At 46.4% G+C, this 71,932-nt stretch overlaps 1 protein-coding gene and 2 long non-coding RNA genes across 4 annotated transcripts; 2 read left to right on the top strand and 1 right to left on the bottom strand.

Moving 5' to 3' along the window:
* Positions 1-15,589: 15,589 nt before the first annotated feature.
* On the top strand, positions 15,590-37,954 carry LOC144101212 (uncharacterized). Of its 2 annotated transcripts, XR_013307960.1 has the most exons (6): positions 15,590-15,744; positions 16,545-16,689; positions 24,472-24,675; positions 35,915-36,039; positions 37,372-37,470; positions 37,862-37,954. It is a non-coding gene; the product is annotated as an uncharacterized LOC144101212 (long non-coding RNA). The 2 variants fall into 2 exon arrangements; XR_013307959.1 differs by lacking the exon at positions 35,915-36,039.
* A 904-nt stretch (positions 37,955-38,858) lies between these two features.
* LOC144101205 (uncharacterized) lies at positions 38,859-53,578 on the top strand. The gene is made up of 4 exons (XR_013307957.1): positions 38,859-38,985; positions 51,337-51,510; positions 53,153-53,213; positions 53,311-53,578. It is a non-coding gene; the product is annotated as an uncharacterized LOC144101205 (long non-coding RNA).
* Positions 53,579-59,710: 6,132 nt separating this feature from the next.
* LOC144122133 (uncharacterized) lies at positions 59,711-70,460 on the bottom strand. Its single transcript, XM_077655687.1, has 5 exons — positions 67,888-70,460; positions 67,031-67,124; positions 66,421-66,496; positions 64,249-64,378; positions 59,711-59,823 (listed from the first exon to the last, which is right to left on the bottom strand). Exons 1-5 carry the CDS (start codon positions 67,901-67,903, stop codon positions 59,711-59,713), a joined length of 429 nt encoding a protein of 142 aa, XP_077511813.1. The 5' UTR covers positions 67,904-70,460.
* Positions 70,461-71,932: the final 1,472 nt, after the last annotated feature.

Genomic DNA, 71,932 nt, shown 5'->3' with positions numbered 1-71,932 from the left:
ACTGAAATCCCCCTTCGCCATGCACGGCGCTGGCGCGGCAGATGGCGTGCGCGTAGGCGACCTTCCGGCGTCGGAGTAGCGTTAAGCATGTTTCAAATGCAAGCGAACGGCTCGCGAATCCCGCCGCCGCGGCGCATGCACCCTCTCTCAAGCGGCGGAGGAAGCTCCAGCGGCTGGAGCGGCGAGGTTCGGGCAAGTTGGAAATTTTCGCGGCGGTGACGCGGCAGCCCCACATCTCAACCAATGACGGACCGGCGTTGCCACGTGACAAGTAGAGGCCTCGTGCAAGAAAGCATGCGCATAGACCTGTGTTTCTGCCGCCGCGGTGGCGCAGTGGTTACGGCGCTCGGCTGCTGGCCTGAAAGACGCGGGTTCGATCCCGGCCGCGGCAGTTGAATTTCGATGGAGGCGAAATTCTAGAGGCCTGTGTACTGTGCGACGTCAGTGCACATTAAAAAACCTTAGGTGGTCGAAATTTCCGGAGCCCTTCACTACGGCGTCCCTCATAGCCTGGGTCGCTTTGGGACGTTAAACCCTATAAACCAAACCAGACCAATGTTTGTATGCTGCACGCGCAACTGTGAACATGTCACGCGGGTCATTCAATGAATAGCTAATTGCTGAGGTTGCAAAGCGGCCACTACTTTGGGATGTGCTTATACATTATGCTTTTTTGCGTTTGCAGGCCACCAAAATCAGTTGCAAGCACATAACTTTTGCCAGCAACATTGGTTTTCGCAGCGGTGGGAAAGGCGCAGCGGCGACGCATGTGAAACGAAAGCTCGCGAAGGGCTTCGCAGCCCCGCGCCGCTGTTCGCTCAATTCGCCCTGTCGCTTGTATGTGAACCGCCCTTTAGGGTGTCGTTCGTTTCTGAACTGGCGTGATGGAACCGCAGCCGTCGACGAGTGCTAGTGTGGAGCAGCGTCTGTGTTGTTTTCAGACGCGTCCTAGAGACTCCGAACGATTTGTCCAACGGGCAAGGTGATGGCGTACCCTGGAAGCTCTGCAAAACGCCGTCGTTCGACGCTTTGAGGCGAAGCATAAGCATCTTCAAATTCTTCACCTTGACATTTCGTCTTTTCGTCCTTCCTGCCTTTTTCCAAAATAATGCCTATCTTTTAAGCCGTCAACAGCATGAGCAAGACCTGAAGCAAAGCCTCAGGGAAAGACGTTGGAAAAATGAGGTCCTTTGCATTGAAAAGGAACGATACTAGCGGACGACATGATGTCGCTACAAACAACACGTACGGAACCTCATCGGCGCAGCTCTGTGTTGTCCCGTTGCGCTTGCGTCGCCAACGGTGCGCTTTATTGTGATACACGTTCTCGCGCTCTAAGCCAAAGCCCTATCATTAACTGCGAGGGGCGAGGGGAGTTAAATTAAGAAAGGATAGGTGCATGGAAACCAACAGGCAGTCGACTTTGCAGTGACCATTTCAGAGAATATTGTGTTTCGATCGAACCGGAGTGAAGGCGCAGATACTAACTGGTGACGTGCCGACAGTGTTCTGGCTCATAACAGCGCCTCCAAAAGGTATGGTACTAGTTTTCCGAACGTAGTGTAGCAAGCACTGTTTTGTATTGTACTAGATTATGCCTGAGAGGGCTTTTATTCGTGATGCTTGGTGCAGTTGACCTCAAGTAGCGATTGTTCATCATTCCTCTTTCGCTCCACAATTTCCTTCGCGCTGTGCATGTCGCAAAAGGCACACGCGCACTCGCGCAGCATTCACCCTTCTCGTCAGTCGTCTCTGTCGCGCTGTGCATTTCTAAATATATGACAAACCCGAAATTTTTTTGTAGCGAGATCTACACTGGGCTACCAGTCGAGAATTTCGCTGCGAGCCAGGGGAGGCAGTTGTGCGCTCGCGCCGTTACCATGGCAACCGGAGAGGAGCAGCAGGTGCGCTTCGCCACCGCCGCGGCCGCGCGCCCGCTCCACTGTCGGAGCCGCGCGTAACGTCACGCGGATGAGCAGTTGTGCGCATGCGCCGATACCATGGTAACCAGAGAGACCCCACAGGTGCGCCGTGCGCTTTGTCGCCGCCTCGCCGCTCTATCATCCAAACCGCGTGTCACATGCACAGCATTGCCTATAAAAGGCGGAGATGTGATGGGCGGCTGTATCACAACGTTTGACATGCATGCAAAGAAGGAGAGACCAGCCACTGCTAAACGGCGATGTAGGCAAAAGAAAATTAACAATTCCGATTCTGAAGTTCTCGCCTGGAACTTGGCTACTGAACAAAGAGAGAATGGGCGTAAGATGGCAAAGAGAGCAGCGGAAACGCTCGAACAGAGAGAGAAGAAGGGCTTCCCAAACGGAGATGCCAGACTGCCGAGCGTAATAGACGGCGCATTGCCACATAGATGGAGCCCAATGTCTCTCATTGCTAAACATACAGTGACCACAACAAGCTCAGCCAGGGAAATGTACCTTTCGCTACGTATATCCTGGCATAGCTGAGCTAAGCCACTGCCAATTTTTTTTAGGTGCTTCTTGTTGGTGGAGCTGTACAAACGTGCCTTGGTTATGCACTTAGGTTGTCTGGAAGGTAATATACGTCCAAAAACGATAAACATCAACCGCCATTTATCAGACGAGACATCGGCTGCCTGAAACTCGGAATTGAAACTGCAGCACTTGTACAACGGGCGACTCTTCGTAGACATGTGGTAGGTTTTTTGCCGTTGTTCACCTTTTATTTGCTACACAAAATTCGGTGCTCTTTTATGCTTGGAAGAAAAGAGCCAGAAAAAGAATGTACTCTATACGTACCCAATTACTGCAGCAGGGCGAAACCTGTATGCCTGTTTTCCTCGGTTTCTCTGAAATTACGGCGTTCTCCAAACAATACTCACATTTCTCGCATTCAGCTTGCTAATTCCTTTGAGATAGATGTTACACAAGAACAACGCAGAAAACTACGAACGAAAGGACATAAGAGTTGTCTTTTCGCATTGAAATACACAGCTGACGAATGACTTCCGGGACAGGCCAACCAACTTCTGGTGGCTTCACTTGCGCTGTACTACGGAAACGGAGATGGGCTCTCAGCTACTGAGCTGGTGTTTTCTGCTTCAACCCCGTCGCGGCGGCCGCGTTTCCAAGGAGGCCAAACGCATAAAGGCGCCCGTGCGGTGCGCGATGTCCCTTCATGTTAAAAGATCCCCAAGTTACGGGAGATCGAGGGGCTGTAATGGCCGAAATTATTGCGGAGCCCTCCACCATGCAACTCTTTCGTTCTTCTCTCACTCTCTTCTTTGCATGTTCTCTTAGGGCGTTGTCCATGTGTCCTCTGAGATGTCAAACAGTAACTGCGTAATTTGCTTTCTCATAAGCCAATTTTTCGATTCAGCCACGTAATTAAAATCGGTCATGGAGGAAGGACGTTTTCTACACGATATCAGTAACTTTCTGTTGATGAATGGATCAAAGATAAGAGCGTTCCCTTTGAAACGGGGTTGTAGCAGTTGCCACATTAGCTCGTTTTTTCCCCTGAAAATTTTCTTTGTATTTATTTCATGGTTTCATAAATTGCTCTATGGCCCATTACACGCCAAACGCCTCCGACCTTGCACTCCACCATCTCCAGTTTGTTAAAAAAATTTCACAGACACTTATTTTAATGGGCGTAATGAAGGCGTGAAATATTTTTGCCGAAAAAGATTTATTCGCAAGGTGAGGGCAGTTTGAATATTTAGAAATGGCGAGAAACTAGGCACTGCTCAATAATTAGTAAAAAAAAATCAAATTTATACAAAACACTTAAGAATTTTTTTCATTGACATTTTCACAGACTCTGGCTTTCAATACAATTCGGAGCATGCAGCTTTATACAGCACAAATATTTAAAAAAATTGAAAAAATATAAAAATGTACCATTTTTGTCGTTTTTTGTCTTAAATATCAACTTGCTCTAGGGAATTCCGAAATAGCCTTTTTGTTTTGAAGATGTTTGTTACCTTTAACAAATGTTATAGGTGATGAAACCCTGTAGATCAAGGTAAAAAATTTAAGATCCAAAAAGTGCGTTTTGAACCCCAAATTTTATCCAAATAGAAACAATAGCAGATTACGTAGAACAACTTATTGCCTGTCATTTCTGAAATTTTTATCGAGGGAATTTTTGTTTAAGGCGAGAAAAGAATTTTTGAAGTTGAGCTTTCACGCCGCAAGTGACGTCGTCTCTTAGCGCCTCTTCACCGCAAAGCACCACATTGGCGACACTGTTGCCAGACTAAATGCACAGTTCTTGTTCTTAACTTCTTAAGTGAGTTTTACACTGCAGGCAAACATGAAAACGTTGAGTAGTCAAACAGGTATTCATGAGAGAAGGTTTTCTTAACACTGCCGGGGCGGCACATGCCCAAGCGAGCTAGTTGTTCGGTGTGGTTCTGTCGCATTGAGTCATTCTTGCCAGAGCCATGACATACATAAGCACCAGAATAAGAGCTTGCTAGACGCCGATCTGGAAATGGCCAGAACGATCCGGCATTGAAACAATCCGCGACGCCGCAGCACCACGTAGTACGTGACCCTTGTGGTCGACAGAGGCTGATACCCGGTTGTTTCCGATGTGACGTATTGGTTGTATTTGATTTATTCAGTGCAGTTTATGCATTCATACTCCAGCGACAACTGTAGACGAGCCACGATGCTGGCGAAGAATCTTCACGCGAGCGGCGCACCTATGGGCGAGCGGGCCGCGTTCACTGCCAGCGCATCTCGCGTTACTCGCCACAGCGGTGTGCACTTCGGACGTTCACGTGCGCTCCGAGGCACGCGCTCTCCGCGATCTTATTCGGATATAAATAAAACACATGTGATACGCCTGCCAACCAGCTGGTAGGTAGGTAGGAAAGACTTTTAATGCTCTAGAAAGGTGCTAGTAGCAGACGAGAAAGAAGAGGTCCATCTTCCTTCTTCTCACAGGGTCGGTGCCCCTATTCCAGGGCTCCGCTGAGCTTCGCTGCTCGTTGGGCGTGCTGGATCAGACCTTGTTGGCAACCCAGATCGCCGCTGGAGAGCCGGCTCTCCCACTGTTCCGCACTCGGGTATTTGCGAAAGCTGTCGTTTTTACTGCATTCCCACGTGATGTGGTACAACGATGGTTTGCTGCCACACCACGGGCAAGTGTCCCGATATTGCGTCGGGTAAATCTTGCTAAGGATATGCAGGTTTGGGAATGTTCCTGTCTGCAATCTTCGCCAATACACTGCCTCTAGTTGATTTAGATCAGGATGAGGCGGCGGATAGCGGATCCGTACCCCCTTATAGTAGTTGAGAATGTCTGAGTACGTAGGACTGACTCGGTCGGGTAGATCGTCCGATTGGGAGGAAGCTCGGCTCGTATACCCTCGAGCTACCTCGTCGGCGCGTTCGTTCCCCGCTATGTCGGTGTGTCCTGGCACCCAGTAAATGCTATGTATGACTTTTGGTGGGGTCGCGCTCTGGAGGAGCCTGAGCGCGGCGCGACCTATGCGGCCGTTCATGTAGTTACGGCACGCTTCTCTCGAATCTGTAAGGATGGTAAGGGACATGTTGCTTCGATAACCGGCTACCGCCGCTAGAGCTACGGCCAGCTCCTCCCCTTCGGTTATCGTGCAATCCTTCACTGAGGCGCTAGCTAATTCCTTTAAGTTCGAATCAATAACTACCGCCACTGTGCTGTTATGTGAGCTTCTTGTATACGGAGCCGCGTCCGTGTATACCGTTGTGGATTTTGTAGCTAGATTTTGTTGTACATACCTCGCCCGGGCTGCCCTACGGGCCGCATGCAAGTTGGGGTCCATGTTCCGGGGAAGGGAGCGAACCTTTAGCGTCTGGCGGATTGCGTCCGGTATGCTCGCAGTACGATTCTCGAATTCCGCAGTTCCGCCTAGCCCCAGTCGGCTAAGGAGCGAGCGCCCCGTAGGAGTCTGCTGGAGCCTAGCTAACTGCGTGACCAGTTGGGCTTCTTTGATCTCTTCGAAGGTGTTGTGAATTCCAAGAGCCAATAGTTTTTCGTTGGAGGTGTTCATTGGTAGATGCAGGGCTGTCTTGTAAGCTTTGCGGAGTATGGTGTCTGCACTATCCACTTCTCCTTTGTTGAGGTTGAAGTACGGGAGGGCGTAACCCACGCGACTAACCACCAGGCTCTGAACCAGGCGCAGGGTATCCCCCTCTCGCATGCCGCTCCTCTTCTGCGACACGCGCGTGATCATTCTGGCGACCTGAGTGGTCGATTGCTTGAGAAGGCCGAGCGTATGGCCGCATCGCTGGTTGCTCTGCAGCCACATTCCCAAGACGCGTATCTTGTCTCGTTCGGGAATTAGCTGTCCTTCGAGGGAGACATTGAGGGACCCTTCCTTGTGTTTCCCTTTGTGGACTCGCAGGAGTTCTGATTTTTCGGTGGAGCAGGCGAGGCCTTGTGCACTGGCATATTCTTCCACGCAGGTAGCCGCTGCTTGCAGTCGTTCTTCTTTCTGGCCGAGCGACCCAGTGGTAACCCAGACCGTGACGTCGTCAGCGTATATTGCGTGCTGTATGCCTTCGATCTTCTCGAGTTGTCTTGCGAGGCCGATCATGGCCACGTTGAAAAGTAGTGGCGAGATGACGGACCCTTGAGGTGTGCCTTTGTTTGGGGTCGAAAATTTAGCGCTACGAAGGTCTCCGAGCCCAACCGTTGCAGTGCGGTTGGAGAGAAAGGCCTTCACGTAGCTGTGAATTTTCTCGCCGCAGTGGAGGTTGTCGAGTCCTTCCATTACAGCCGTGTGGCTAACGTTGTCAAAGGCTCCTTTGATGTCAGCCCTCCTCGTGGTCCATGCGAGACAGCACGTTGAATGCCCTTGGTTTTCTTCTCTTGGCTGCCCCGCACTAAAGCGCGTCTGTTCGAACTTAGCGAAAACAATCTCGTTTATCGCATATCATACGCCGAATGTCACGCGATATCGTCTTTAGCTTCAGCCCTAAAAACACACCGCAGCGAACGACGGCAAACTGAAGTTGTTATCTGGCCATAAGTGTTGTGCTATTCCGGGTGCCATGTTCTGCGGTGAGCAGGTGCTATCTTAAGAGACGACACAACTCGCGGCACGAAAGCTCAGCTTCAAAATTCTTTTCTCACTTTAAACAAAAAGTGCCCCGATAAAAATTTCATAAATAAGACAATAACCTGTTCTATGTAATCCGCAATTGTCTGTATTTTTACTTGGGCCACCTCAGCTTAAAGTAACGAGTGTTTTTGGCTCAAAACGCAATTCTTGCAAATGTATATTTTTTACTTCGATGCACGCAGTTTCATCACCTGTAACATCTGCTAGAGGTACTAGGTATCCAAAGACACAAAACAGCAATTCCAAGATTTTTGAGAGCAAGTTAATATCTGAAACAAAAAACGAGAATTTTAGTAGAATTTCATACTTTCTTCCGATTTTCTAAAATTATTTATGCCGTATCAAGCTGCATGCTCATAAATATATCGAAAACCAAAATCTTTGCCAACGTCAGCGAAAAAATTTGGAAGTGTTTTCGCAGTGCCTCGTTTCTCGCCTTTTCTAAATATTCAAACCACCAACACCTCACGAATAAATCTTCTTCAGTAAAATACTTCAGGCTTTGATCACACACACTAGGATAAGTTTACATGAATTTTCTTGAACAAATTGGAGATGGTCGAGCGCAACGTCTGGGACGTTTGGCCTGGATTGACCCAACTCTTAATTCGTCATTTTCTTTAAATTGATTTTTATGTCGGCAATTCTAACAGTGTTTTACCTCTTTGGTTTTGAGCCAGGAATCTCCCAATCGTTTTTTTTCTAACATCCATCGAAACTGGGCCTGCCGAGCAGTGTTGGGAAAGTGAAGTAACGGCCGATGGGTGATCAAAATGAGGTGGTTGATATAAAGAAGAAACGAGGCCCATCTGCTGCTGCTGGATCTTGTTGGACGTATTCTTGCTGGCTGCTGCTTGTCTCTGCTTCTCCTGGTGGTCCGGCTTGTTGATCATTGGTGAGCCCGTACTGCGTTGGGGGGTTTTGGCCAAGGCTGAAGTTAAGACGCAGTTCATGTGAACCTGTGGGTGCGTTTTGCTGATAAATGTCGTTGACCTTCCCAGGTGGAGGGTTGAAAGCTTGGTTTGCCAGCTTGTCAGCCCAAAGCCTGCCGCTTGAGTCCTTAAAAAAATGGCATTGATTCAATTCCTGTGGCTCTCGTCTCAAAAGGTGAGGGTGCGATGAAAATGAAAACCCCCCAACTAATTCAACAGGAACTAAGATCATTGACAACCCACTATCTTCAGATCTCTGAAGGGCGTCCATTTTGCAGTAGAGGCATTGTGTGCAAGTCCTCAGGCACCGCTGGTGTTGCTGACTTGCTTCACTGCAAAATGTTCAGCTCACTGGCGGTGAAAGCCTTCATTCCCGAACAGCTTGCACCTGCCGTACTAGCCGCTCGGCATCACCTCCTAATTCTCCCCAGGTCCCGCCTAACATTTTTGTTCCTAGCAGTGCATGTCGCACTGACATCTGCACAACAGATGTCGAAATTTGGTGCCCTACGCAGAAGCGCCGTGATTCCTCGTCACCATCTAATTCTAGTTCTTCACTGATGAAAGCTAAAAAATACCACCCAAACTTCTTCCCCATAATGATATCCTTAAAGAGGAAGTTTCTGCCTCTTCAATTGGTCAATAATCATGGCAGGTATCAAAGTGTTTCAATAGATTTGCCGCTCCGTATAGTCTCCTCTTCAAGATATTGAAATGCTTATTCGCAAACATTAACCAGACATTGTGGTTTTACTAGAAACGTGGTCATTACCTTATAAATCTTCTTGAACGAGATACCTTCGCGTTTTCAGGTCAGATCGAAATGCTGTCAGGGGAGGTGGACTGGTAACCATGCTATCTAAACATTTATGTCGTCAGGCATCTATGTATCTCTAAGAAAATTCTTCTCCGTGATTGTGAGCTTTTAACGAACAAAATTTGATTTCCACATTGTGCCGATATTTTAATTGTTAGTGTCTATTTTCCTTTACGTGTACAAAGGACAGACATTATAAACCTTGGTGACTGGCACAAGCAGTGCAGTCATCGCAGGAGATTTTGATTCTCACCATAGTAACGGAAGTCGTAGCGATTCCTGCGGCCACATTGTCTGGACGTAGCTGTCTGCAAATGTACGCTGCTGCAATTCCAGAGAACTAACCTTTATGCGAGGGGTTGCTCACTTAGCCATTGACTTAACACTATCAGCAGATAGGCTAGAGATGACTTATTGGTCGACAAATGATTCGGGTACATCTAGTGACCACTTTTCTATAACTTTCACTATCCGGTTATCTCCGCTCAAAACTAGTTTTGTAACCCACAAATTTGTCAACCACAATAATTATAAAAATCTGATGCCCGCCTCATTTGCCTCTATAGTTAGTACAATCCGGGATGACAGAGCTCAGCAGGCGGTTTCATTTTTGCAAAATGCAGTTGACCACTCAATATTCACTGTGCCCGCAGCAGCCTCTAATAAACAGCCGCCTCCTTGGCGGACAGAAGAATGTGAGAAGGCCTATCGTCGCAGAAAAGCGGCCTGAAAGAGGCTATCCTGCAACCAGAGTCCAGATAATTGGTTAAATTACAAATTTTTCCCTGCATATTTCAAAACAACAATCGCAAAAGCCAAGGAGGAGTATAACCAAAATTGAAACACATATTTTTCAAATCCTCGTAACTGGAAGGCCTTGTATAGATTCATGGAACGTAACAAGCCTTCTGCAGTACCTATCCTCACTAGTTCAACAGTGTTATTACCACAAAAGGCTCAATAAACCCTGCAGCACATTGCTCAGGGATTGGCGTTACGTTTCCAGACGCAGAGAAACGTCCTTTTGTGCACAATTTCACCCTCTTCGAATTATACCGAGGTTGACGCATCAGAGCTCCTCTCAGCCCTGGAAATGAGGCGTCCTGCAGCTCCTGTACAAGGTAGTATCACTGTTGGTATGAATAAAATTTTAGCCCAGCATTTTACAATCGACCTCTTAGATGTGGTCCATGCTTCGTTGGGTATGCATGGATTCCAAGCACTTCGAAGACAGCGAAAATTATTTTATTGATGAAAGATGCAGGAAAAGGATTGATCATAGATAACATTCGGCCAATTGCTCTAACTTCAAATTTAGTCAAATTAATAGAAACACTAGTGCACAGACGCCTCACAAAACATGTTCATGACGTCAACGGTGTGAGCTCCGCCCCGATTGGCTTTCGTCGCGGATGCTGTATATGGACCACGCATGTGGGTCTAGACAGCAGATTCCAGCTCTCGATACGTACAAGGGAAGTTTCAGCTTTGGTGACACTTGATGTAGCAAAGGCCTATGAAAGTGTAGAACATACTTTTTATCTTTACAGACTTGATCATTTACACCCTCTAACATGCAATTATGCGTGGATATCTGAATTTCTGATGGAAAGATACTCTCACTGCAGAGAGGGAACCCTATGTTCTAATACATATTATCAATTAAGAGGTGTGACACAAGGATCGGTGCTATCCCCTCTGCTTTTTAATACTTTGGTCAGCTCGTCCGGATACAAAAGTTTTTGTGTATGCCGATGACAGCTTTTTTCGCCTCGTTCGGGGATATCTATTTCCTTTACCAGATTCTGCAGGGATGTTTAGATGCTCTTGGAGTATGGTTGTACATTATTAATTTATCCCTAAATGTTGACAAATGCGGCGTTTTGGTTTTTCCTCTACGCACGCCTTTGCACATTTCATTAGTCCATCGCTCTAACCAGATTCCACACGTGGAATCCGTTAAATATCTTGGTGTTACTTATCACCCAGCATTAGATTGGAGCCTTCATATAAAGAACAACGTGTCTAAAGGAGAACGCGCTCTAGGCCGGCTGGCAAGAATCGGCAATAAAAAGTTTGAGATGCGCCGCGACACATTATTGTTACTATACAAAGCCTATGTAAGACCTATATTTGAATTTGGTTGCATTCTGTTCTCTGGTAGCGCAGGCTAAAAGATTCAACCCTTAATCTTACTGGAAAGGCGCACTCTGCGTCTCTGCCTTGGTTTTCCAAAATCAGTTTCAAATGCCCTGCGTTATCTGGAAGCCCGTATCCCTGATCTAAATTGCCGCTTTCAAATACTCACGGTGCGAACTGTTCTCAGGTCGTTGGACACTGTGACAGATGTCAGTACTCACATTTTTGTGCCTCAGCCGGCCTTATTCTTTCCTCATCATTGACCACGGAATTAAATGCCACAAATTATGTTAACGCCGAACCTTTAGGGCCCATGGTTGTTGGTCTTATTTCTTTGCAGTGGGTTGATGACACGCCGGCAGCAGTGGAATTCCGTTTTTACCACACCTTCCTACCTCATGCGAAACACATGCCCGAAAAGAGATTAAACGGTCTTCTTTCCGATGACACACAGGTACATCCATATCATACGGTGCTTTCTACCAATGCCTCCGTCAGCTGTGAAAAAGCCGCAGTTGGCATCTTTTCGCAGTATTTGGCCTGGAGCTATTCTATCCGCATCACAGATTATATTCCTATATGCTTTGCGGAATTTTTGGCTCTTGGAATGGCCCTGCACAAAATGCCATGTCATGTGTCCCACGTTATTATCCTCGCTGATCGTTTGTCAGTTTTAGTCTCCCTTGAAACTTCACAAAAAGATTTTTTGAGCCGTTTCCTGCGATTTTTTTGCCCTATGTACTTTGAAAGAGGTCCGTTTTGTCTGGGTCCCTGGCCATGCACGTATTCATTCAAATGTGGTGGCTGATTACTTAGCAAGGTCGGCTTTTAACGGGTCAGTGACACATCCTGTCCCAAATTTCAGCCTGTTGGCGATTTCCAGGTTTCAGCGGTTCCAACGCATATCAGCCAGGTTGCGTGATTCCTTACTAAATACCACTCATTATCAGCACTTCGCATATAATTGGAACGTCCGTTCATGTAAAACCTGGCTGTGTGAAGTATCAATGACGCGGTTGCGGTGCAGGATTCCCAATTTGAATTTATATCTATGTAGATGTGGGTTGATACCGACAAACCTATGTGACGCATGCGGGGCAGTTGAATATGTCGACCATTTTCTCCTCTACTGTCCACAGTTAGCACTTCAGAGAAAGTTTTACCTGGAGGTCCCTCTCTCCAGGTTAGGGCTCCCGTTATCTCTGCCAGGGTTATTATCGTTTGGTGCGAGCGCCAAAGGATTTGCATTGGGTTCAATTTGAAGAATTCTCGATGATTACACAACAGCAACTAGTAGGTTGATTTGCTAATTCTTTTGAAATTCTTTGAGCTCTTCGTTTTCACCAAAATACTGTCTGTTATTTTATTTTAAATAATTTTCTGTCTTTTTATTGATACATTTTTCAAAATGCACGCTTGGTGCTAAAAGTTTGTCGCAATCCCCTATCGAAATTTCTTTGTTTATGCCACTACACCTTGGCCAATCCCCCCATGTGGCTGCCAGACAGCCGTCTCCTTGGTGGACGGAGGAGTGTGAGAATGCTTATCGTCGTAGAAAAGCAGCCTGGAAAAGCCTTTCCTCTAATCAGAGCCCAGCTAATTGGATAAATTATAAGTTCTTCTCTGCATGTTTCAAAAGAATTGTTAAAAAGGCAAAGGAGGATTATAATCAAAATTTAAACACGTATCTCTCAAAACCCCAGAATTAGAAGGCTCTCTATAGATTCATGGCGCAGAATAACAGCTCTCCGGCCTCCAATCGCATAAGGTCAATGGTAATGTCTCCGCAGGAGGCTAAGCAAAACCTTGAACGCATCGCGCAGGGGCTGGCCTTACGTTTCCAGGTACAGAAAGCAGAACCTTTGCACACTCTCACCCCCAGCTCGGACTATCCTGAGGTCGACGTGTCGGAGCTCCTGCAAATTGTTTCCTCGATGCACTCTGCTGCTCCGGGATCTGACGGGATTACTGTGGGCATGTTAAAGATTTTAGCGCACGACTTTCCAACTCACCTTCTAGATACTGTAAATGCGTCATTGGAAACCTCTTGGATTCCTCACAGTAGGAAAATTGCGAAAATAATTTTACTTTTAAAAAATGCAGACAATGGATTTCAAGTAGACAATATTCGGCCGATTGCTTTAACCTTAAATTTAGTAAAGCTAATAGAAAGAGTAGTACACAGTCGCCTCACAAAGCATGTTCATCATAATAACGGCCTCAGCCCCGCACAGATTGGCTTTCGTCGCGGTTGTTCCATATGGTCCGCGCATGTGGATCTCGAGAGCCGAATACGACTCTCAATACGCCAGAGAGAAGTTTCGGCCTTGGTGACGCTTGACGTTGCGAAGGCCTATGACAGCGTGGAGCACACAGTTCTCATTAAAAGTCTTGCTCAACTACAGCCACCGCATTACCTCTACGCCTGGATTTGTGAATTTCTAAAAGATAGATTTTTCTTCTGTACAGACGGATCTTTTTGTTCTAATACCTATGGTCAATCAAGAGGTGTGCCGCAAGGCTCTGTTCTTTCTCCGCTGCTTTTCAACATATTAGTTCGGGACATCCCCATTCATCCTAACGTTACAGTTTATGTATACGCAGATGATATAGCTTTTTTCGCATCAGCAAAGGATATTCATGTGCTCTATGGGTATTTGCAGGCATATCTGAATGCTCTTGAAGTCTGGTTGGACCAAATCAATTTATCAATTAATGTCAGCAAATGTGGCGTGCTGGTATTTCCACCCGACGCTCCTATGTACATCTCGCTAGCCTACCGCTCCACTCCAATTTCGCAGGTGGAGTCGGTTAAATACCTAGGTGTTACTTATGACCAAAATTTGAACTGGCGACACCATATTAAGAATAATGTTATTAAAGGGGAACGTGCACTGGGCCGTTTGACCCGAGTTGGCAATAAAAAGTTTGGCATGCGTCGTGACACGCTACTGTTGCTCTATAAGGCTTATATGAGACCGATTCTGGAATTTGGTTGCCCCTTGTTCTCTGGTAGCGTGAACTACAAGCTGCAGCCATTAGCCGTACTGGAAAGGCGTGCCCTACGGCTATGCCTCGGGCTCCCAAAATCAGCTTCCAACGCTGTCCTTTATCTGGAAGCCCGTATCCCCAACCTCTATTCCCGCTTCCAACTTCTAAGAGTGCGTACTTTCCTCAAGTCTTTTGACCCGGCCCCAGGCGTTAATATTCCAATTTTTGTATCCCAACCACACCTTTTTTTGACTAATCACTGGCCACGTTTTCAGCTTCCGCAAGTTAGGTTCACGCAGAATCTGTTACCTCCGCTTCAGGTTGATCTGATCTCCTTGCAACGAGTTGCTGACACGCAGGCTGATCCCGTCTTCTCTTACGACTTTATTTTCCCGTCCCATGCGAAGCATATGCCCGCACATACCCTAAATGGTCTTCTTTCTGAACACCTACAGAATTTTCCACATCATACTGTCCTCTCCACTGATGCCTCCGGCAGCTGTGAGAAGGCGGCGATTGGCATATATTCGCAGGATCTAGCTTGGAGCTACTCCGTTCGTATCCCTGATTATACTCCTATATTCTTCGCAGAGTTTTTGGCCATTGGTTTGGCTCTTCTCAAAATTACCAGACATGTCGCACGGGTTCTTATTCTTACAGACTGCCTTTCAGCTATTGTCTCTCTCCAAAATTCGGAAAAATCTTTCTTGACTCGTTCACTTCGGTTTTTTGTTCCGAGCACAGTGCGCGAGATCCGTTTGGTCTGGGTACCTGGGCATTCAGGCGTCTATTTTAACGAGGTGGCTGATTTATTGGCAAGGTCAGCTCTCAGTGCACCTGTAATATATCCCGTCCCTCACCTAATTCTGTTAGCAGCTTCACGTTTCCAGCGGTTCCAACATATTTCAGCCACTTTGAGTGATCCGTTGCTCAATACCGTGGACTTTCAACACCTAAAGTACCCATGGAATATCCGGTGGTGTAAGTCAAGGCTTTGTGAAGTGTTCATGACGCTCTTGCGATGTAGAATCCCTCACTTAAACTTGTACTTATGCAGGTGCGGGTTCGCTGCGACAAACCTTTGTGTATCATGTGGGCGAGTTGAATCAATCGATCATTTTCTCCTCTCTTGCCGGCGGTTCGCGGTTGAGAGAAAGCAATATCTGGAGGTTCCGCTTTCGAGACTAGGACTGCCTCTGTCTCTTACAGTTCTTCTATCGTTCGGTGCGAGTGCCAAGGGATTCCCGTTAAGCAGTGTATGCGGCTACCTTCACGATTACCTAAGTGCAACTAATCGATTATCTTGTTAGCTATATACAAAATTCTTTCGCATATCCAAAAAAGGGTAGATTGATTCTATTCTGGATGACTCATCCTCTTGAATTCATTTTATGTTTCCAATTTTTTTATCTTGATTCAGTATTCTGACGTTTCTTTTCCCGCGCAAATGCTTCATTGGCATTCTACTCTATACCTTGGCCAATCCTCCCCCACGTGGGTATGTGCCATATTACTTGAGGAGAAGAAGAAGAAGAAGAAGAAGAAGAAGAAGAAGAAGGAGAAGAAGAAGAAGAAGAAGAAGAAGAAGAAGAAGAAGAAGAAGAAGAAGAAGAAGAAGAAGAAGAAGAAGAAGAGCGCGAGCAATGGGCTCTGCTCCGCCTTATAAATCGTTTGGACTCTGTTCGTAATTGCAAGATATTGCTTGGCACCGAACACAACCCCCTTCTTTGCTACACGCCATTCTTACTCGAGAGCAAGTGTGCTCGGTGAGTACCATTCGCTTCACCGGTACGCGCATAGCGGCTAGCTGTGTCTTCGTTTTCAAGCGTTTTCACATTTCGGCAACCGAATAGGTATCCTCTAGCTTTCACTTGTAGTAGTACGGTGCGTCGCGGGTGGCAGGATGGATACCTTTCGATATGGCATTGGTGGTAGCTAACCTATTTGGAGCATTGATAATCAATATATTTCGCCGATAGCTCGAAGTGTCAATGTTCGCCATCAAGCAAAGCCTAGCAAGCTGTTCTTTGGAATGCGTCGCTTCATCGCCCCTTTGTTTACTTCGATCCAGAGCCGCCATGGAGCCAGATCACTCGAGGATCTCTTTGATCCCGCAGTTCAATGATATATCTGCAGGCGCCGTCAAACGAACACAGACAAGGCAGAGGAAGGTGCGGCAGCCATTTTTCGAATTTTTCTCTTAACTGCCCACCGGGTGGCGCGCAGAGTGCAGTATCACATGCATCCTTGTGTATTTTTTGCTGCCATAAGTATAATTGCTCGCATCATGTAATGTGTGCACTTTAGCCTCAAAATGGTCATTCTCAGGGAAAAAAAAGCGGAGTCGTACATTTCTTACTGCATACAGCAAATGTCGTCTGTCAGTTCTATCTTTTTACGGCAGCGAACTGACACGTCAATTGCATGGGGAATGCTGTCGACTAAAGAATACCTCAGCAATTTTTTTGGTAGGAGCAATAAATTTGCCATGGTACGCAGGTGACTCCATCAATTGACTGCGTGTGCTGAGTGTTACGCTCTAAATATCATTCCGTATATTTTTCAGGACTGCTTTTGGAGTTTGTGCGCCATGTGGAAGAGTGTCGAAAACGCTGGGATGCCGCTGTTGTCGAGAATGCGGAGTTGAAGAACCTGATCACCTCTCTGACAGCCAAGAACGCAGAGCTGGAGCGACAGGCGGCAAACATCAGGTAAGTTCAGCCATGTTCTTCTCTCAGTGAGGTTGTGTTTAAGGCCTCTAGCTGCAGGCGCAATAGAACCGGTCATGTATAGGTGATTTTATTATTTACGTTACAAAATGCAGCTCTTGTAGGTTGTCAGAAATCACTATCTCGGTGGCTTAATAATTGAACTACTAATTTGGGAAGGCAGTCTTTACCTGTGTCGCCGCAGCTGTGTTGTAAAAACACTGAGTTTGTCTTGTTTAACTTGTGTTAACTTGGGCCTGTTTAGCCTGTACTGTTAACTAATTTGAGAGATTGAGTGCGGCAATGATTAATGACATGAAAATCTTTTGGTTGGAAGTTGGTGCTCGTGTTGCTCTTGTCTGCCTCGTGTATTCATGTTGAGTTGCGCAGTAATTTTGAACTTCACAACTGGGTTTCAGAAAGGAAAGCTGAATTAATGGGCAGTCTGTTGTTTTCTCACTTTCCAAAATTGGCACTCGCCAACCCAGCTTGCTTTTTGATTCCCCCCGGTGCGGCGTTCAGTGGACCTCCTTCAGTTATTACCCTATCTCTCAATGCCAATCTTTTGTCCGATAAGCAAAAAAAATTTGATTGTGCGCACAGATTGTGGATTGTAGCACACTGCAGCGACTATTAGTTGTTTATGTTGTCTGCTGAGGTAGTGGGACAGAGCCTAGAGGTGGATTATTCAACACTGGCGACAAGTGCATGATGAGAAATAGGCAATTGCAATGTATACCAATACCAATGTACACCAATTGCCTGAAAAGAATTGATCCAGCAATCTTAGTTGGTTTTTGTGATTGTGCTGTGCATGACCAAATTTGAGTTTTGTACAGGAAAAAAGCATAAAAAACCCCTCAACACAGTCTGTGCAAAGTACAATATAATCGGTGCATAGCTCTACTTGTTCTTTTATAAAGGAAAGATCAAAGAGCCCAAGGAGTTTCCTTCCAAGCCGTGTAGCGGAGCTCTTAAGCACATATGACAGTTTTAAGCTTGGGAGGTTTGAGGACGTAAATTCCTCCCAACTTCGCGAGTGAGTTTAGGGTGCCTGAGTATAGGCAACATTAACCGCGCTGAAGGGTTCAAAAGCCGACCCCTTAGGCTGGATACTTTTGACAAAGGCTGTACGTCTGCAACATGAAGATGGTCAGTTGCAACACTAACCTAACCTAACCTAATCCTGAGCTTCTGTAGGGACATCCCCACAGTGGAAATATGGTGAGCAGTGCGCCACCACGGACCCGAGCTCCCACGCTTAGCCATGTGTGGCAGCACAGTGTCCGGGGAAACGAGATCCTAGTGGTTCAGCCGATGCCGAGTTTTTTTACCTTTAACTCCTCTCGGTCGAGGAAACACTCCACTTTCGCCCCAGCTTTCTGTAGACGGCACCTCCAACTTGACCCGACCGGCGGAAATCTTCAGTTGCCTTTTCCTATCCTCCACTCTATCGTTCATATTCCTCTCTTGCTTACAACTGTCCTGTTTCTCCGTTCTTGGTTTTTATTGTTTTTCCAGGTGGCTAGGGTTAACCTCGTTCGGCGAATTACCCAGCGTTTAGTTCATACCGTGTTATAGATGGGGTGTAGAGCTGGCGTGGGCAGGACTTGCTTGCGAGTTCCTGTCCCGTCCCCTCGTTGGGCTCCGTGGTGGGCGGCTGGCACTGTGACCGAACATAAAACACATTCTATGGCTCCACCTCCCTCAAAAAATGATCGCGCTCCAAAAATAGTCCGGAGCGGACACGTAAATGTCCAATACTTCTGAAAAACGAAATAAACTGTTGAGTTGAGGAAAGCAGGGCCAGCGGCCGATTTATTGCCCGGGCAGACGAACACTAGCCCGGGCCCAGAACTAGCTCTCGCGACACACACAGCGTGCCTCACGCGACCGCGCAGCCAGGCGCGTTCTCGGACTAGCCACATGTAGTGGCTAGGCTACTACCTACAACATCTCCCCTGAAATATAGGAGAGTAGCTTGGGCGGAAATACACAGCGTCCACTCCTGGTGTGACGGTGCGAAGAGGCCTCCACACATGTCGCGTATGATTCTCCGAGAGAATTTCGGTCCAGAGACGCCTCGTCTACATCCGTCTCTGCATCTGTATACATAGATGCCTCGTTGTCTTCACCTCCTCTCTCAGACTTGGTAAAAGGAGCAAGATGGGCCTGATTGCGCCGCACAGTGCCGTCTCCAGTGTCCACGATGTAGGACCGAAGCTCCTATGCGGGCCTCTGTACGTTCTCTGCCCTCTTCATGTCCGTGACCCAGACTTCATCCCCCTCGAGAAGAATTGGAAGGTGACGCACGCCATGCCGTCTGTCGTAGTCTCGATGGTGCTGCGCACGGTATTGTTAAATATTCCGGGGTTTGGTAGCGTCTGGCAAACGGGGAACCAGCATTCCGGATGTGACGGGAAGCTTCGTCCTCAACCGCCTCCCCATCAGTAGTTCAGAGGAGTTGTAGCCGTTTTTGAGTGGTGTTTACATGCAGAATAGGAGGGTCAGGTACGGGTCCTGAGTCTTTTTCATTGAAGATTTGATGTTTTTTACAGCAGCTTCGGCGAGTCCGTTGTTCTGGTGGTAGTGTGGGCTTGAGGCGATATGCGTGAAGCCGTTTTCACGAGCAAACCTGGTAAGGTCGGACGATGAAAACTGCGGACCATTGTCGGAGACCACCACCTCTTGAATACCTACACGGGCGAAAATTGATTTGAAATGCGTGATTACTGTGCCTGTAGTTAACTTTTGCAGACGAACAAGTTCAGGATATGGGGAGTAGTAATCAGTCACGATGAACCACCAATGACTATTGAAAAAGATCATGCCCATTGCAATGCGCTGCCATGGTCGAGGCGGAAACTCAGTGCTCTCCGTGGACATTTTTCAGTTGCTGGTAGTCCTTATACAGTCTAGGGAGATTTTTACGGTAGTCGTGATGTCTTTGGCCACCGTTGGCAACAGTGTCCTTGGCGTGAGCTTGCGCCTTCGCAATGCCGAAATGACCTTGGCGCAGAAGTCGCAAAATTTAGTTCCTGCGAGATAGTGGAACAGCCACACGGGCTGCATAAGGTAGCAGATGGTCCTCTTTTGTGAGTTGGCCACGATGCTCATAGAGAAGCCTAACCTCAAGGGGCAAATCTTGTCTGGAAGGCCAGTTTTTCTTGCAGAGCATTTGGAGACATGAGCACACCGGATCTGATTTCTGGGCTTCTTTTAACCACTCCAGAAAAGGCTTATTGATGGGAAGAGTTGACCTCTCACAGCGGACGAAAGATCTGATGTCGCCCTCTGGCTCGGTGTCACCGGTCTGTTGAAGCGGCGCTCTGGAAAGCGTGTCGGCTGCGAGGAGGTCTTTCCCTGGGACGTACGAAACCTCGTTCTGCTAACGCATCAACCTCGTCTTGAGGCTCTGTAGCAGAGGTGTAAGGTCATCAAGACTCTTTGAAATAAAGATTGGCACGAGCGGCTTGTCGTCGGTCTCGAGTGTGAAGGACTTGCCGAGGAGATAGTTGCTGAACTTTCTACAGGCCTAAACTAACGCAAGAGCCTGTTTATCTATTTGTGCATAACGCTTTTCCGTTTCGGAGAGAAGCCTGAAATGTTCTTTTTTAATAGCCATCGGTGGTTAATCGTGACTGACTGCTACTCCCGCTATCCTGAACTTGTTCGTCTGGAAAGGTCAACTTCGGGTATAACTAGTAATTACAAATTGCACATCAATTTTCGCCCGCCACGGTATCCCAGAGGTGATGGTCTCCGACAATAATCCGCAGTTTTCGTCATCCGACTTTCCCAGATTTGCTCGTGAATACGTCTTCACGCATATCACCTCAAGTCCACACTACCACCAGAGCAATGGACTTGCCGAAGCTGCTGTAAAAAACATCGTCTTCAATACCTTCGATCCTACAGTTCAACACCACTCAAAAACAATTACAGCCCCTCTGAACTACTGATGGAGAAGCAGTTGAGGACTAACCTTCCCATCACATCCGGAATGCGGGTTCCCCGCTTGTCGAACGCCACCAAACTCCGGTATATTGAAGAATACCGTGCGCAGCAGCATACAGACTACGACGGGTGACATGGCGGGCGTCAGTTTCCAATCCTTCTCGAGGGGGATGAAGTCTGGGTCACTGACATGAAGAGGACAGGGAACGTACAGAGGCCCGCATAGGAGCTTCGGTCCTACATCGTGGACACCGGAGACGGCACCGTGCGGAGCAGTCAGACCCATCTTGTTCTGTTTCCCAAGTCTGAGAGAGGTGTTGAAGACAACGAGGCATCTATGTATACAGATGCAGAGACGGACGTAGACGAGGCGTCTCTGGACAGAAATTTTCTGGGAGAATCACACGTGACTTGTGTGGAGGCCTCTTCGCACCATCACACCAGGAGTGGACGCTGTGTAATTCCGCCCAAAAGGCTCTCCTATGTTTCAGGGGCATGTTGTAGGCAGTAGCCTAGCCACTGCATGCGGCTAGGCCGAGAACGCGCCTGGCTGTGCGATCGCGTGAGGCAGGCTGTGCGTACCGCGAGAGTTGTGGGCCCGGACCATTGTTCGCCTTCCCGGGCAATAAAATTCCAGGATGCTTCTCCTATTATCCTGATCTGAACAGAAACTTCTCCAAAGTATCGCGTCATCCACAGTGAAAATCTCAAAGACAATGTCCAGCAGTAAAAACTGCTCACCATAGTCTTATTAGAGGACGTTCCTGTCGCAGAAACCCCACACAGTTCCCTAAATACCGTCCGAGGAGCGATATCCAAATCAAAGTTTCTCGAGCTCACTGAAGCAGAAATGCTGGAGGGTCTCTAAGACCAAAATGTTATCAATATCCTTGGCATAAAAATTTGAAAAGATAAAGAAAACCAAATATCTCGTCCTCACCTTCAACTCGAGCTCACTCCTAGAATACATTAAAGTAGGTGATTTGAAATTCACTCGCACTATGTGCGCAATCCCAGAAGATGTTCCAACTGCCTGTGATATGACCATTGGTCGCCGAGCTGCCATGGCCGAAAAACCTGCGCGAAATGCACCTCACATCAGCATGCTCCTGAATACTTTGTAGCAGCAGCACTATGCTACCACGCAAGCTGTGAAGGTGATCACACCGTCTTCTCAAGGCTTTGCTCAAGATGGAAGGTTGGAAGAGAAATAATCACTCTAAAAGGAAAAGAAAGCATTTCATTCAAAGGAGCGCGTAATTGACTGTCGCACAAAATCAACACGTTCTTTTTCGCTGCAGGAAGCAATTTCGCCGATGTGGTGCGTAGGGGGGGGGGGGGGGGGGGGGTGGCTCACCACATTAGGCTCCGGCCAATGCCCAGGCAAAGGTTGAGGCAGGGCTAACCCCGCTACTGGCGGAGGCAGAAAAGGATGCCCTGCAACCACTCAAAAACATCCCGCCGGCCCGCAGTTTGCCGCCTGCAAGGCTTTACCCAGTTGGGAGAGGCCTACAAACAGTACATCCTTGCGTTCTATCCAGTGAAGTAATGGACACAATGCAAAACTCCCTTCATTGCAATGGTGACACAGCTCTTGAGCGAAAAGGCAAAGAGAAGAGCCCAATAACGGCACCCTCAAAACAGGTATCTTAAGTTTTTAACTTTTAACTGCAGTTCCAAAAATTACCCAACGTGGCGTTTTTATACACTGCAACTGCCGCGGACTATTGAATAAGTACAAAGACATAAAATAACTTTTAAAATACATTTTCTCCTGTGGCTTTATGCCTACAGGAATCCAACCTATGTCCCAGACACAAGAATAATTTAAAGAAGTATAATCACTTTTGGCGCTACCGAGAGTAATCTCGTAGGCTCCCTGGAGGTGTTGCTATTGTGCCCGAGACAGGTGCGAAAACCCGCGAAATCGAGCTGAAAACCAAATATAAAGCTGTTGCAGTCACTGTACTTCATTTTACAACAATAGCAATATGTCGAATACATCTTAAGACACACTTAACAGCAACACTCCAAGATTTAGAAGCACTTTTTGTCCAGCTGCCAGGGCCATATCTGGTCGTTGGAGATATTAATGTTCACTCTGGTTTTCGGGGACGTGAAGAAACTGACATTAGAGGGCGTATTTTAGAGAATTTTATTCTATCCAATAATGTCTGCCTGCTCAATACAGGGAAACCCTCTCCAAGCTATTAAAAAAATGACCTGCATAGATTGGACTTTTGGTTAACCCTACGATTTTATCGATTTTAAATGGCATGATCGCCTTAAGACCTACGGACGTGATCAACTTCCTGTGGTAATTAACGTTTCATCATAACCATCATTGTAAGTAAGTAAACCACGTCGTTGGAAGCTGCAGGTAGCTGACTATGGGCTATATCGAGGAAAGGCCGCCCTGAAGAAATTGTTTTCGGATGATATTGAGGAAACAAAGGAGCGACACTCTGACTGACCCTAACAGGCATTTATTGCTACAACAGCAATAACGCTAGCTAGCAGCAAAATACGCTAAGGAATCCCGGTCTTCCGATTAACCAGCACGATTACGAGCGAATGTTTGCCCACGCTAAGGCACGGGGAAAATCCGAAGCCGGAATGGACGCGATGCGGGAGCCCGTTCTCCCTGTTACTTCCTGACCCCGCTGGCGAACAGCGCAGCAAGCGGCCGAACTGTCCGTACCCAGTGACGTTCCCCATCCGAAGAGAGAATGCTCTCTTGCTCGCGCGCGCAGCAGTCACGATGTCCGTGACGCTCGTGGTGCTGCGAGGCCGGCGCCCTTCTTTGTTAGTTACGGTAACTAAATAGGAATAGACACGGAGCAACGCCCGTCCTCGAGGCGAGTCTGCTGCAGGGTACATCGCGGTTTAGGAATCCAAAATAGAAGTCGAGGGGCAAAGTCTCCTTAAGAGGAACTCTACGAAATACTCAAAATGTGCATTATAACTGCCGCACGCCCAACCATTCTCGAGACTTCAGGAGTGGCATGACAAAACCAGAAGGTGTGGTATAATCAAGATTCTAGAGAAACAGAAAAGAAACAGAATAAAGCCCGGGGAAAAGTTTTGCAGGCACCCCACGTTCGAGAACCTTGTAAATTTCAAAAATGTGCGAACAAAAGCGCGGCATGTCGGTCGTAATGCGGAAAAACCCTCATGACAAAGCTATCAGTCATCCATAAACAGTTCCTTCACATCCAATAAATATGGGAGTCAGTTCATAAACTGAATGGCAGCTTCTCCCCTTTCAGAATTCTATTTCTTACAATGCCTGGCACATAAACAAGTACAGAGGAACAAGCGGGCATTTAAGGCGAACATTTATCAACCGTTTCCAGTTGACATTACACAGAATCACTTTTAAATTACAAAAACACAACCAAGAAACAGATTTTCAACAAGTGGTTGCACAAGCGAACCATACAGTAGTTTACTTACGATTCATGAAATAAACAGAGTTCTATCTGCCAGTGAAGAGACTGCACACGGCCCTCATCAGATACATTATGAAATGCTAGCACATGTTTCCCAGCCATCTCTAGAAGCACTTTAAAATTTCTTTAACAAGATGTGGGTGTGTGCAAAATTACCCATACATTAGAGAAAGGCAGTTGTGCCACTGTTTAAACCGGAATAACCACCAAGCTCCCCTATCAGTTACAGGCCCATAGCCTGAATTAACTGTCTCGCTAAATCCTTCGAGAACATAGCGAAAGTAAGGCTGACTTTGTATTGAATCTCATTGCACTCGGCAGCGGCATCAGTGGCGGCTCGAGTGATCCATCGTAACACGCGTCCTGTGTTTTGCAGCTGCTTTCCTACCCCTGAGGAACACGGTTTGGTGATAGCTGTTACCGGGGGCGTTACCATTGGCCCGCGGACAACTCGTGATTGCGTCATCTACCAGCAAGGCTTCAAGAAGAAGGACCGGCCCCGCACCGGAGCATTGCACTCGGCAGCAGCATGAGCGGCGGCTCGAGCAATCCATCGTAACACACGTCCAGTGTTTTGCAGGTTGGTTTTTCGCTTCTCGAATTGTAATAATACACGATATGTCTGCGGCTGTAGCTGCCGCTGCTGACACTTGTAGTCGCTGATGCTCTTGCTTGTTTTGAACTGAACAATGTCCGCCAACACTCCGTCTGATATATACTTAGCCTGCCACGAAACATTGAACAAGGATGCCATCCTTATCACATGATCTGAATGTATGTACCTTTGCTTATCATGCGGGCAGTTGTTCTGGAGTGGCTGAATCAGCAATCAAGGCTAAGCTCGACAAAGGGAAATCATGGTTATGCCCCACGTGTAAGCGTTGAAAATTGAGGACAAGCCAAAGCTCTAAAATTGAGCCTGGGGCAGATATTTCGGCAAAGCTAACCACATTAAAAAAAAAATCAGCATGCTTCTTCCAATCAAGGAAAAATTTGATGAACTTCTGACTATGAATTATGACATTCAGGCAGTGTAGAACTCTGCGATTTTCTGTCGAACAAATATGATACTCTGCTAGAAGGAGTGACATCGCAGGGCATACAAATTGGTGGGCTAAGATCCAGGGTTGAGAAAGCAGAGACTGGCACTTCACTCGAGAAAATTAGGGAACTTAGAAAAGAGATTAACGACCTTGAGCAATACAGCCGCAGGCAAAATCTCGAGATACATGGTCTTGAGCAGTCTGAGGATGAGAAGCTATTGGTAAAACTTAATGGAATTGAACGCAAACTGAATCTACCGGAAGAAACTGCACGAGATGTGGAGGCTATCCACAGACTGCTTAGCAAACCCGACATGGTGCCGGCTGTGCTTGTCCGCTTTTCTGCACGAGCGATGAAGAACCAGTGGGAGGACCAACGGAAACTCCTCAATGATAAGCAGCTAAGCGTGCGATTTTTTGATAACCTAAGTCACTATAACAAGAAGCTAATGTGGCTTTCTAAGGTAAGAGCGAAAGAGAAATCATATCAGTTCGTTTGGTTCAAGAATAGAGAGGTGCTTGCTAGGAAACAGCCAGGCAATTCTGTCATCTAAATAAAGATTGAGGGTGACGTCGACAAGCTTGTTTAAGCAAGAAATGTTCAGCTTTTGTCAAGTTTTAAATGGCTATAATGACTAATGACCTCAGCTATTACAACACTACATCTTTCACCAATGCCTTGAAGGAGCTACAACCAGTTCACAATCTCTTATCCGTGTTTCCGTGTTTTAGCATTTACAGAAACTTGGTTTGCTGGACCAAATGATGTAGTCCTGTTTGATAACTATCAGTGTGAAGCAGTGTACTGCTGTAACCAGAAAAAGAGTGGTGTCGCTCTTTATGTGAAGAAAGATATAACGTTCACCGTCATACCTGAACACATGGTAGTCACAGATGATTATGAACTGCTCACAGTTAAGAACACTGCCTTTACAATAAGTGTACTATATCGCCTGCGGTCTTGAACCTTACAAAACTTCTATAAGTTCTTGAAGACATGCGTTAAAACCTTATGCGCCTAAAGGCACCTGTTGTCATAATAGCAAACTTCAATATTAATCTGCCCTCAGCAGATTATTCTTCTTGCAACTTAGTGCAGATTGCCCAATCTGCTGGCCTGAGTAACGTGATCAGTGTGCCTACACGTATAACCGCAAATAGCGAATCACTAATTGATTTGTGCTTTGCCAGCAGTGCAGATCATGACTCTCGAGCCGGAGTTCTAAAGACAGGAATTACCGACCACTTGCCAGTGTTTTGTTTTGTTCCGATAAATAGCAAAGTTCCTGAAACAGATTTTCTCCGACGGTATATCAATGATCATAACATACTTGAATTACGTAGTCTGCTGACAGGTACAAAATGGAACGATGTTCTAAAATCTGAAAATGCGATTGAGGCATATGAGTTCTTTTTTGGCAAAATAACTAACGTTTATTACAAATCTTTCCTTATCAAGCCAGTAAGAAATATCGGAAAGCCAGAAAACCGTGAAAAACAAAAGAAATTGTAAAAAGGATGAAGCTACGAGACGCAATATTCCAGGTGTTTATTGCAACCAAAGACTTAGACAAGCTAGCAGAATATAAAAGAGAGCGAAATAAATTAAACTCTGATATAAAGAAAGCGCGAACAGTGTATTACATTAATAAATTTACAGACAACTACAACTGCTCCCAGAAAACTTGGAGGCTAATGAAATCATTACTTGCTAAAAACCGCAGCCCCCGCCGCGGTGGCTCAGTGGTTAGGGCGCTCGACTACTGATCCGTTCCCGGGCTCGAACCCGACCGCGGGCGTCTGTGTTTTTATGGAGGAAAAACGCTAAGGCGCCCGTGTACTGTGCGATGTCAGTGCACGTTAAAGATCCCCAGGTGGTCGAAATTATTCCGGAGCCCTCCACTACGGCACCTCATTCTTCCTTTCTTCTTTCACTCCCTCCTTATCCCTTCCCTTACGGCGCGGTTCAGGTGTCCAACGTTATATGAGACAGATACTGCGCCATTTCCTTTCCCCCAAAACCAATTATTATTATTATTAAAAACCGCAGCTCTATACCGCAAGAGCTTAGCATTGATGGTGTCACTTTCTCGGGGTCGGACCTGGCTGACAAATTAAATGCTCACTTTTTAACTTCTAGAAAATCGGGTAGTAGCTGTGCAAATAGCCCCAATGTTGAGTTCTTGACTAACAGAGTAAAAGAAGGCATCTTTGTGCAGCCAACTACGCCGCATGAAATCGCTGCTGATATCATGAAGTTGAAAGATGGCTGCGCAAGTGGCTTCGATGACATCGCAGTTCGTCCAGTGAAAGCTGTGTCAGATATTTTATGTGTTCCTCTTTCGCACGTATGTAATCTTATTCTTAGAGACGGGTTGTTTCCCGACAAAATAAAAATCGCCCGCGTCTGCGTAGTTCATAAAGGCGGCGATCGAACAGTTCTTGGTAATTGCAGACCTATATCCGTGTTACCCGTGTTTTCGAAAATAGCAGAGCAAGTAATAAACTCAGAGCTTACTTGTTTTTTGGTTAATAAAAGAATCATAACCGAGCATCAATGCGGGTTTTAGGAAGGCAAGTCAGTTGAGTCCGCGTTGCTCAGAATTAAGGAAAAAATAATTGCAAACATAGAAAACAGACTTTACACACTTGGTATATTCTTAGATTTCAAGAAGGCTTTTGATTCTATAAAGCATAATATTCTTGTCTCAAAGCTAGATCGATATGGCATTCGGGGTGTTGCACTCGACTTGGTGAAAAGTTATCTGCAGAATCTCTTTAAATTTGCAGGCCTCAGCAACAATAAATCGTGTCTGGAAATCATCAAATGTGGTGTCCCACAAAGTTCGATATTAGGGCCAATCCTATTCTTAGTCTATTTAAACGATATTGTAAATATACCTGGAACATTGGACATTATCTTATACGCCGATGATACGAATGTCTTCTTTAAAGGAAGTAGCAAAACCAGCCTAACAACTCAAGCAAATACACGGCTTCAAGGACTGCCATCCTCGCTCTGTTGCAATCAGCTGAACTTGAACATTGAACAAACAAACTACATTCTTTTTCGTGCAAAAAACAAAATTGCTGATGTCTCCACTCATCCTGTTTTTCAAGAAAAACCGCTGAAACGCGCGAGTGTGCACAAGTTTCTGGGAGTATATTTTGTTGAATACTTGAGCTGGACTCGACACGTAACGCAGTTAAGTATAGAGATTTCTAAAATCACTGGCATGTTGATTCAACTGAAGTTTATGATACCTACCTGGTTTGAACGCCAATTGTACTACGCGTTGATTTACTCTCGTTTGTATTATTGGATATTAGTATGGGGAACTACAACGAGAACCAATCTTGAAAGATTGCACGTGGTGCAAAAGAAGGCTATAAGAATAATCGCAAGTAAACCACGATATGAACACACCACAGCTATTTTTCAGAAATGTAAGATATTGTCAGTTTTCAACATGTTTCGGTCCAGCATCGCTATGCAGGTGTATTACGGAGTCAAATCTTTTGGTTTAACATTTCTTGAATCTTATAGACGCCAGGATTATGCTTATAATTTACGTGAAGGCAAATATGTCAAAAACAGAGCTCGAACATCGTACGCAACACAGCTAGATGGCCATAAAATTCCCGAACTGCTTAATACTTACCCTCAGCTAGTAGACGTCCTATCGGAGTCAAATTCACCATCTGGGTTTAAAAAACAGGTGAAGCATCTCCTTCTGAGTTTATAGTAGTTTGCATAGGAAATGAATCTGTCTCGCTGTGTGTAGTGCGTACCTACGCGGTGAATTCATGTTTTAAATCATGTTACCCATAGTTCTCGCCAAAATTATGATCGCCATAGTGTTATTAGATTATTTTTATATTCTTTAGAGTGTTATTGTAGTGCTATTGTAAGGTCATTGCATGCATTCCTTGTGCAGTCAGTTTTGTGTAACCTTATGTTTTGGTCGTTTTGCTTTCGTCAGTGTGTGTACGTCATATAATATTGTAATTATTGCAACACTACCTTTTTACTTTTGTTGCTTGTTATGCTTTCTTGCTTTTTCTCATCGTTGCAGTGTTACTTTTGATCGTCGCGCCGTTGTTTGAGGCGTTGTGTGCAAATAACGGTTCCGAGGCCTTGTCAGGCATTTGAATATGCCTTTTGCCTCGGCTATCCGGACAGAAAAAAACTAAATTTGTATATGCATATGCATTGTAATAGGTTTCTGTCAAAAATACATGAAATGAAAAAATGAAATGAAATGAACTTCTGGACATCCACCAGTGTAGATTCAAGAAAGCATGTTCAACAACTGACCATCTCGTCGTCCACCTAGAAAGCACAGTACGAGCAGCATACATACAAAAACAACACTGTCTGGCAGTGTTCTTTGATATGGAGAAAGCTTACGATACCACCTGGAGGTTTGGGATTCCCTGCGACATAACAGACATAGGTATCCGTGGAAGGATGCTGAACTGCTTGAAATATTTTCTGTCTGTCCATTGATTTCATGTACTCCTCGGTTCAGCACTTTCCGAAAAAAAATTTTTGAGGGGAAATGGGAACCAAGATTTGTATTTTAAGTACAACGCTGTTTTTCGCATAATAGTATTCCATAGCTAAAATAATTCCAAAGTCAGTGATGTATTTAGTATATTTCGATGACCTTCAAATTGCAAGCCCATCATTCAGGTCATTAACGTGTGAGAGACAGATACAACTCTCATTAAACAGAGTAGCGATTTGGGCAGACAGAAATGGGTTTAAGTTGTCTCACAAAAAACAGCAGTTTTTTTCTCGCTCAAAAGAGGCTTGCAGTACGACCCCACCCTACACCTAACTGAAACCGTACTACTAACAAAACAAGAACATACATTCTTGGGCATACAAATGATAAAAAACTCCCATTGCTACTGCACATAAAGACGCACAAAAAATGTCCCAATTTCTAAGCCTACTCAAAATGCTCTCAATTAAGCATTGAAGGTCCGATAGAACATGTTTGCTGCACATCTATCTCTATTTGAGATGTTCTTCCTCAGATTATGAGTGCATTGTGTGTGGTTAAGCAAGACCAGCATACTTAAAAAAATTGGATGCATTCCAAAACTCAGGGCTACGCCTCTCGTGTGGCTCATACAGGAGATTTTCCATAGTCAGCCTATATACAGAAAAAATAAGTCCCCCCCCCCCCCCCCCTTGATTTCGGAACTGCTCAAACTTGTGCATATGTCCTTAAAGTAAGCTCTCTATAGAAACACGTCTGCTAAATGTCCTTTTAGAATAATATTCACCAACAAACCTCGAGCTACCTGACAACTGGTCTTGAGATGTGAAGAGATATGCCATAATATCAATATACAGGACGCACCACCTGACATTGTGCGAAGATGAAATGCACTACCTTCATGGTACAAATTTCTTGCAGTGCGCGATTTCGCTCTCAAACAGTGCCATAAATAAATAAAGTTCAGAAAAACATGTCATAGAAGAATTCCTTGCACACTAAGAAGATTACAGTAGCTTTAAGCACTGTTATACTGAGTGTTCAAGAACGGTTGTTTACGCAGCAAGTGCAGCAGTAAGAGGTAACTGGGGAAAGAGCAGTAAGTCTTCCACAGTGCGCATCCCTATTCCTGCGGAATGCTATGCCGTTTGTGTGGCCGTAGGAAAAATAGTAAAAGAGAACTTCACTAACATTATTGTTTACGCAGACTCCCTCAGGGTAGTTACAGCTGTTCACTCTATAAATGCAATCACTCCGCTACTTGGGGACATCATACACAACTTATAACAGCCACAGCTCAAGGACAAAACATAAAACTCTGGTGTGTTCAGAGTAACGTTGGAATGAAAGGCAACGAGAGGGCAGACTTGTGCGTCGCTCAAGCAAATGGAAAGAAAATAAGGAAACTAAGTAACTCTTTAAGAATTACATGAACTTAGCGCATCGTAAATGAAGCTAAAAGTGGCAGTTGGCTTGGTACAACGAAGTAAATAAACTATACTAGGTACAGCCGGTCTAAGGTGAATAGAAGTGATGTGTGCACCAGGGACGTTTCAACGAAGTTATTCTGTGCCTCTAAGGCCACACACACCTTACACACAACTTCCTGCTGACAAAACAAGAGAAAACTGTTTGTAAAAAATGTGGGTAAAACTTGCAATTAATCGCATCGTATTTTCACGCGCGACACTGGAAAAACAATGACGAGAACAATTTAATGAATTTTACCACGAATGCATTCTTTTTCATCCAACACTGCTCTATGGTGATAATGGAATTGTTGACATGTCTTCTCTTTAAGAGGAATAGGTTTTAACGAGAAACTTTAAATTGTGATCTACTGCTTCCTTTGATATCTAAATTCACCTTAGCCACTTTCTCATTCCAGAGAAGAACGCTGACCTCTATATTTGGCGCGTTGAGATCAGCCAAGGATGGTCATTGAGGCTGCCCGACCCACTTTAAAGCTTTTACTATTAGCCATATCTAATTTTTTTCTTTGTCGTCACTAGGTAGAACAAACTAACGATTCAGGCTCTCTACGCCACCAATGATTTTAAAAATTTCCATACAATTCTGCAGAAAACATTTTCCTGCACCTTGAGCTTGGCGCATGATCTTACTCGCCTATGTTCCATAAAACCCAACACAACACAAACACAACAGTCAAAACTGGTCCAAATGCTTCGAATACAACTCCGTCCAGACCATCAAGTCAGCGCACTGAAATAGTGCAATGCCACTGTGACATACTTATAGCATTGTATCAACAGTTCGTACTGTGCTTAAAGGCGCCTTGAAACGCATTCGCAGTCGATTGTTTTGCCTCTTGGTTGCATAGAGTGAATTATAGTGATGTTATTAGCCCTGGCTGTACCGTATATCTCCGGTTTTCAAAATTTTTATTGGGTCGCAAAAACAAATTCATGGCACTGATGGTGCGCAGTAGCGTAAATCACGGTGGGGATGGGGGTCTTGACCCCGCTTAGCTTAGGGTTGGGGGGACACGGCAAAGAGCGTCCCCCGCTGAAGTTCTTCCCGGGTCGGCATCGAATGATACCAGCAGTACATGCAAGACAGGGAAGCCTCGGAAGCGCGGAGGCCTCTTCCTTGCCACGAAATGGCTCAGTATGATCAGATGTTCGAAAGACAGCGCTGTCAAAATCACAATCTGACTAACGTAAAAGAACATCCGAGGGCTGCGTGTGACTGTGTTTAATTTGACTTCAAGCATCTGCTTTTCTTACGTCGAGGCAATCTGTGATTGAGACAGGCGTTAAATAGTAGCACTTGCTGTTGGGCTAGTTGGTCTGCCATGATCTTTGATGAACTAAAGTGAAAAGACAACGGACAAGCAGAAGGATGACGTTGACGGAAGCGCTTAGCTAACAACTTTTATTCCAGAAGAAATGAAGACAACGTATCTATACAGTTTCCAGCCGGGACCGAAGACGTAGAAAGCTACGCAAGAACCATTTTGATATGAAAAATGTCAAAGCAGTTAGAAAAAAGACAAAAACTGCGCGAAAAAAAGGAAAAATTTGCTTGCGCCGATAAAAAGAGAGAGAGAAGCGCAAGCCAGCAAACCCTGCAAAGCACTTTCTATGGTACATCGAGGAAAAAAAGAAGTTGTGAAGAAGAACGGCCAGAGAGAAACACAGCAAAACCCACGGTGCCATAAATGAAAGACGATAAACGTTGTTTGGTTTTTCATGGAATAAATGTTTTCAGTTCAGTCATTCCGTCCAGGTCGTCCTTCTTCTACTTGTTTGTTGTCTTTCTGCGCTGGTCCTTCAGAGATCAAACTTAAAGGGCATATAGTCTTGCGCGTCTGATTGTCGACACCGCGAAAACTCTCGAAGCTTTCTTCGAGGTCTGTCTTGTTAAGACCTGTGTGGGGTACGTTTTAACAGTGCGCCAGACAGGCACTGACAGGTGCGAATCTTGTCTTGGCGGCGTCCATATATCTACTTCATCTCAGCTGGCCATCTTTTTTTAAAAAGAAATTAAGTAAACCACATTGAACAATGCCTACTGCCGTCACCTTGTTTCTAAAACTGTCGGTCTGATTAGGAAATTGTGAAAGTCCCTTCAGCCATCTCTGCCTCGCGCCTCCTTTCAGCCAAAAATCAAATAACAATAGAAGCTATGAATTTAGAGTGAGAAAGCGATGCTGCATGGTAGAATGCTGTAGAAATAGCACTACCGCTGAACTGTTAGATTCGAGGAAAGCTACAAAACATAACTTTATACTCGGCGCTAGAGGTCTGCACGGGCGGTATCTAGACATGGTCCGGCCTTACTCGTCGTCTCTCAGCCCGTACCCGACTGCAGCCCGATATCAATTTCTAATTACCGGCCCGGCTCTGCCTGGTGCTCATTCTGTCGGGCCTGGGCATGGTCCGTTTGCTTTAGATAACGAAATTTCGCCCTTGAAAAAAAAGAAAAAACCAACCAGCAGTAAACAACGCATCTGATCTGAGTGCAGGTGAAAAATTGGCAAGAAGCAAAAAGCGCAACCGTGGGTTCCTACCAGGGACGAGTGCCTACTCAAGCTGGGCACAACCGAAAATATCAGGTTATGAAGAGAGCGCTGCATGCATTTCTTTTCAGAGACTCGCGAGACAACACGTTAGGAGAGAAATTTCTAAAAAGAACAGCTTTAGTTCAAGCGGAACCTGTTACCCTGATAAGCGCAATATGATGCTCAATGTCCGACCGCGCTATGCGCGCATTTTTGCAGAATTAAAGTTTGATTCAGCAAGCGCGTCAAGGGATCACCCGATAAAGAGGCGTTTTTGCTTCGATGTGCGCGCAGCTTTATGGCGAGAAGACTTCGTAGAGCGCTGAGAAATATGGAATCATGTCGTTTTCAAATAAGGAAAGAGCTTCGCTTCGAACAACGCTGGTACCTTCATGACCTCCAAAGCATCTCCAGATCCCAAAAGAGGGATTCGAAATGGCAAGGACCACGCCCGCAAGAGCTGCGCAAAGGTTGTCCGAAAACACAGTGTCTTCAGCTAGCGAGCTTTTCGCAGGTTAGGAACGCAAGTGAAGACACACCCCCTCCCCCCGATAGGCATCCAGCGGGAAAGGGGGGGGGGCAGAGAGGGTGGATGGAGAGCACTGTACCCCCGGAAATCAGCATGGATTTACGTCACTGATGGTGTCAACACACAGTGGCGGTTTTCAGCAGTGCTTTTGACATCGGATTGGTGTTTGATGATTGGACAAACAGTATAAATACTGGAAATTGTGTTAATAAATTTCGTTTTCGTTTTATATTTGATCAAAAAAACCAACGGACGTAAAAGAACTCGAAAGCAAGCAAAAAAAAAAACGCCGCCATGGGCCCCGGTTATTGTTTTGCCTAGAAGGACTTTGCATCTCTCTGTACATATATATGACCCAGCACAGAGCACTTAAGGCTTCTCTTTATGTATCTGATAACGGCTTGGTGGAATAAATCTAATTGTGCCATTGCAGTCTACAAGAGTCTGATTCACTCTCAAGAAAGGGCACAAATAAAAAAGTCATTCGTTTCAGATTTATCAGTGCACATTGTAAGCCTGAGGAGGATCACCGGGTGGTGGAGCCAGATGGCTCCACGTTCCCGTCAGCCGAACGCAGTGACAAGGCACGGTACGCGGTGGTGGTAGCGGTACGCTCTTGCTAAAAAGTACATCGCGCAGGTTGTCACTCCGTCGCAGTACCTCTGGCTCGAGAGCGAATAAGTCAGGGAAGACCATTGATTAATGTTTTCTTATGTGCCGTCAAAGTGACGGTGAAGCATCGCTGGACCAGCTAGGCGCCTCCATGGTGATTGTAACCAATAACGACGCTGTCAGCCTTAGCAAGTAAGAGTTAATTACTACGTACATGTAGCCATGGTGTGCAAACTTCGGCGCAGCGTTCATATAGGCTTCGTTGATTGGTCCCACCCAAATTCCTCATTGGGAAAGTGAAATGAGAATGGGAAGCACAACGAAAATTGAGTTGAGGGCAGCATTTGCTTACTCCCCGCAGTGGCTCAGTCGTTTCGCTTGTATTTTGAAATTTGTTCACCGAATAACTCATGCTCGTCTACGCTAATTCCTGCAAGTATTTTTGAGTCGCAATCGATGTGACAAAGAATCCGCCTAAAGTATAGCCGGCATTCCTTCAAGCAGTATTTCACAGCCCCTTTAATTACTTCTCTTGATTTTCTGTTTCATGCTGAATCTTTCAGCGCGCATCAAGCAATAACCTCGCACTTCTGCCCTTCGTTCTCAAATAGCCGCGGCACCAGGCTAGCTGCATAGTAATGATAGTGCACGTTCCTTCGAAAGCAACATTGCTATGACTTCCTCTCTGTCTTTCTATCTTGCTTTGAGCACTATAGCAGTCAAGCATCGTGCTGTAAACCCATGAACCACCATCGTTTGGTGAGATGGAATCTGAACCTACAGTTCGCATATGCTGTAGATTTCTCGTGTGCTCTAGGGTTGCAAGCTAACCTTCCACCCTGCTCTAGTCTTGTGACATGCCCCTTTGCTAACATCAAACTGCCTGCATTTTCTAGGAGCTTATTTACACGTGAAAACCTTCTAACCATCCATTCCCTTGCTTCAGGGAGGTTTTGAAGAGAGAACAACTTCGTAGAGAAAAGTGGGAAAAGGAGTTGGACGTACAGGTAGACCGTTATTTTTTCTTGCATGTGCGTGAGTGCGTGTGTGTATGTGTACGTGTGCATGCACTTTCGCATTTTTCTGCTTTGCTCTTCCAGGAACGGCAGATACAGTTGATTCGAGAGTTCATTTTTAACAATACAGAATTGGAAAGGGAGACAGCTGAGAAACTTTCAGCTCTTTTGCCAGTGCATGGTACTAAGCTTCGTCATCAAGGCATCAGGTTAGCCACAAAATTGCTCGGACATGCTGTTTTAAGGTCCTTTAACAGCTACATTTCTTTTCTTGGTCCAGGAAAAGGGTGGACTTTAGCAGATTTCATTTGCTTATCTCCTCTCACCAGCATGGCTTATTTGTGCACACTGCGCTCATACGTGCGGCACCCTTTTTCAGGTTCTGCATATGAAAAAATGCACTATTCTAAAAGCACGCTTAAATAAAGGCTAAAGCACATGTACTGCTTTAGTTTGTACTTCTCTTAAACTCCTGTAGACTACTGATGGTTGCATTCGGAATGGCAGACTGGATTTGTTATGCAAGATAGCCTTGAATGGAATGCAGCTATGGAAGATCCAATTTGAACATATCATTGATATTGTGCTGAATTCTTCCGATGTAGATTTGTGCCACTTAAGTACTGACCGCAAATTTGTTCGTTACTCTGTATGAAATTTTTCTATAGTTAGGCAGTGCCTGGAAAGCTCAGTGAAATGTTTGTTGCTTATGCACATGGAGAGGTTATACTGTAACTATTTTTATAGCCATCATGCAGCAGGAGTGCAAGCACATTCTTAGGTGGTGGCGCAAGAACACAAGGAATTGTGTGCCCTTTTCTAGCAGCAAATGTGCCTTTACAGATTTGCAGAAATGAAAGACATGGAGAGGGTATATAGTGTAACCTCTGTCCGCATATGCTAACTGAAGTGTGTTGTTGGTCATTGTCAGGCTGGTATGCTCAGCCTCACGAAATCGTTTCAGCATAAGAAGCAAGTTCGTGTTTTTCGCTGGGAACACGGTAGCCTCTATTCAAATATGCAGGTTTGGTCATCAGAAAATCTATTACTGAAATGTGGAGAATGAATAATTGGTGGCTCGTTGTGATAACTATGTGGGTTGTCTGCCTAACGCCTTCCCTTGAGAAAGGGGGTGTACACCAGTCAGTATATGCTAAGTTGATTGGTTAGCTGCGCGTCTAATCCTCTTGCATTTCAGACTGGCCATCACTGAGGACACGGAGGGCTCGTTGCGTTCACCCTCTGGATACTGCTTGAACAATAAAGAGGATGGCGATGGTGACGCCAACAGTGCTTGTCTATCACAGGGAAAGTGTCAGATCTGTTTGCTGGTAGGAACTGGTCTTTTTGCACCAATTGCTCTGTTAGGCAAAAGGGGGAACTTTTCAAGGCTTAGGGTCTATTGTAGTGGTAGAGCTCGTGGTAATGGTAGTGAGAAATACAGCATGTCCGTTGTGAAAGTTTGCGTAAGCACTACAATGTTCACTTTCAGGATGATGAATATGTTCCTTGTCTGTTTTGTGGCGCATTTGCCACTGCAGCCAGGAGCACCAGCTGGCGTTGGAACTACGTCAGGAGCTGACCAAAAGGGTACCAAGTCCGTCTTCAAGGAGCCATTGCCGGTCGCAAAACAAGAAAAGGCGAGTCGTTTTTTTTTTTCTTCGACCAGTTTATTTCATTTTTTTGAAGCATCTGTAATGCTGGATTATCGCTTGGGTCTTGTTGGGCACATTTGCTGCTTCTTATAACAGCAGAATGGCGCTGAGCTTAGCTATAATTTCTATTTTTCCATCTTGTTCACTTCTCTGATCTGTTTCATGGTACGAGCTTGTCTTCTTTCAGCAATGGCTCTGTTGAGCAAATGGCCGAGCTTTTCAAGGTTGAGGGTCTACTGTAGTAGTAATGGTCGTGGTAATGGCAGTGGGAAATATAGCACGTGAGTTGTGAAAGTGTGCACAAGCACTACAATGTTCACTTTCAGGATGATGGATATGTTCATTCTCTGTCTTGTGGCGCATTTGCCAACTGCAGCCAGGAGCACCAGCTTGCGTTGGAACTACGTCAGGAGCTGACCAAAAGGGTACCAAATCCGTCTTCAAGAAGCCATTGCCGGTCGCAAAACAAAAAAAGGCGAGTCGCCTTTTCTTTTGTTTTTCTTCAACCAGTTTATTTCATTTTTTGAAGCATCTTTAATGCTGGATTATCGGTTGTGTCTTGTTGGGCACATTTGCTGCTTCTTATAACAGCAGAATGATGCTGAGCTTAGCTATAATTTCCATTTCTGCATCTTGTTCACTTCTCTGATCTGTTTGCTGGTACGACCTGGCCTTTTTGCAGCAAGGGCTCTGTTGGGCAAAAGGGGTAGCTTTTCAAGGTTTAGGGTTTATTATAGTAGTAGACCTCGTGGTAATGGTAGTGGGAAATACAGCATGTCCGTTGTGAAAGTGTGCGTAAGCACTACAGTGTTCACTTTCAGGATGATGAATACGTTCCTTCTCTGTTTTGTGGCGCATTTGCCAACTGCAGCCTGGAGCACCAGCTGGCGTTGGAACTACGTAAGGAGCTGGCCAAAACGGTACCAAATTCGTCTTCAAGAAGCCATTGTTGGTCGCAAAACAAGAAAAGGCGAGTCGCCATGTTGTTTTGTTTTTATTGAACCAGATTATTTCATTTTTTAAGCATGTGTAATGCTGGATTATCGGTTGGGTCTTGTTGGGCACATGTGCTGATTCTTATAACAGCAATACGGCGCCGAGCTTAGCTATAATTTCTATTTTTCCATCTTGTTCACTTCTCTGATCTGTTTCCTGGTACGAGCTTGTCTTCTTTCAGCAGTGGCTCTGTTGGGCAAATGGCCGAGCTTTTCAAGGTTGAGGGTCTACTGTAGTAGTAATGCTCGTGGTAACGGCAGTGGGAAATGTAGCACGTGGGTTGTGTAATTTTGTGTGAGCGCTGCAGTGTTAATTTTCTGGATAATGCATCTGTTCCTTGTGTGTTCATGTGGCACATTTGCTAACTGCAGCCAGGACAGCAAGCTGGCCTTGGGACCACCATAGCAGCTGACCTAAAGGGTGCCACGCCCCTGGGAGAGATCACAAGTTAATATTATGGGGCCAATTTTGAGGTTCAGAGGTAAAAACTTGACTGTGAACTGGGTGAGTAGTGTGCAGAGAGAAAATGATGTTGCAAGTTGGACTAGTTGGAACCAGTCTATTGCGAAAAGTTTGTACAGCACGTAATATCGCGATGGAATGAAACGCTAACAGAGGAGTTCCTAGGCACTCTGCTCTTCCAATTTATTTTATTAATAATAATAATTGGTTTTGGGGGAAAGGAAATGGCGCAGTATCTGTCTCATATATCGTTGGACACCTGAACCACGCCGTAAGGGAAGGGATAAAGGAGGGAGTGAAAGCAGAAAGGAAGGAAGAGGTGCCGTAGTGGAGGGCTCCGGAATAATGTCGACCACCTGGGGATCTTTAACGTGCACTGACATCGCACAGCACACGGGCGCCTTAGCGTTTTTCCTCCATAAAAACGCAGCCGCCGCGGTCGGGTTCGAACCCGGGAGCTCCGGATCAGTAGTCGAGCGCCCTAACCACTGAGCCACCGCGGCGGGGGATTTATTTTATTAGCGCTTTGAATTCGGTGGTAGCAAAAGGCGCTTTGAATTCGGTGGTAGCAAAAAGATGGCAGAGTCGTCCGTGATGTATTCTGGGACGAATGTACTGTTTTTTCCTTCTTACCCAGGCAAAGGCGCGCTGAAGAAGAATTGAAGTGGAGCGCGTAGGCGCCTCGTTGTTCGCGTTTGTTTCCGTTGTGATAGTACACGTGTGCAACCCCTGTGAGTGGAATGAAAAAAAGAAAATGATAGGCGTTTTTTCATGACGAATGAGTTTTGAATTCTGCGTCGGGCTTGAAACTTTCATTTCCAACATTTCAAAACACAGCTCTAAGGGCACTGCACGGGAGCGTTCTTTTATTCAGCCAGGCATTTTGAAGGGTAGCAGTTTTAGTTGCATAAAGTTGGCGCATGCATTATTTGCATGTCTACGATGGCAGTGAACAGCAAGAAGAAATTAACTTCTTAATAAGTGTTATGCTGTTACATGGCAGTTCAAGTTCGGTTTTCTAAACACCATTGCACTGTCCGATGTTGCAAGTCACTGGAGTGCCTCATCATCATCATCAACCTGAAAACGCCCACTGCAGGCCTAAGCCCTCTTCCATATCTCTCCAATTTTCCTTTGCTGTGCCAGCTGCGGCCACGTTATCCCTGCAAACGTTTTAATCTCATCCACATAACTTATTTCTGGTCATCCTTACAAGAAAGTGCAATGTAAGGTATATGCGACCACGAAAAATTCCGAGTTCACAATCGATGCAAGAGTCGAGCACTATCTGTTTCTTGTCATGAATTGAACTTGCAGTAGCCTTTCAGTAAGTGTGTTTTGCGTTTGTGTAATGGTTTTTGAGTGCACTCATACCCAGTTACTTCTAGCTTTTCCTTTTTGTAAGCCATTCACGCAGAAAGGTCATGAAGAAGTGGAACATTGTCCGTCTCCTGCGAAGGCCCAAGTTAAAGCTCAGACAAGTGGTGCAAGCGCACTTGAAATGACCGGGGTGATCAAGAAGGGCACATAACTTGGTGCAACTTCTGGAATGGTCAAAAAGCCCTTGACACAATCTGAACCCCCACCACTGCCGGTCACTCCAGTATCACGACCAGAATGCCGTCCCAATGAGGATGCCCCTCCACAGTGTGTGCCCGCAGCATCAAAGTTCGACCGCGTTCAGTCACGTTTGGCACTTCGCTCGCAGTTGACACGGCACCACACCCAACCAACTTCCCATCTACCATAGATGGCCCCTGAGGGACTTTTGGAATGGGAACTTATTTTTTTACTTGATCAAAAAGATTGTCATTGCTGAGGAATTGTCGCTTTATTTAAAAGAGTACACATTAAACTCTTACTAGAGTGTCTTTTCCTTCGTAATGATGTATTAGACATTATGCATGCATCGCCCCATGGTATCCCCCTACGGATGATTGCTTCGAATACAATTGCATCCAAACCATCAATTCAGCGCACTGAAATACTGTAATGCCATTGTGACCTTCACTGTACTGCACTTGTAGCATTGCATCAGAAGTCGGGACTGTGCCTAAAGAGAACATGAAACACATTTTCAGTGCAGTGTTTTGCCAGTTGATTGCACAGAATGAGTTATTGTGACGCTATTAGCAGGTGTTGTACCACGTATAGTCCGGTTTTTAATATTTCAATTAGGTTACAAAAAGAAATTCATTGCGCCGATGGGGTCCAGTGGCGTAAATCCCGGGGTGGGGGGGGGGTAGGGGGGTCCTGACCGCCCTTTGCTTAGTGTGGCGGGACATTGCATGCGAGTGTCCCCCCCTCCCTCACCCCCTTAGGTTCGCCGCAGGACTACTCGGCCGGCATCGAATGATGCCAGCAGCGCACTTTTAGCGCTTCCGTCCAGGTGGTCTTTCTTCTTTTTCCCCGTTGTCTTTTTGCGCTGGTTCTACAGAGATCAAAATTAAAGGGTATTGATATGCTTGGGTATCGGGACCGAGGTCTTCACCGCATGACGATGAACTCTGCAGACGACGGAGGGAAGCCTTCAGGAGGGTTGGTAAACTTGAAGGTTTATTTACATATTTACAAGAGAAGCAGGGAGACCAAAAGTCAGAGATGAAGTGCTACATATTTACAACAGAACCAGGGAGACCCAAAAGTCAGAGATGGAGTCCCCTGAAACCAGCCAAATCGCGGCTTAAATACAGTGGATATTCCCTAGGCACCTAGCTAGGGAAACCGGTGGCTGATCAAGCGTTCAATGGGAAGACACACTCTTCATAGTCTCTTCCCTAACCCCGTGACCGCTCCGCCCCCACAAACACGTGCACAGGCGATAAGGAATCCTGGCGCCTTGAGTTCCTGGAATCCTGTTTCCGACCGGTTGAGCAGGTGCACAAGGTCGTTGGCTTATCAGGCGGTGATCCTCTCCGAGTAAAGATGCGTCCTGACGCCCCCGGGCATTCCAGAGGGTAAGATTAATCAGCCGTGTCCGCCCCCCTTTGTCTGGCCGCACGTGCAAGCGAGCGAGGCGTGTTCGGCGCCTTTGTTCGCGTCTTTCTGCCGGCCCACGTGAGGGCGCAGTTCGGGAACAATGCCGCATTCCATACTCCGGACGAAGGGATGAGAGGCCTTTCGTCACAGCTCACCGTCGCCAGGAGCCGTTCCTAATCCTCTTCTCAGGATGACAGCACCTTTGGGTCAAGCATAGTTTGATGGCGCCTGCCGGGCTCGTCTGTTCCCGCTGTCGGGCCTCCGATCACAACAATCGGTCCGCCGCCAAGAAGACGCCACGAAGTGGTTGCAGCTGGTCGGTGCACCACGAATGGGCGTCAGAGTCCCAGTCGGCCTCGTAGTAGTCAGTCCACTTGACCTGGACAGCTGGCAAGGGTCCTCAACGGAGCATTAGCGATCCGATCTGAGCTCAGCCCCTACCTCCGGCTAGGAACCACGCGGCCAGCCTCAGAACATTGCCAGGTCTTCAATACAGAGCCATATGGCTGCAAATGTTGGATGACTTAACCCTCGCCAACAGCTCACGCCCGGAAGTCTGCAGAACCAAAACTAGTTCCGCTTTGTCTTTCCTTTTATCGCAAAAGACGCGTCTGAAATTTGGTAAGAAACTTTTTTTTCGGCAATGAGGTAGGTGCGGAGAAGCAAGAGAAAAAAAAACAACAAAAACCAAAAATGATGCGGTAGCTTTTCTCGAGCATTAGGGCATTTTACGCCAGATTATGCAGGAAAGCTACGACTGAGACCGTCGGCATTCCCGTTTTCCCGCCCTTTCCGGTAGCGGATCTCAAAGTTGTGCTCTTGAAGCGCTAGACTCCAGCGCAAAAGTCTCCCATTCTTTGGCGACATATTTCTAAGCCAGGTTAAGGGGCAGTGATCAATTTCTATGGTGAATCTCGAACCTGCCAGGTAGCACCTCAGTCTCTGGGTGGCCCAGACCAAACAAGCACATTCTTTCTCAGACGCGCTGTCTTTCTGCCGGTCCACGCGAGGGCGCAGTTCGGAAACAATGCCGCATTCCATACTCCGGACGAAGGGGTGAGAGGCCTTTCGTCACAGCTCACCGTCGCCAGGAGCCGTTCCTAATCCTCTTCTCAGGACGACAGCACCTTTGGGTCAAGCATAGTTTGATGGCGCCTGCCGGGCTCGTCTGTTCCCGCTGTCGGGCCTCCGATCACAACAGTATATAGTCCTGCGTGTTTGAGTGTCGTACCGCGCAAACGCTCGAAACTTTCTTCGAAATCTCTCTGTTGTTCAGAGCTGGGGTACATTTTAACAGCGCGCCAGACAGGCACTGACAGGTGCGACTGGCGTCTTGGCGGCGTCCATAAAACTACTTCATTCCAGGTGGCTATTTTTGTTGAAGAAAGAAATTAAGTAAACAGCATTGAAAATGTGCCCACCGCCGTCACTCTCAGTTTCTTAAACTGCCTGTCTGATTAGCAAATTGCGAATGTCCCTTCAGCCATCTTGGGCTCACGGCTCCAATGAGAAAAAATAAAATAACAGAAGCTATCAATATAGAGTGAAAAAGGAAGGCTGCATCGTTAAATGCTGTAGAAAAAGCACAAACTCTTAACTGTTTCAACGCCGCGACGCTGCCTTTAGATTCGAGGAAAGCTACAACACATAACTTTATACTCGGGGCTAGAGGTCTGCACAAAGCGTATCTACAATGGGCCCGGCCTTGTCGCCTCTTGGCCCGGACCCGACTGCGGCCAGATATCAATTTCTAATGACTGGCCCTCGAGCCTGCGCAGGTCCGTTCGCTTTTGGTGATGAAACTTCTCTCCTGAAAAAACAAACTAGTAAACAAGCATCTGATCTGAGTAGCAGGTGAAAGATTTGCAGGAACCAAGGCGCGCAACCGCGGGCTCGTACCAGTGACGAGCAGAGATGGGCATCCTCACGAGGGCGAGCCCTCATGAGGGCGTCCTCACACTGACCTGATGAGGATTCTACTCGGTGAGGTGAGGGAGGATGGGCGCATGAAAATTTTTGAGGACTAGGGTGAGGGAAGAAATACATGATGAGGTGAGGGCGAGAGAGGAAAGACATGATGCGGTGAGGGTGAGGGAGGGCAAGATGCACTGTCTGAGGGGCGACGGTGGTGGCCCGAAGCGTACTCTGGGTAACGTTTTTTTTTCTGTGCAGCCTGTTATAAATTCGCGTTTTAAAGCGCTACTTCTGAAGGTGAAGATTCCCGGGGAAGACATAGTTTGGTCAGTCTGGAGGTACACGAGGCAAACACGAAAGGCGGGCGTCGCACACCTTCTCCGTCGCCGCGATGTACTACACCGCTGACAATGCTATGCCGAAAAAAACGCTGTTCTAACTCAAAAGCCTATTTTTTTAAATTTTGGAAAGTCTTTGGTGAAACACCCTTTATAGAGCCCGAGCAAGAGGACACTTGCCATGCTGTGCGATTGGCCGCCGGTCCAGCGGGAACCGTTGTACCGCAGTCAACATTTTCATCATAAGCCCCAAGTCTGTCGGATGCTCAGAGTGTAGAGTAAAATACGTAGCAATTATACCTAGTGAGGCTGTTGAATTCGAAAGTTCTAAGCCTTCTGCCCCGAATGAAGACCGATTTCAGGTCACTGTGGTTTCCAAGAACTGGTGGCAGTACAACAAATGCTTGTGCAGAATTCCACTGTCAAATCAAAGCCTGTTGGCGGCGTTGATGTGAAATTTTTTTCATTCACATTGTGAATGGTTCAGTATAGTCGTATCTTCTATTTTCTGTTTGCGCTAGAATTACCGTATAGGAAAGTGGTGCCGCAATGTTGTCGGCAAAGCCATGTAAACAAAGCAAAGGCTTGACCAGCTTGGTGTGAATCATCGCTCGCTCCGCCTTGCATTGTACGACGTGCTAAAAAAGAGAAAGTTGTGCTGCTTTCCAAATAACAAGAACATCTCTTGGCTTATTTTTGTCCCTGGTGAGACGTGGGACCATGTAATCGCGCGCATGATTTTATGAACCAAATTTCATGCAATGCATAGTAGGGAATTTGACATTCAGCGTTTGGGTAATGCGTAGACATGCAAGCAAAAAACTTATAGGCGGTTTAGCTTGGGATCATTCTTCCACCGTGCTTGGGGTTAAGCATGAATTATCGTGCGCTAGCACCATTAGCTCTGGTTTTGAATTGTTTTAACTTGATTTTCTATGCATTTCCTTGGCCTGAACTGGCTTAATTTGGTTGATATATCTTGTGATGTAAGTTTGCGTGATATTGCATCATTTTTTACTTTTTTACTGCGGTAGAACTAGTCACACTCTACATTTACAGATACCTTGGAGTCCTGATTCCGCTCCTGGCGCAGATGTGCAGCGGTTACGGTATACGCGCCACTGCCCTGCGATGGCAGGTGCTACCATCGGTGGTGCTTGCGAGTCCTATGTTGTTCCTGGTGAATCTCTTGCGACTAATCATTAATTGAACTGCCACGGTGGGTAGTTTGCTCACAATCCGATGGGCGGCTTGTGATGTCATACCGCCACGTGACCAAACTGGCCCACGTGCTAGAAGCAGTCCTCGGACAGACAACCACTTTTCGGCGGATTGGAATCGCTATAGCATTAAAATGGGAACTACAGAAACCGTTCACTCCAGACTTGGGGATTTAGTGATAACCAGTATTCTATCAAAATGCTGCAATTTAGGAACCCATTTTATTTTCTAGTGGCCTGGATAAGTTTTTTATTTTAATCGACAGCATAAGAGCCTCACTGCAGCGGAAATCCAGCACCAGATTGGGAGAAAACACTAAAGAAATAAAATCTTTATATCTGGGGGAGCGGGCTCTGAACACGCGGCGGCGCTAAAAAAATCGGTTCAGCTGGGCGCTGCTTCAGACCCCTACGCTATCGCCGCTGCTTTTATGCAGCCATGGTATATTTTGCCTGGCAAATATATTCTCCTTTTTCAAATAAATTATTTACGAAGCCTTTAGGAAATGCCACGAAACACATCGAAAAAGAAAGAGCAACAGAGCAGTTGACGCGAGGTAAGGCTGAGCACATCACCAGGGAGTGCCACTCCGGTTTAAATTCGGTCGGTACATACACTCCTCTCAGATGAACAATTCGTTGGGACAAATCTTTACATCCTGCCTGTACGAAATTCCAAGCTCTCGAGCTGTGCTTGTAATTTCTTCGTCAAGTAGCGGCGTTCACGCGTGTTAAACTGCCTATCACTAACGTGGTAGTTTCAAAGCGTGGTCTCATCATCTTCCATCCGTGCGTGTGGAAGCGTCATCAGACAAGCATGGTGCAAACCGCGCGAAATGGCGGCAGATTAGAAGCAGTGAAATTCATCAGACTCAGTGATATCGCAACGCCATCTGGTAATGGTAACTAAGCGACCTGCAAACTTTCCTTTTCTGAGTGTATTCTACGCGGAGTACTTATTGTTACTGTCGTGGTAAACATTAAAGAATTGTTTCGTAAATATTCTTGGCGCACAAAATTTTTTGTACGCAGATACAACGCACTGACTTATTTTAGCAGTCCATATAGAAAACAATGAATTGTTATAAGTGAACGACACACGTATGCATGCAGTAGGCGCCAGAAGTAAAGGTACAGTATATTTTAGGACTGAACTCGGAACTCTCTAGGTTTTCAGATTCAGATTCAGATTCAGATTTATTTCAACAACACTTGGTTGCCGAGGAGGCGAACAAAAAGGCAATCAAAAGTTGCCTGACGAAGCGTCCGCCCCCTTTACACTCTACAACTGAGCAGTGGGCAGGTTTAACCAAAGAAAATCAGATCATAACACCAAAGAGACATTGCATATAACATTATACACGAAAACATAAAAAAACAGCACATATTCATTTAAGGTACACAATTAAGAAATGCTGTAAAAAGTATATTCGCGAGTCAACATTGTTACACAATCTTGCGTATGAGGTCAAACCAATCATACACACGTGCACGCACACACAAAAGAGTATAACCATGTAGCCTCTCTTCCAATAGTGCCTTGAGGGCTTGTATTGTATGTGTATTACTGAGTAATATCACCAGAAGTTGCCGGCTAGAAAGTATAACTCGAGTTTTAAAACGACTGTTAGTGAGGGTGAGGGAGGGGCGACGATGTGAGGTCGAGGGCGAGGAAGGGCGAGCAAATTTTTTGAAGTGAGGGTGAGGGGGCGAGGACCGCATAACTTTTCAAAATGAGGGCGACGGTGAGGGAGGGCTATGGATTCAAAATTGAGGATTAGGGAGAAAAAGTAAAAATGAGGGCATTTGCCCACCTCTGGTGACGAGTGCTTACTCAAGGAGGGCACAGTCGAAAAAATCGGGTTATTAACAGAGCATTGTATGCATTCCTTTTCCGTGACTCGCGAGACAACAGTCCAGGAGAGCAATTTCTAAAAACAACTGTTTTACTTCAAGCATAACCTGTACCCCTGATAAGCGCACTATGATGCTTAGTGTCCTATCGCAGTATGCGCGCATTCTTGCATACTTGGGGTTTGATCCAGCTAGCGGGTCACCCTATAAAGAAGCGCCTTTTCTTCCATGGCGAGGAGATTTCGTAGAGCGCTGAGGAATTTGAAATCATGTCGTTTTCAATTAAGGAGAGAGCTTCCTTCGAACAGCGCTGGTATCTTTATAATGTCCAAAGCCTCTCCAGATCCCAAGAGAGGGATTCGCAACGACAAGGACCACGTCCGCAAGAGTTGCGCCAAGGTTGTCCGAAAAATTAGTGTCTGCAGTAAGTCAGTTTTTATGGAGGAAAAATGCTAAGGCGCCCGTGTGCCGTGCGATGTCAGTGCACGTAAAAGATCCCCAGGTGGTCGAAATTATTCCGGAGCCCTCCACTACGGCACCTCTCTCTTCTTCTTCTTCTTCTTCTCCTCAAGTAATATGGCACATACCCACGTGGGGGGATTGGCCAAGGTATAGGGTAGAATGCCAATAAAGCATTTGCGCGGGAAAGGAAACGTCAGAAGACTGAATCAAGATAAAAAAAAAATTGGGAAAAATAAAATGAATTCAAGAGGTATGAGTCATCCGGAATAGAATCAATCTAGCCTTTTTTGGACATGCGAAAGAATTTTGTGTATAGCTAACAGATTAATCGATTAGTTGCACTTATGTAATCGTGAAGGTAGCCGCATACACTGCTTAACGGGAATCCCTTGGCACTCGCACCGAACGATAGAAGAACTGTAAGAGACAGAGGCAGTCCTAGTCTCGAAAGAGGAACCTCCAGATATTGCTTTCTCTGAACCGCGAACCGCCGGCAAGACAGGAGAAAATGATCGATTGATTCAACTTGCCCACATGATACACAAAGGTTTGTCGCAGCGAACCCGCACCTGCATAAGGACAAGTTTAAGTGAGGGATTCTACATCGCAGGAGCGTCATGGACACTTCACAAAGCCTTGACATACACCACCGGATATTCCATGGGTACTTTAGGTGTTGAAAGTCCACGGTATTCAGCAACGGATCACTCAAAGTGGCTGAAATATGTTGGAACCGCTGGAAACGTGAAGCTGCTAACAGAATGAGGTGAGGGACGGGATATATTACAGGTGCGCTGAGAGCTGACCTTGCCAATAAATCAGCCACCTCGTTAAAATAGACGCCTGAATGCCCAGGTACCCAGACCAAACGGATCTCGCGCACTGTTCTCGGAACAAAAAACCTAAGTGAACGAGTCAAGAAAGATGTTTCCGAATTTTGGAGAAAGACAATAACTGAAAGGCAGTCTGTGAGAATAAGAACCCGTGCGACTTGTCTGGGAATTTTGAGAAGAGCCAAACCAATGGCCAAAAACTCTGCGAAGAATATAGGAGTATAATCAGGGATACGAACGGAGTAGCTCCAATCTAGATCCTGCGAATATATGCCAATCGCCGCCTTCTCACAGCTGCCGGAGGCACCAGTGGAGAGAACTGTATGATGTGGAAAATTCTGTAGGTGTTCAGAAAGAAGACCATTTAGGGTATGTGCGGGCATATGCTTCGCATGGGACGGGAAAATAAAGTCGTAATAGAAGACGGGATCAGCCTGCGTGTCAGCAACTCGTTGCAAGGAGATCAGATCAACCTGAAGCGGAGCTAACAGATTCTGCGTGAACCTAACTTGCGGAAGCTGATAACGTGGCCAGTGATTAGTCAAAAAAAGGTGTGGTTGTCTTCCTTTCTTCTTTCACTCCCTCCTTTACCATTCCCTTACGGCGCGGTTCAGGTGTCCAACGATATATGAGACAGATACTGCGCCATTTCCTTTCCCCCAAAACCAATTAAAAAAAAGTCAGTTTTTCGTAGGAACGCAGGCGAAGTTACGCCCCCCTCCCTTCTCCCCAGAAAGCATCCACCGGGGGGAGGGGGGCGCTGAAGACGCATGTGCCCCCCCTGAAATTAGCACGGATTTACGTCACTGATGGTGCCAGTGCACAGTGGCAGTTTTCAGCAGTGGATATGACATCGGGTGGGAGCTTGATGATTGGACAAACAGTAATAATAGTGCAAATTGTGTTAATAAATGAAGTTACGCTTTGTCATGTTTTAGGCTTTTATATTAGATCAACAAAACTAACACCTTTCCCTGACGTAAAAGGACTGCAAAGCAGGGAAAACAAAACAAAATAAAAACAAAGAAACATCACCAGGGGCTCTTGATATTGTTATGCATCGAAGGACTTTGCACCTGTGTGTACACGTCTATGACCTAGCAGACAGCACTTAAGGCTTCTGTGATGACCCCCATAATGCGCAGGTCCACACGGGACGGAGAGGCAAAGAGACACCGTATGGCTCAGTTTAAACAAACAGGTATATTCAATAATTACACATGATTAAGGTTATACATCAGAGGCTGGGGCGTCCGAGCTTACGTGCCGACGACTTCATGGGGGCGATGGAGTGGCTCCGGAGTTGGGCTCGAGCGGTTGCTGGCAGAAGCTGCACGCCGTCGGGCTTCGGCGCTGAAGGCCCTCTTCGCGAACGATGTCGTCCTGAGCGTGTATGCAGTAGAATTTCAATAGTCGTCCGTTTCTTCGAGGATGGTTCACAAACCCTTCCTCTAGTGTCGTTCGGCTTGGAAGATGAACAGGAGGCGAGCTTGTAGATGATGACAGCAGAGCATAATTTTACAACATACATATACACAGAGTTCAACTGGAAAAAGCAGAACTGAATTTACAAAAGAACAAACTTTGCACTACTTTACTCATCGACCGGGCAGGTTAGTGCCTAAGTAGCATCACATTACATGCTAAGCATGGAGCCCCAGCTCAGACTGGACTGCATCCGTTTACATGTGCTTTTAAGCACTTGATTAACAAAGGACTAAGGGCGGTCATTTCCAGTGGCCCGCCCAAAGCATCAATTCTCCAATCCAAAATAACATGCGAGATGGGGACCACCCCTTGGGTTGGGCTTAGCCTCGAACCCAGAGTCTGTTAACAATACAAACTAAATAAACAACAAAAACGCCACCACTCTCTCTCAAGTGAGAGTATACACAGGCTCTCTCTTCGGAGCTAATTCACTAGCGCCTGTCTTTCCACATTCTTGGCGAGTACTGCCTGTCCGCCATGACAGGTGTCCGTCGCGGCCCTTCTGGGAAGCTGTGGGTGCCTTCCCGGCGATAGCCCACGACAAAGGGGGGGGGGGGGGGGAGGGAAAGAATGTCGTCTTCGCGGTAGCGCATAGCGTCGGCTGTGGTACGGCGCGCTCTGGCCCGCTGACAGCTCCCTTGTCCTGGAATGTGCCCGGAAATTGGAAAGGATAAAGCCTGTTTCACCGCCGCGGCGGCGGCGGGTCCGGTTGTTCTGGTCGTCACTCAAAGAGCATGGCTGGGTAATTGATGATGCCGCTGTCACGGGTCTCCGTCTACGCCGCGCCGTCGAACGTGGATCCTCGTAGCACACACGGAATGTCACACTTCTCTCTTTGTATCTGAAAACGGCTTGGTGGAATCGATCTTATTGCGCCATTGCATTCTACAAGCGTTCGTTTCGGTCCCAAGAGAGGATGCAAAGAACCGTTCGTTTGACATTTAGCCGTGCACACTGTCAGCTTGTGGATGATCACAGGGTGGCGGCGGTGCTAGATGGCGCCACGTTCTCGTCAACAGCACGCAGTGGCAAGGCACTGTACGCGGTGGCGGTAGCGGCACGCGCCATGCTAAAAAGGCGTAATCCGCGAGGCGCCACCGCGCATGCGCAGAACGCCCTGAGGGCGCCACATGCTGCCACGTGCTCGCCACCTGTAAAGTCACTGTTGAATTCCGCTGTCTTCAGTCACCTGCGTGCGCGCCTGCCGCGTCGTGACCGCATGTTCTCAGTGGCACACCACGGAAACGGTTCACGGTCGCGCATCGCGGATAACGCTAAGCTATATCTGTCTGGTATTTCGCACAGGCCGTCACTACGTCGGAGTGTCCTGCGCTCGAGTTCGAATAAGGCAGGGAACGCCATTGATCAATGTTCCCTTCTGCGCCGTCGACGTGACGGTGAAGCATCTTTGGGCCAGCTGCGCGCCCACATGGTTGCTGTAACCATGGAAACGACGCTGCCAGCCTTGGCAAGAACGAGGTAAGGCTGGTCTCTATGTACGCGGAAACTGACGCCAACGCGAAGGTGACGGCGGCAAACAACGAACGACTCATCGCGCGAAGCATTTTTGCCGTGTCGCTTGTCTCGTCGCTCGGATCTGTCCCAACAGAAAATTTGGCTCGTCGTCCGGAAGTCCCCAACGAGATTAGCCAATCAACCCCCCCTCACCCCCCCCCCCCCACACACACACAGCCGTTTCCGGTTTGTCGACGGTTTGTCACATAGCTTCGACTCCGAGGTCGCCTCAACAAGCGCGTCATCTTGGTGATCGCCGCCGTCGAGAAAATATTTGCATTGCTGTAGCTGTGAGACATACCCGCATCGTTTAAATAATTCGAACAATGTATTTGTCGGTTAGGGAGGGCAAACAACATTTGGCGCGGGCTTTACGAGGGGGAGCACAGCAGAAAGATATGCGTGTCGAGTCGCGGGTACCGGCCCTCGATCCACCGTGCCCTTGCTCCCACTGTATATACGTGCAGAAACACTCGCAGCGCACATTCTCACTTGCATATTATAGTTTTATGACTTAGAAGCAGATTGCGGTGACAGTTGAGGGGAGTTTTTACTAAGCCGGAGCGCACAGGTACCGAACGAAAGCACACCTCCCTCATGAATCTGTGATGTGACTTCACCGCCGCTGTCGCAACATCGCTGCCGTGGAGAAAATATTTCTTTTGCGCTGGCTGTGAGGCACATTCACAAAATTTTAAGAGAGCGAACAGGTTACGGGTGTGTTTACTAAGCTCGAGTGCGCACGCATCGGAACCGATGGGCACGTCGCTAATGCGCGTCGCCTGCAGCCTTCGTTTGCTTGGAGGTTGCCCACTAAGCGATGGAGCGAACGTCGCCGCGTCGCCTCGTCGCCTCGCACTGTTTTTCGTGCACATAGAACCCACTCTTTGCAGTGAAAGGCAACCTTTGTGTGCAAACTTTTGCGACGTGCTCAGACACTTTGTTTTGTTTGGTCCTACCCAATGTCGTCATTCGGAAAGTGAAATTAGATTGGGGAGGAACAGCGAAAATCAATTTCAGGGCAGCATTTTGTTAGCTTGTACTTTGAAATTTGTACATCGAATAACTCCCGTTTCTATGCGCTTATTCCTGTATTTTTTTTTGGGTCGGCATCTGTGTGACATTAGAATTCACCTCAAATATAGCTGGAATCGCTTCAAGCAGTATTTCACAGCCCCTTTAATTAAATTTCTTGATGGTCTCTTTCATGTTGAATCTTTCAGCGTGCGTCAAGCAATAACCTTGTGCTTTTAGCCTTTGTTCTCAAATAGCCGCGGCAGCAGGCTAGCTGCATAGTAATGGTACGCCATGTTCCTTCGAAACCAACAATGTTATGACTCCTTGTCTCGTTTTCTATAATGCTTTGAGCACTATAGCAGTCAACCATCGCACTCTAAACCCATGAACAACCATCATTTGGTGAGATAGAATCTGGACTTACAGTTCGCATATGCTGTAGATTTTTCTTGCGCTCTGGGGTTTAAAGCTATCCTTTCACCCTGTTCTAGTCTTGCGACATGCCCCTTTGGTAACATAAAACTGCCCGCATTTTCTAGGAGCCTATTACACGTGAAAAACCCTCTAACCATCCATTCACTTGCTTCAGGGAGGTTTTGAAGAGAGAACAACTTCGTAGAGAAAAGCGTGAAAAGGAGGTGGAAGTACAGGTAGACCATTTTTATTTTTTCTTGCATGCGCGTGAGTGCGTGTGTGTGTGTATACGTGTGCATGCACTTTCACATTTTCTCTGCTTTGCTTTTCCAGGAACGACAGATGCAGCTGATTCGAGAGTTCCTTTTAAACAATACAGAATTGGGATGGCAGCCTGCTGAGAAGCTTTCAGCTCTTTTGCCAGTGCATGGTACGAAGCGTCGTAACCAAGGCAGCAGGTTAACCACAAAATTGCTCGGACATGCTGTTTTAAGGTCCTTTAACAGCTGCATTTCTTTTCTTGGCCCAGAAAAAGGGTGGAATTTTGCAGATTTCACTTGCTTACCTCCTCTCAACGGCATGGATTAGTTGTGCACACCACTTTCAAAAGTGTGGCAACCCTTTCCAGGTTCTGTATATGAACAAGTGCAAAAGGCCTGGAAGCACGCCTAAATAAAAGATAAATCACAGGTACTGCTATAGTGTGTACTTACCACAAACTCCTGTCGACTACTGATGGTGGCATTTGGAATGGCAGACTGGATATTTTATGCAATCTAGCCTTGACTGGCAGGCAAATATTAAAGATCTATTTATAACAGATCATATTACGGTGAGTTCTTGTGTCGTAGATTGGTGCCACATATCTACTGACCGCGAATTTGTTTTTTACTGTGCTTGATCTTTTTCTGTGGTTATGCAGTATCTGGAGAGCTCAGTGAAATGCTTGATGCTTATGCACATGAAAAGATTATCCTGTGATTATTTTTAAAGCCGTGATGCAGCATAGGTGCAAGCACGTGGTTTAGCGCGAACACCCAAGAAGAAAAAGGAACTGTATGCCTCTTCTCTAGCAGCAAGTGTATCTGTACAGATTTCCAGAAATGAAATTGAACTAGAGAAAACATAGTGTAATCTCTGTCCGCATATAAAAATTGAAGCGCGTTATTGGTCCTCGTGTGGCTGGTATGCCCAGCCTCATGAAATCTGTTCAGCATAGGAAGCCTGGTCGTGTTTTTCACTGGTAACACGGTTGCCTCTATTCATATATGGAGGGTTTGTAACCAGATACTCTATTGCTTTAAAGTAGAGAAGGGGTAACAGATGGTCTCTTGTGATGACTGGTTGGGTGGGCTGTCTGTCCCCTTCTGTTGGGAAATGGGGCGTACAATAATCAGTGCGCGCCACGCTGGTTGGTTAGCTGCGCTTATTATCCTGGTGCATTTCAGCATAGGGATCGCTAAAGAATCCGTAGGCTCGATGCTTGCGCCCTCTGGAGTCTGCTTTAACAACAATGACGATGGCGGCTGTGACGCCAACAGTCCTTGTCTCTCGGAGGGAAAGCGTCAGGATAGGACCGTCTTCAAGAGCCGATTACCGGTCGTCAGAACAGCACAGGCGAGTCGCCTGTTTGTTTTGTTTTCTTCAACGATAGTGTATATTTTTTTTAACATCTGTAATGCTGGCTTATCAGTTGGGTCTTGTTGGCTACATGTGCTGTTCCTTATAACAGGAGATTGGTGCTGTGCTTAGAATTTCTATTTTGTTCACTTCTTGAATAGGTTTGCTGTAACGAGCTGGTCTTCTTGCAGCAATTCCTCTGTTGGGCAAAAGAGGAAGCTTTTAAAGGTTTAGGATCCATTGTAGTGGTAGTGCTCGTGGTAATGGTAGTGGGAAATACAGCATGTCAGTTGTGAAAGTTTGCGTAAGCACTTAAGTGTTCACTTTCTTGATAATGGATCTGTTCCTTCTGTCTTCATGCCGGTCATTTCCTAACAGCAGCGAGTACAGCCAACTGGCCCTGGGACAACCATAGGTGCTGACCTAAAGGGTACCACGGCCCTGGGAGAGAAAACTGAAAATTGGTTTTTTGAGGAAAGGAAATAGAGCAGTATTTGTTTCACATCTGAGTAGGCACCCGGAGCGCGCCGTAAGGCAAGAGAGAACGGAAGGAGTGAAAAAAAGTGAGAAAGAGATGCCGTTGTAAAGGGCTGCGGAATAATTTCGACCACCTGGGGAAACTGCACTGACATAGCATGGCACACGAGCGCCTTTTGCGTTTCGCCTCCAAGGAAACACGGCCGCCGCAGTCTGGTTCAAACGCGGGTACTCCGGATAGGTAGACGAGCACTATAACCACTGAGCCACGACGGCGGGCTCTGGGAGAGAGCAGAAATTATGATGACGCTAATTTTCAGCTTGGGAGGCAAGAACTATGCTGTAAACTGGCGGAGAAGTTTGAAGAGGCAGTCTATTGCGAAAAAGTTTATAGGGCACGTACACGTGTGCAGCGCCAAGCACCAGTGCACAGCATGAAAAAAAAGGAAATGATAGGAGTTTTTTCAAGACGAAAGTATTTGAATGCCGCGTCATGCTTGAATATTCATACTCCAATATCCAAAACACAGTTGTAAGGGCACTGCATCGGAGCATTCGTTTACTCAGCTAGGCATTTTGAAGGGGAGCACTTGTAGTTGCATGAAGTGTTCGCATGCATTAGTTGCGACTACACGCTGGCAGCGAACAGCAAGAAGAAAATAACTTGTGAATAACTGTTATGCCGTTATATGGGAGTGAAAGTTTGATTTTCATAAGGGGACTCTACTGTACAATGTTGCAAGTCACTCGCGTGGCTCAACATCATCATCAGCCTGTGAACGCCCACTGCAGAGAAAAACCCTCTCCCATCTCTCTCCAATTAACCCTGTCCTGTGCCAGCTGTGGCGACCTTATCCCAGCAAACATTTTAATCTCATCCGTCTACCTTATTTCTGCTGGCCCCTTGACGCAAGCGGCCTGTGAGATATATGCCACCATGAAAAATTCAGAGTAACCATTGATGCAAGAGTCGAGCACTCGTGATTCTTGTCCTTAATTAATCTTGCAGTGGCCTTTTATTAAGCATGTTTGTGCTTGCGCAATGGTTCTTGATTGGACTTATAGGCAGTTACTTCTACCTTTTTTCTTTCCTGAGGCATTCAAGAAATAAGGACGTGATTCAGTGCAACATCGTCCGTCTTCTGTGCAGACCAAAGTTAAAGCACTGACAAGCGGTGCAAGCACATATCACAAAACCGGGATGATCAAGCACAGCAAAAAATCTTGTGGCAGCTACGCAAGTGGTCAATCAGCCCGTGACACCATCCGCTCCACCACCACTTCCGCTAGCTCCAGTTTCGCAACCACCATGCTGTCCCGCTGCGGATTCCCGTCCACCGTGTCTGCCCACCAAACCAAAGTTTGCTAGCGGTCAGTCACGTTTGGCACGGAGCTCGCAGTTGACACGGTACCGATCCCGACCGACTTCACTTCTCCCATAGATGGCCCCAAAGAGACTTCTGGAATGTGAACTTTTTTTTTAACTCGAGGAAAAAGATCACTTGTGGGGAACTGTCGCTTTTTTATTGAAAACGTGCACACTAAGCTGTTAATTCGGTTTTGTTCTTTTTAATGATGCATTAGACGTTATGGATGCATCGGCCCCTGGTATTCCCCTACGACTGTTCAATATGTTATAATCTGTTGTCTTCTGGGATGTTGTTTCAGTTTCAAAAGTAAAAAAAAATGGTGGAGACGCCGAGAGGGCATGGCGGGAAATCCGCGGATGCAATGAACCATTTCCTGCTGTTCGCACAGGTCACGTACATCGAGACTACGTACATCGACAAATGCAAACAGCATCCCCGCCTGGCTCATCATCGACCGCAACCACGCGGCACCTCAAGCAAGTCATGGCATCGTGACGCAAGCAGCCCCAACCCCGAAAACACCCGCGCCACCTCTTGCCAGACACTAAAACAGCTAATTGGTGGAATCTTCAGAGGGCACGGTGGGACCACCGCGGACGCAATGAACCATTTTATGGTATTTGCACAGGCAACGCTGTGGACTACCGTACTTCGTACATCGACCAATTCTACAAACATTCCCGCCTTGCTCGGCGCCTGTAACAAGTCACGGCAGGCCTGTGGTGAACGCCCGATAGAGTTCAATGGAGCCAATATATGGAACGTAGAAGGTAAAACTAAAGAAAGTAGCCAGGAACTTCAATTTGACGAGTAAAATGCATTACAAGCCCAATTAAATTCTGCCTGAAACTCAGAGATTCTACTTTGATACCTGGTTTTTCCTTTGTATTTATACATTTTCACTTTGTAAATATTGCCACGAATCTTTGCAGTGTTTTTTGTTCTTTTTGCAAAGCTGCCGGCAGACCGCTTTATCGCCTTATTTGCGATGCAAGCCGCGACCAGATTTATCTCGACCGATCACGTCCAGGCAGAGTTGATTCTACATTCTTCTAGAATGTTCGGGTAACTTTGCGCAGTTTATCTCGAAAGTTCGCTATCAGCTTTAAATTGAGCACGGCCGACAGCGGTGGGCATTCTGTTCCACGACCGTCGAGCACACTTGTTGCTACACCGTCGCCGAGCGACTCAGCCTGTTGTGGCCGCTAGTCAGCCCAAATAAAGAGTTTTGTTTAGACGCCATTTTCGCATGGTAACAAGAAAATTCAAACAGCGCTTGACAGCAGAACCAGAAAGCGCTGTTTGAATTTTCTTGTTACCATGGAACACCAACTCGCCTAATCTGCCGTCCTTCTACCATTTTCGCGGCCTTTCTGCTCTCCGGACTGCAGTCACCACTTCGTGACACCTGGTGGAGGTTCTGGGCAGCCTTACATGTACCGGACACCCCCTCAAGTCGTGACGGCAGCCCTCTGCGCTTCGCACCCGAGGACGAGCCAGCAGCTCACTGAGCCAGCCGACGTCTCCAGGGAGAGGAGCCTGATTTCGGGACCCTGCCGAACCGCACGAGACAGCGAAAAGACGCTGCTAGGAGCACCGCAACCTCGCCAATGATATCGACACCGATCATACTGCAGCAGGCGCAGCTGCCGCAAACTTGCCGCAAACTATCAGTGGATCCCTAGGCGAAGACCCGAAGAATGGTTCGACCAATTTGAGCGCGTGGCGTCATTCAACAATTGGAATGACGCGGAGAAAATCGGGCACGTCTTTTTCGCGTTAGAGGGCTCAGCACGCACGTGGTATGAAAACCATGAGTCTTCCCTAACGAAATTGGAGCTATTCAAGAGAGAAATGAAAACGTTCACCAGTGTCGTGAGGAAAGAAAGAGCCGAACGACTCCTCGAGTCCATAATCCAGCTTCCGAATGAGCCCGTCCGGGGTTACGTCGAAGAGATGAAGCCCTTCTTTCGCCGCGCCGACCCCGAGATGTCAGAGGAGAAGAAAGTTCAGTTTTAATGCGCGGCATAAAGAACAACTCTTTCGAGCCCTCGTCCACCAGCCGCCAAAAATAGTCGAGGAATTCATAAGAAGCATGAACGATCGAGAAGACCCTCGACGTCCGGGCTCGGCAGTACAACCGCCCTTCCTGTGTCTGTGCCATCCGTCCGGACACGAGGGCCACCACCAGCGACAACTTGCGGGAAGTTATCCGCGAAATTGTCCGCGAGGAGCTACGCCGATGGCTTCCATCTTCCCCACAGCCCCAAGCAACGACTCACATGAATGGGAAGAAGTGCCACAGGCACTTGGCGCCCCGATGGCCACATAACCCAATGCCATGACTTACATCGCTGCACAACGCAATCCGCATCCCCAAGGACAGCCCCTACCTGCTCTCCGAGATGAGCCACTTGTTCCAGAACGCCGCCTCCCTGCCCCCGCCCGCCCGCCCGCCCGCCTTTGAACGACGCTCAAGCCCCACGAATTGTCACACCTGGAGGACTTCCGACAACCGACCGTTGTGTTTCCATTGCGGTGAGGCTAGCCATGTTCTTCGTCACTGCCCTTACCGACGTGTCGGTCTTCGTGGGTTTTCCGCTGACGCACCACAACCACGATTCGTACAACATCCGCAGGAAATCGACGAGTACCTGCGTCGAGAGGCGTACTCGCCGAACTGCCTTTCGCGCCCATCATTGCCGTCATCTTCGCGCTTTTCGTCACCACGCCGCAGCTACGCAGCCGCGGTACAAGGAATGTATCCCAGCCCACGTAGCGAAACTAAGAACAGCACCCAGTCAAATAGCACTACAGGATTCTAAGACAGAAAATTTCTGTAGTCTGTAGTCTTGTCGTATTTTGGACATGTCTTGTGTAGTCTGTCTTGTCTTCTGTAGTCGGTCTTGTCTTTTGTAGTCCTGTCTTCTGTAGTCTGTCTTGTCTTTTATAGACTGTCTTCTGTAGTTTGTCCTCTCTTTTGTAGTCTGTCTTGACTTCTGTAGTCTGTCTTGTCTTCTGTAGTCTGTCTTGTCTTCTGTAGTTTGCCTTGTCTTCTGTAGTGTGTCTTGTGTAGTGCTCGTACACTGTGTAACAGTCGTTACTGTCACCTGTCAATTAACACAGGATTTGTGTTCTGGAGTAGGCTATGCACAAAAATGCACAGCTTGTTAATGGTTGCCTGTCAAATAACACAAGCTTTGTGCATTCCAGAGTAATTCGTGCACAAAACCACTAGAATTGAAATGAAAATGATCAATATTTATTTACTGTTTCGTGCTTTTTTTCGAGCTTGCTGATGCATGCTGTCCAGTGTTGTCCTGGCCGCAGGTTCCTAGATACATCGCCCATGAGCCAAGAAAAATGGTTTTTGTCTTGGCTGAAAAAAACAAAAAATAGAGATCACCGCTGCTACCTGCGCAAAAAAAAAAATGTGAAAGCGTTGATGCTTCCTCGACACTGGTCGCCTTTCAAATTTGGTGCCATGGTTGTTTTCTCGTTGACTTGATTGGTTATCAATTAACTCTTATTTTACCCTCATTTCATCCCAGCAACGATTTCGAGTTTTCAAATTTTCCTCCACGGATCGTTCGTGCCCACTCACTGAATACCCGCCCAGTCTAATCACGCGTTCAGTGCCTTTCACTTCTCAATAATTACCTAATTGCCTCTAATTTATCATTCTTTTTCCTATCTCCTGGTTAAGTATAGGACACTTATCACCGGTCACGTGATTGCTCATTTCGAGTTTTCAAACTTGGCGCCAAGCTTTGGCTTTGTCCATACTTCCAGTTTTTCAAACTTGGCACTACGCTGTAGCTCCACCTACTTTCAGCGTTTTCAAATTTCGCGGCACTTTTTCTCTGGCCCAGCCACTTTTTGGACATTTTTGGCTGTAAATAATTATCCGATTATAAAATTTTCTTTTCGAGCAGCATCCTCACATCATCCTCTGCCAATTACACAACCAATCGTATGACGCTATCTCTTCTGAGTTGCCCACAACTGCTGCGGACACGATCCCCGGCAACATAACCTAGTAAACTTCTCACTTTATTCAAAATGTTGTAATACTGAACAAGGCTTATGACTGGCCGAGTTGGTACTGACTCGCCTTAAAACCAGCCAGAACACACAACAAGACATGAGCTCAAGAGGCGGGACTAACAAAAATTTAATTGAAGATTTTGATTATTTGATTTGTGAGGGTTTAACGCCCCAAAGCGACTCGGGCTATGAGGGACACCGTAGTGGAGGGCTCCAGAAATTTCGACCACCTGGGCTTCATTAGCGTGCACTGACAACGCACAGTACACGGGCCTCTAAAATTTCGCCTCCATTGAAATTTGACTGGTGCGGCCAGGATCAAACCTGCGTCTTTTGGGACAGCAGCTGAGCGCCATAACCACTGAGCCACTGCGGCGGCATCATTGAAGGAAAGCCGCAAAAGGAGACCCGCGAAGAGATACAAGCGCACAATAACCTAAAGCAGTGAAAGGGCGAAGTGCAATCAAAGGTCACTGGCATACTAATGAATCATCTAAAAAAGCAAATTCCTTACGGTGAAGGTTTTCCGATGGCTTAGCCACACGTGTCCTTAGCCTTACCGAAGTAGTAAGCCTCAACTATCTACCGACAGATTTATCCCTTCCATAAACCACTGATGTGTCGTGGAAATTAGGCGTGCAAAGAGACATGTCATCCTCAGATTTGCATTCACAAGATTGAGCATACAGTGCCAGATTAGAATTTGACTTCCCCCTATGGAGTGAAAGTGCTCAGTCAAGTGCAAAGTCAGATATCTGCCTGTCTGCCCATATTAGTTGCAGCAATAAGGCAGTGGAACGCAATAAACTCCATTACTTTTGCAAGTGGTGAACCTTTTTTTGTGACACTGTCCATTGTGGACATGTACCCAGTTTTATCAAGCCTTTTTAATGGCGGCGCAAAGGCCTCCTGTCTTGCACTTCGCTGTTAAGACAGCAGCAGCATTACGCTTTCCCGCGACTTTCTTGAGACTGTGAAATACTGTGGAGGTAAGGTGTATCAGCATCATCGGAGTATGTGCTCCTTACCCTCGAGCGAGTGAAAACATACTATGACAGGTTGTTGATATGGGCAAGTTAGAACCCAGCTGCTTGGAAACCTACTGCAAGAATGCGTCCTCAGCAGTGATGGCATGACTTATCTAAAGCTGATGTCATGCACACGATTGCACACCCATCAAGTGTTTCCATCTTTACTGACCTTAACCAGCGACAAATACACCTCTTCACCATCCTTCCCCAACAACGAGTGGTCCGACTCGTAGCTAGAAAGAGCCTTCCCTGATCTTTAGCTGTAGCCCCGACAAACATATTCGTCCAGAAATCGCAAGTCTGCATCAAGAAACTGCTAACGGTTCTGCTTAGACAATTCTGATGTAAAAGACAGGCCTTGACCGCATGCCTTAAAGATTCCTAAAACATCTTGTGCCAACTTATCTGAGCCTTCTATGTCCAGAAAAATTACAGTCATGAACATAACGAAATGCTACTATTCCAAGGTCTTCCAAACAGGGCTCTAATGCCTTATTGACTTTAGACAAAAAAATGTTGCTGAGCGTACGACCTGCGTGTAAATACCGCCCTGCCAACTGACAAATGCGGATTTGCAGTAAAAGGACAACAGCCCCAAGAAGCCAGCAACCGAAATCACGCAATCATCTGTAACAGCATGTTCATTGTTCACCCTGATGCAGTTTGCACATACCTCAGAGGTCTATCATGTGACAATGAATAGTGCAGGCCCTCCATGTCGATGCTCACTGCAGAGCACCTGCCCAGGTTGCTGTCCACAAGAAACTAGAACTCCACAGAACTCCACTTTTGTGAGTTGGCAAGGCGGTATTTACATCAGAAATCAGGCATATGCAGAGGGTCCCAGGTTGCACTGTTCCTCCGCGACATTCTTCTGTCCAGAGTTGATACCGCATCAAAGCCGTTTGGAAGGCCTCGGCATAGTAGCATTTCGTTATGTTGATAGCTACCTAATTTTTTTGCACAAGGTGGGCTCAGATAAGTTGGCACAAGACGTTTTAGAAACCTTTAGGCATGTGGTCAAAGCCTATTTTTTAGGTCTGAATTTCACTAAGCATAACCGTTTGTAGCTTCTTGACTTAGACCTGCGCTTTGCGGACGACCACATATGTTGGCGCCAAAGCCCAAGATCAGGAAGCCTCTTAGCTACGAGTTGAACCACTCGAGGCTGGTGAAGGACAGGTTGGCAATCGCATGCATCACGACTGCTTCATGGAAGTCATGCCATCACAGTGTTTAGAATGCATTCTCGGAACAGGTTTCCAAGCCAATGGCACCTGGGTTCCTACTTGCCCATCTTGCGCACCTGTCAGAGTGTGTTTTTACTCTCTCGAGGGAACGGAACACCGTTCACATGATGCTGATTTAGTTGAGCAGCACAAAAAGACGGGCTCTATACCTTACCTCCACGCCATTTCGCACCATCCCAAGAAAGTTGCACCAACGTATGATGTTGCTGTTGTCTTGACCGCTAAAAGTAAGGTAGGAGCCCTTTGCTTCTTCCTTCAAACTAGGCTTGATACAACTACGGGTAATCGTCCACTATGCACAGTGGCAGATAAAAAATGTTCACCACTTGCAAAAGTAAACCGGTTTTTTGCATTCCACTGCCTCGTAGCTGAAACTACTATGGGCAGACAAGCAGATATCTGAATGTGCGCCTGGCTGAGAGCACTTTCACTGTATAGAGAGGAAGGCGAATTTTCACCTGACACTGCACGTTCAATCTCGTGAATGCAATCGGAGGACGACCTTTCTCTTTGCACGCCTGATTTCTGCGGCACATCAGTGGTTTAGGGAAGTGATAAATCTGTCCTGATATAGTTGAGGCTTACTACATCAGTAAGGCTAAAAACAAGTGCCTGGCTAAACCGTCGGTGAACCTTCACTGTAAGGAATTAGTTTTTTAGATGGTTTACTAGTACATCAGTGCCTTTCGGTTATTTTTTGCCCTCTCACTGCTTTGGGGTCTTCCGTGCTTGAATCTTTGTGCAGGTCTTCTTTTGCCACTTTCCTTGAATAAAATTTCAGTTGTTAGACCAGCCTCATCTTGTGCTCATTTCTTCTCCTTTTTTGTGTGTTCCGGCTGGTTTTAAGATGTAATACTGAATGCCGAAAGAAAGCCATTTTAGAGTCAAGTGCACTTATAATGGCCACAGCTATAATGAATGTTCATTTATTACAAAAAATAGTGCTTACTTCATTATTTCTGCATCAAGTATATGACACTGCATCAAAATAAAAAAAAGGACTAAGCCTCTAACCCTCATGGCCAAACTGCAGTTACAGCAAACAAAAGGACACCATAAACCTGCCCCACATGCAAAAGCTTGCACTACAGGCCAATGCAGAAATAAGATCAGATTACTTCCCAAACTGCATGACACTGCCACGCAAAGTAAAGATTGTGACAGGCAATAAAGGAGCAACAAATAAGCAAACTGTAGGTAGCAGCCAATCTCATGCAGACAAGCTACAAGGTCAGGCCAACATAGACGTGGAAGAAATTTGAAAAAAAAGCCACAAGAAGCACATAATAATTTTTAAGGTTTTCACAGCCCTTTAAATGGCAACTACTTTCCTGAAAAAACATAACAGAAGCGGCAATTTTTTTTGGCAATCAATTTTTTTCATGTACTTCATTATTCTTGAAGCATGGGCGGGCAAAGAGTAGTCAGATTAGTGCATGCGTTCCTAAGCAATGCCATGCCAAAAACTGTACTTACAGAAAAAGTTTGCCTTACTGAGTGAATACCACTGGCCATCCATTATTTTCCTAGCCTGCTTCAGGTCCCTGGCAAAAATCACACGCAACTTGGTGGCTTGCACAACTTCCATGCAACTCTTGGTCTTTAGCTGGAAAAAAATTGACGGATCAGTGAGATATAAAATTTTACATGCATTGCTTTGTTTGAATGACCGACTAAGAAAGAAACAGCGGTTTCTGTGAGCGCAACTATTTTTTCACACTAGCTTTCTACAGTAAACAATGTTTATCGCGACCTAAGTCACACTGACTTGCTGTACGGCCCCAGCACTACTGTGTATAGCTCTATGGTTTCAAATGCTTGTTAGCTCTGAGCCCTTGGGCTTGCACTCGTTAATGCAGAAAACCTCGGAAAGGGCAACCAGAGCTTCGAGCTTTAAGCCATAGGTATTCAGAAGCTCAGTGGTCTGTGGGAGAACTTTTGGCTGGGTGACACAGTAGCAAATGCTTCTCCAGCTACTTTCACTCCATTGCAAAAAACTCGCACAGCAGAGACCTGTCCTCCATTTTGCATTGCAGAAGCAATCACTGAAATTCAAAGCACGCATACTAAATGCACACCTACCTTCCAACACAGCTTCATAATAATGAGTATAATTATTGGAATGAAATACCAGTCAGTACATGTAGTTTTCAGTTTATCCAAAAATTATAAGCAACCGACAAACAATAAACATTAAAAGAGAAATAAAATCACCAGAATTGTTTAAAAAATGTGTCAGAAGAATTATGTGATATCCACTACACTCCAGCAGTTCTTCGCCATTGTGCACCTTCAAACCACACTTTCTTACAGGCACATTTGCACAGAAATTGGGTTGAACCTGATCTTTAAGAATCTTTTTTGGTGCAACAGTAGGAAGAAACCAGGTTTTACCCAAAAACGAAGCACCCTACACATTGCATCACAAGCCCAGATGATGCACTTGAGTCGCCTCTTATGCTTATGCAAGAAACAGGAACAGAGATATCTTGACTAAATAAAAAAAAAAGAGGAAGTGCAGTGCATGTGTAATGCAGAGAAGATATAAGGAATACCACAATAAAACAATGGGAGAATTCCAAGAGTAGGTGAATGCATGAATGGGTAGCGATAAGATGGCTAAATGATATTAGAAAATTTGAGGAAAAAGGGTGGTAGCATGTGGCACAGGATACAGTTACCTAAGATGAACTGGAGAACCATTCTGCACTATTTTTAACAGCACATTCACACGACAGACAAACTCACTAACTCCTGGAACGGACTCTGCATCATGCGACTCAATGTCAATCACCATTGCAAAAGGCACCAGCACCGCGGACTGCACATGAGGAAAACTAGACATATTTTTGCTCTCAACTTTAAGCAGCAGTCAGCTGCGCTTTTAAGAGCAAAGCTCTAAAGTACGGCAACATTGGCACTTTGTTTTACGGACATGAGGGTGCTCGTGAGCGCACAAGTTCCATGTTTGTTTTGCTCCAAATGTGTTAATTGCGAGGTATGTTTAACTAAAGACGGGCATCAAAAAAGGGCGCCAGCCCTCCACTAGGGCAGCTTTTAATTCCCTTCTATATCCCTCCCTTATATCACGGTTCAAGTGTCCACTAAAATGTGAGACAATTACTGTTACATTTCCTTCAATTTTCTTTCAACTAATTTTAAATTTTCAAGGATGTAGCTTAAAGAAGGTAGAGGAACAAACTGTGCAGTATAACCATAAGCTATGGCAATAAACCAGGAATGAATCTGTGCTGAAAGCAGCTTGCGCAGGATTGGTGTCATCGTGCAATGTTACATTACTGACTGACAATTCCATCTCTGTATCAGAGATACTGGTAAAACATCATTACAGAGCACAATGTTTTTAAAGTAATAAATGAACATATAGGTCCTTTTGGAGGACACATATGCATACCAGTCAACAGGTGTGCAATGTCAAAGCACGTTTATGTTAACAGTAGCTGCGTCAAGAGCTACATCAGCGACTATATTTTGTACAAGTCTACAGTTCCGGTAATTATAAGCTGAGGTACTGCTGTGAAGTGCATGTAGAGTTTCATGCATTTCTGAACCTAGCTGCAAGCCTATATTGAAAATATTTTTCTAAATAGGCAGCTAAGATATGCATCACTGAAAACGAATAACTACCATGAACGGATCAGGAGGGATGACACAGCCGAAGGCAGGAAGCACGCATGGCCCAATATATGCTGGCCGCTGGCAACTGCAAATAAATACATCCAGAGCAACAGCTGTCAGTTGCTGTAGCCATGTCATGAATGACAAGAGAGGAAATCGTCTACTGCTTTAAAAACTAAACTTAGACGTGATATAAGTAAATAAAAAACCAATGAGCTAGCCCATGACAAAACAAATGAACAGATTTTATGTAATGCAACCATATACATTCTTTGAGAAGAGTCACAAAGACTGTTATAACCACACTGAAAGATGAGCTGGCTGAAATACCGCACACCAATTTGAATATAGGATGTGCAGGTTTTCATTAATTCCTATCATGGTGCCTTGCACCAATGTCTAGGTATTAAATTGAAAGTTGCAACCAGTCTGCCTTGGTTAAATGAGAAGAGAGAATGGAAAAAAGCATGTTTTCACTAGCAAGAAGCTTGATATCTCACGGCACAGCTTGGCATCATAGAAAAATTGCTAGCGCATTTAACAAATCTGCATACAATTAAAAGCTGCACAAATTTGTCGACTGGCAATGCAAGTAAAGGCAAGAGAAACAAAAAAGTACCAATGAACACTCGTGAGTGCGGCGAAGTGAGGTCTGTGGGTAGGATCACGTGCCTGGGAAGAGTTCCGAGCTCGGAGAATCGCCGGCACCACAGCTGATGGCACGCAACCAAGAATAAATAACAAAGCAAAAATAAGTAGCAAAAAAAACCATCGACAATGGCGACCGACTTGAATGCGGGCCACAAAAGCGAGGGATATAGTAAAAAGGTAGAAATCCTAAATAATTGTGCAGTTGCATATCCGACAGCTCGCAGTGTTCAGAAGGAGAGGAGGCATCAACGTTTACAGCTCAGGAGACGCAAGATTGATCTAACTTTGACATAACACTGCCTCAAATCCTGTTCCACTGGGGAAGCACAGACAAGTTTACAAATGACAAGGCGATGAATATGAACTAGCCTTTCGCATGCGATCACTGTCTCAAAATTTAGTATGACGCATATTAAGGCACAAGCACTAATCCGATGAGTACTAACCCTGAGCAAAATAGTGCGGTGTCTGATCGCAGCTGGCCTAGCACGAGCGCTCCGCCGCGCGGCACTTCTCGCTCATCGTCTTCTACGCAGTGCAAATCCATGCTTTTGCACCGAGTGTCGAAGCGCTAGCAAGCGAAAGCGTAACTCTGTTGTGATATCTGGTGCCATTTTTATTTACCACGGCACGCGAGTAATAAATGCACATAAAGACAATGAGAACAACACTTGTCATGCAGGATATAGGCCCTGCTTTTTTGGCGCCACATTATAGCTGCGGCAACGGCAGGCGGACTCCCTCCACACACATCCCTATATAGCCGCATACAAATAGCGCGTGTGAATACAGATCATTAGCAAAGAAACGCAGAGCGGGACTCACCGGCCATGCGATTCATCCAGGCTTAGTAAAACGGCGCAGGAGTCTTCGTTCCCCTAACAGATGAAAAGACGTCGCAGCACTCTTCATGGCTTACCCGTTGAAACTCGCCAATGTTGACAGGCCGAAATCCTGGTCGTTGGCTTCCAAAACACACTCCTGCTCACCTTCCTATTGAATGAGTTCTTCACACGTGTCCGCCGTACAAGTACACAAGCAATGCCTCAAAGAGGCAAATAATACATAGCACGACGTGTCGGTTGCACTGCAATGGCGCCGACGGCTGCGCTTTCGTGTCGGTGAAAAATTACAACCGACAAAAAAATTTGTTTTTTAAACCGTGAATACTTATATTATCTTCACAACAAAGACACTGCATTTATTTTTAATTATTTTTAGATTATTTAGGAATACTAAAGCGCTTTCAGTTACTTTTTCTGGCATGTCGCTTGCAGAAGCTGCGATCCTGTGATCCCCTGAAAAAACCCGGATGCCCTAGCAGACGACGGAGCAGACGACGGAGCAGACGACGGTGTTGACAGAATGCAATTTCGTTTGATGCCAGATAAAATCACTAAGTTGCGACAAAAACAGCAAAGAAAAGCGCCGTATCTCAAGCTGGCGAATATCGTGGATAAGTTGAACGCAATTGGCACGATGGAGAGTAGCTGCGATGCATTAATTTGCGCGACACTGGCACGCTCACCGGAGATCATGAAACTTAACAGCTTAATCGGTGACCAGTACAAGCGGAGTGCTTTGATATCAACTGCGTTACGAAACTACGTCGATACTTGCGTCTCACTTTAGCTAATATGCAACAGTGGCTAGCACTCGCCGCATCCTGATCGCGTGTAGTTTAACAAGCAAGAGCCCACTAGCGCATCGAAGCAGGCGTGTTTTCGAGCTCGTATCGTTACGAAAAATACGAGTTGTTTCGGCACGTACTGAAATTGAAGTTCTCAACCTGTGCGTCACGGACGGTGACGATGGCGTCGCGGACGATCTTAACTAAGACTCGCCGCAAAGCAGCCGATAACCCAAGCATATGTGCGTTAAAGGTTGTTCACCAGTAGTGCAAGCGTGGGCATAAAGTATCGCTCAGTCGCAGCGCCAGTCGCTCGCTTCTCGATTTTCCAGCCTTCCGAGTGAAGGTCGCCAGCTGTTGAGCCACTCAGTGAGCCAGCGGGAGTGAGCGAGGCGAGCTTTCGGGAACGACGCCGCCCGCGGGCGCGCCGGGCAATGAACTACGCGCTACCCCCTGGCTGCCCTAGTCGTCGCTAAGCCTAGCCGGTTTCGCATCGATGCAGCAGCTGAGTGCACTTCGAAACTGGCTAGCGCTGAGGTGCTGCTCTCGTCATCGTTTTACTGTGAACCTCGTCTCATAGTAAAACAAAGATATGCTCGGTTTCCGCGACAACTTCAGGAGCGGAGCCAGTTGAGGCCAGGGGAGCCGCGATTGAGCATCAGCAATTAAAGGCGCCGTGGGGAGACATTTGTTTGTATTCCTGTTATCGCTTCTACCAACGACTCGATATTGGCCAACGATACTCCATCCGACGGCTTAGTATGGACTTGAACAAACATTACTGTCGCATTTTTCTGACGCTGGCGGCCGGTATTCAGGCTGGCATGCCGCGCCCGTACGTTATCATGTCGCTCAACTGTATGGCCGTGGTGCACATCAAAACCCCCAGACATCCTCCTTTTCGCTCAGATTGTCATAGCACACAGTCACACTGGGACCAGAGTAGTTTAGAGGACCGAGCGCGGGTGCACAGGAGCTAGACTGCGTCAAAGCAGGCGAAACTCTTTAAAGCGCGCGGTTGATGTCAGTCCCAAGACTTTATTCCCATTTCGACCGAGAATCAAATCGGTTCAAACTCGCCGGCCGCCGCATTTCACCTTCGGCTGCATACGCTGCTGTCTATATTTAGCGACATTTTCGTGTCACCGTCATGAAATTTTCAGTGAAGGCAATGAACGGCATCGTAAAGTATTTTTTTTGCTATTTTATGATAAGCACCACGTCACTGCCGCTAAAAAAAATTCTCCGCCAACACTGCATAAGCGTTGGACTTAAGAGCGTTAGCTACGAGAGCTTCAAGTGTTTAGATCGGGGTCCTAGATCGGGGTGCTCAGCAAACGTGGAGAAGACAAAATACAAACATCTGAGGGCATTTCGTTTCGGAAACATTCGTTCTAAGATACAAGCAGCGTCATCTACATCAAAGATTTTGCACTACTATTGCGATTTACAGCCACCTTCGCTAAATCCGGTATGTTTCCTCCTTATATATCAGTTAACGAATTTTATAAACGTGTGCATTACAACAAGATGAATTGTTTGACCGCAATCGGAACCCTCTGCGACAAACGATTAGGCCTTATGGCTGTCTGGAAGTCCCCGGAATGCACAGTTTGGGGGCGAAAAGGTCGTCGGTGCGAATCCCACACATATTTTGGGCTTCATCTAAATATTTATTTTATCCTCAGGAACATGAAAAGTCAAATGACACCACTTCGATCGTTATGCGTCAAACGGGCGGCCCCCAAATTTGATGCAAATGGGGGTCCCCGGGGTTCCACTTCGATAGCCGCTATACTGGCATATGTACAACTGTATCTGTGACAACTGACAACAGTATCTGTGACAACAGTATCTGTGACAACTGAGGCTCTACGCGCCCGCTGTTGCTATGTGATATAGTGTGGTAACTGTCTTGGCTAATTTGACCTTCCCTGCAGACAGACGTGTCCTTGACAAACGTAAGTAGTAAGAGCTGACGCTCTTAAAACTGAAACGCGCGGAAAAATGATATCGGGGTTGCTTTGAACATTTATACAGAGAACTGCGTTCATGTACACACATGCTGCCTTTGTGTAGTCGGATGGTTATGGCGAGTAATTTTCCCTGATTGACGATTAACGACATTCTTTTCCGCGCCGCATAGAAGTGTCCTTGGTTTTTTCTGCGCATATAGTAGTAACGGTACATTATGTTACATGGCTTGAACATGTCACAGAATCCAAGAGGACACTGACTTTCAGTAGCGCCATTCGACTTGCGCACACCGATTGGTGTGCAGGCGCTGTCGTGGCTGCAACTACATGCCGCCACCGCAAGAGCGTGCGGATACGCAGGCACCGCTGGCTTCGCCGCTTGTGCATACAGCTTTTTGGGCTTTCAAAGCCGCATTATACTCTTGAGCATGCACTACTTTCGTCACATTGTCATGTGGGAACAGAAGGGAATTAGGTGAGTGCTCGAGCAGTGCCTCTCCTCTAAGCCAATTCTCGTTCGGTGAGAGAGCCAGGTCGCGGGAAGCGAGTTGAAAACTCGATTCGCCAATGTGAATGAGCACTTCATTTCGCTCGGTGCTCGTCACCAACAGACCAGAGCACCTCGCATCCTCTTCGCGACTCGCCACAGTGAACGCGCTTTGAAGCATCTTTGGTCAATTTGATCCTATCGCTGTCACACGACCGCACGACAGTATTTCTAGAATTCTGCAGTAAAATAATTACCCTCACCAGGAATCTGTCGTATGACACATCCCACGATAGGTATCTATCGCGCGGCACAATCCACGACAGGTATCTGTCACGTGACTCATCCCACGACAGGTATCTGTCGCGCGGCATATCCCACGACAAGCTGGTGTGTCGCGCGACAGGCCGCACTGCAGGTACTTTTGTCGCGTCAAAAGAGGCGCGCTAGAAGTCTGTCGCGCGACTGAACCCACGACAGGCAACTTTGCTGAGGCACGCAAACTCTGTCGCGCGGCACGACTCCCACTGTCGTGCGACAGTACCTGCGACAGAAACCTGTCGCGCGACAAATGCTGCGACAGGGACCTTCTTCGCACGACAAAATGCAGGAAAGATGTCTGTCGTGCGGCAGAACCTACTACAAACAACTTTGTCGCGCGAAAGAACCCACGACACGAAGCTTGTCGCACGACACAAGCCACGACAAGACAGCTTGTCTTGCGACACAAAATTGTGTCGCGCGACAGATGTGCGACAGAAAATTCTGTCGTACGTT

The sequence above is a fragment of the Amblyomma americanum genome, chromosome 1 (genome assembly GCF_052857255.1).
Source record: "Amblyomma americanum isolate KBUSLIRL-KWMA chromosome 1, ASM5285725v1, whole genome shotgun sequence".
Taxonomy (NCBI): Eukaryota; Metazoa; Arthropoda; class Arachnida; order Ixodida; family Ixodidae; genus Amblyomma; species Amblyomma americanum.
The sequence above is the reverse complement of the archived record's forward strand: the minus strand, read 5'-3'. Positions and strand labels throughout refer to the sequence as shown.

What these genes read in the sequence shown, in the direction of transcription:
- LOC144122133 (XM_077655687.1), bottom strand. An exon ending in TCCCTCCTGATCCGTTCATG is followed by an intron (nt 64,379 to 66,420) that starts GTAGTTATTCGT and finishes ATTTTTTTCCAG; the next exon opens with CTAAAGACCAAGAGTTGCAT. An exon ending in CAGTAAGGCAAACTTTTTCT is followed by an intron (nt 59,824 to 64,248) that starts GTAAGTACAGTT and finishes TGTTTTTTTCAG; the next exon opens with CCAAGACAAAAACCATTTTT.